The sequence below is a fragment of the Rattus norvegicus genome, chromosome 11, assembly GCF_021556685.1.
Source record: "Rattus norvegicus strain SHRSP/BbbUtx chromosome 11, alternate assembly SHRSP_T2T, whole genome shotgun sequence".
NCBI lineage: Eukaryota > Metazoa > Chordata > Mammalia > Rodentia > Muridae > Rattus > Rattus norvegicus.
In genome coordinates, this window is record NC_141544.1 from 55,553,316 (window position 1) to 55,625,404 (window position 72,089).

Genomic DNA, 72,089 nt, shown 5'->3' on the forward strand with positions numbered 1-72,089 from the left:
GCAACATGAAAGAAGAAAATTTTAGTTTAGCTCACAGTTTCAGAGGGTTCATTCCATCATGACAAGAAAATTCATATCACAGTCAGCCAGAAAGCAAGGAGAAAGGAGAAAGTTAGTATTCTTTGGTTCTCTCTTTTCTCCCTTTTTATTCTGTCTAGGTCCCCAACTCACAAAATGATGGCATGCATATTCAGAGTACAGCCTCTGTTTTCATTCATTTAACCCCAAGGAACCCCATCATAGATGCTCTCACACCTAAAGGTATGCCTCAGTCTCCTAGGGCACTCTAAATCCAGCCAAGTTGATACCAAAGACTAATCATCACACCAGACTTAATGTAGAAAAAAGTCAGTTATACAGTATGGATATATGTATTTCTTTCTGCATCTTTTAGTAATATAGGCATTTATAAGATATATCAAGCACTGGGATAAACACTGTATGTCTTAGTTACTTTTATTTTTACCATGAATAAACACCATGACCAGGGCAACTGAAAAAAGAAAGCATTTAATTGGAGGTTTGCTCACAGTTTCGGTGAGAGCATGGCAGAAGGTAGGCAGGTATGGCACTATAGCCTGTAGCTGGGAGCTTACATCTGGTCCACAGCAGCAGCAGAAGAGGTGGGGTTGGCTCTAAGTGAAATGGCATGGCTTTTGAATCCTCAATGTGCAATCCAGATGACACATCATCTCCAAAAAAAAACAAAAAAAAAAACCACACCCTCTAATCCTTACCAGTTCCACCAACTGGGGACCAAGCATTCAAACATAGGAACCTATGGGGGCCATGCCATTCAAACTACCATACTACATTATGAATAAAATCAGTTAAAATGTCTAATTTCATATAGTTTATAACAATTCTGCAAGGGACAAAGTGTTAGACAAAAATTACTACAATTTAGTAAATGGATGATAATTTAATCAGAATCTCTACATTGTAATTGAAGCATTAGAACTTTTTTTCATGCTCTGAATATGGATGCTACAATTTTGTGAGTTGGGGGCCTAGACAGAATTAAAAGGGGGAAAGGAGAGAACCAGAGAATACTGACTGCCCCCTTTCTCCCTGCTCTCTGGCAGGCCATGATGTGAGCTTTCTTGTCATGATGGAATGAACCTTCTGAAACTTAAACAAAATTTTTCTTCTTTCCTATTATCTGTGTCAGGTATCTGATTATGGTGATGAAAGTCTAGAAGAAACTGGACCAGAAGTTAAGGCCATGGCCTGAGCTCACCACTGTCCTGGAAGAGCTGTGTGTTGAAGATTAATCAGCCTGGAAAACTGGGACAGAGACGTTCTCTGAGGCCCTGAGGACTTACAGTCCAATACATTGTGAGGAGGGCAAGATTTACGTCTTTGCATTCTTTTGAGCCATTAAGTAGTAGGCATGTGGTACATGTCCATTGGAGTTGGGGGAGCCTATGAAAGAACACAGCTTACTCTTGGAGAGTTCAAACATGTGTACTCTATCAGAGCAGAAACATCTGCATGTACAATGCTGCTACTTAACCGGTGTTTCATGAAGCATAAGCTAGCATTGTCTTTGCCGGGATTGGAAAGTACACATAGGTGACCAAAAACATCTGGAGTTCATTTCTCATTTGATTTCAGTGTTTTTTGACTGTTGAGTATTCAGAAACTGTTCAGTGTTGAACTCTTCATACCACCCACATTTTAAGTATGTGGCCTCTTATAGGGCTGCACTACATTTCATAAGCAGGACTCTAGAGGGCCACCCACTTGAGGTGCCATCTTGTGACCAGAAGAGGGGACTTACCAAACACTAAACTTGCTTGACTTTTGGTCTTAAACTCTTAGCCTCTCAAACCATAAGAATAAATGATTTACACACTCTATGAGTTCTGTCCTGGAAGACTTTCAGAGTTGCTGAGCTTTAATCACAAATTGATGGTTAGCACAAGCATTAAAAGGCCAAAAGTCTCACCCAGCACAGTCCTGTTTGAGCAAAAGAATAAAAATGTATAAGGCCTCTGGGCTCCCGTGGGGGAGGGCCCAGGAGCGGCAGGACCCCTGCCTGAGACACCGCCGGAACCTGAAAGAAACAGACCGGATAAACAGTTCTCTGCACCCAAATCCCGTGGGAGGGAGAGCTAAACCTTCAGAGAGGCAGACAAGCCTGGGAAACCAGAAGAGACTGCTCTCTGCGCACACATCTCGGACGCCAGAGGAAAAAGCCAAAGACCATCTGGAACCCTGGTGCACTGAAGCTCCCGGAAGGGGCAGCACAGGTCTTCCTGGTTGCTGCCGCTGCAGAGAGCCCCTGGGCAGCACCCCACGAGCAAACCTGAGCCTCGGGACCACAGGTAAGACCAACTTTTCTGCTGCAATAAAGCTGCCTGGTGAGCTTGGGACACACGGAAGCAGAATTCCTCTAGGACCGGGCACGTTCTGTGTTTACCGGAAGTCCCACACCCGCGGATCCCGGCCCGCAGCAGCTCTCTGCTCCCAGACCCGGTGAGAGAGAGACCCAACCGCCTGGTCAGGTGGGCACTCCTGAGGCTGCAGAGCGGAAGAGACCACCAAAACTGCTCACCCCTGCCCACATCCCTGGCCCAAGAGGAAACTGTATAAGGCCTCTGGGCTCCCGTGGGGGAGGGCCCAGGAGCGGCAGGACCCCTGCCTGAGACACCGCCGGAACCTGAAAGAAACAGACCAGATAAACAGTTCTCTGCACCCAAATCCCGTGGGAGGGAGAGCTAAACCTTCAGAGAGGCAGACAAGCCTGGGAAACCAGAAGAGACTGCTCCCTGCACACACATCTCGGACGCCAGAGGAAAAAGCCAAAGACCATCTGGAACCCTGGTGCACTGAAGCTCCCGGAAGGGGCGGCACAGGTCTTCCTGGTTGCTGCCGCTGCAGAGAGCCCGTGGGCAGCACCCCACGAGCGAACTTGAGCCTCAGGACCACAGGTAAGACCAAATTTTCTGCTGCAAGAAAGCTGCCTGGTGAACTCAAGACACAGGCCCACAGGAACAGCTGAAGACCTGTAGAGAGGAAAAACTACACGTCCGAAAGCAGAACACTCTGTCCCCATAACTGACTGAAAGAGAGGAAAACAGGTCTACAGCACTCCTGACACACAGGCTTATAGGACAGTCTAGCCACTGTCAGAAATAGCAGAACAAAGTAACACTAGAGATAATCTGATGGCGAGAGGCAAGTGCAGGAACCCAAGCAACAGAAACCAAGACTACATGGCACCATCAGAGCCCAATTCTCCCATCAAAACAAACATGGAATATCCAAACACACCAGAAAAGCAAGATCTAGTTTCAAAATCATTTTTGATCATGATGCTGGAGGACTTCAAGAAAGACGTGAAGAACTCCCTTAGAGAACAAGTAGAAGCCTACAGAGAGGAATCGCAAAAATGCCTGACAGAATTCCAGGAAAACATAAATAAACAAGCAGAAGCCCATAGAGAGGAGACACAAAAATCCCTGAAAGAATTCCAGGAAAACACAATCAAACAGTTGAAGGAATTGAGGATGGAAATAGAAGCAATCAAGAAACAACACAGGGAAACAGCCCTGGATATAGAAAACCAAAAGAAGAGACAAGGAGCTGTAGATACAAGCTTCACCAACAGAATACAAGAGATGGAAGAGAGAATCTCAGGAGCAGAAGATTCCATAGAGATCATTGACTCAACTGTCAAAGATAATGTAAAGTGGAAAAAGCTACTGGTCCAAAACATACAGGAAATCCAGGACTCAATGAGAAGATCAAACCTAAGGATAATAGGTATAGAAGAGAGTGAAGACTCCCAGCTCAAAGGACCAGTAAATATCTGCAACAAAATCATAGAAGAAAACTTCCCTAACCTAAAAAAAGAGATACCCATAGGCATACAAGAAGCCTACAGAACTCCAAATAGATTGGACCAGTAAAGAAACACCTCCCGTCACATAATTGTCAAAACACCAAACGCACAAAATAAAGAAAGAATATTAAAAGCAGTAAGGGAAAAAGGTCAAGTAACATATAAAGGCAGACCTATCGGAATCACACCAGACATCTCGCCAGAAAATATGAAGGCCAGAAGATCCTGGACTGATGTCATACAGACCCTAAGAGAACACAAATGCCAGCCCAGGTTACTGTATCCTGCAAAACTCTCAATTAACATTGATGGACAAACCAAGATATTCCATGACAAAACCAAATTTACACAATATCTTTCTACAAATCCAGCACTACAAAGGATAATAAATGGTAAAGCCCAACATAAGGAGGCAAGCTATACCCTAGAAGAAGCAAGAAACTAATCGTCTTGGCAACAAAACAAAGAGAATGAAAGCACACAAACATAACCTTACATCCAAATATGAATATAACGGGAAGCAATAATCACTATTCCTTAATATCTCTCAATATCAATGGCCTCAACTCCCCAATAAAAAGACATAGATTAACAAACTGGATACGCAACAAGGACCCTGCATTCTGCTGCCTACAGGAAACACACCTCAGAGACAAAGACAGACACTACCTCAGAGTGAAAGGCTGGAAAACAACTTTCCAAGCAAATGGTCAGAAGAAGCAAGCTGGAGTAGCCATTCTAATATCAAATAAAATCAATTTTCAACTCAAAGTCATCAAAAAAGATAAGGAAGGACACTTCATATTCATCAAAGGAAAAATCCACCAAGATGAACTCTCAATCCTAAATATCTATGCCCCAAATACAAGGGCACCTATATACATAAAAGAAACCTTACTAAAGCTCAAAACACACATTGCACCTCACACAATAATAGTGGGAGATTTCAACACCCCACTCTCATCAATGGACAGATCATGGAAACAGAAATTAAACAGTGATGTCGACAGACTAAGAGAAGTCATGAGCCAAATGGACTTAACAGATATTTATAGAACATTCTATCCTAAAGCAAAAGGATATAACTTCTTCTCAGCTCCTCATGGCACTTTCTCCAAAATTGACCATATAATTGGTCAAAAAAACGGGCCTCAACAGGTACAGAAAGATAGAAATAATCCCACCACGGCCTAAAACTGGTCTTCAATAACAATAAGGGAAGAATGCCCACATATACGTGGAAATTGAACAATGCTCTACTCAATGATAACCTGGTCAAGGAAGAAATAAAGAAAGACATTAAAAACTTTTTAGAATTTAATGAAAATGAAGGTACAACATACCCAAACTTATGGGACACAATGAAAGCTGTGCTAAGAGGAAAACTCATAGCGCTGAGTGCCTGCAGAAAGAAACAGGAAAGAGCATATGTCAGCAGGTTGACAGCACACCTAAAAGCTCTAGAACAAAAAGAAGCAAATACACCCAAGAGGAGTAGAAGGCAGGAAATAATCAAACTCAGAGCTGAAATCAACCAAGTAGAAACAAAAAGGACCATAGAAAGAATCAACAGAACCAAAAGTTGGTTCTTTGAGAAAATCAACAAGATAGATAAACCCTTAGCCAGACTAACGAGAGGACACAGAGAGTGCGTCCAAATTAACAAAATCAGAAATGAAAAGGGAGACATAACTACAGATTCAGAGGAAATTCAAAAAATCATCAGATCTTACTATAAAAACCTATATTCAACAAAACTTGAAAATCTGCAGGAAATGGACAATTTCCTAGACAGATACCAGGTACCGAAGTTAAATCAGGAACAGATAAACCAGTTAAACAACCCCATAACTCCTAAGGAAATAGAAGCAGTCATTAAAGGTCTCCCAACCAAAAAGAGCCCAGGTCCAGACGGGTTTAGTGCAGAATTCTATCAAACCTTCATAGAAGACCTCATACCAATATTATCCAAACTATTCCACAAAATTGAAACAGATGGAGCACTACCGAATTCCTTCTACGAAGCCACAATTACTCTTATACCTAAACCACACAAAGACACAACAAAGAAAGAGAACTTCAGACCAATTTCCCTTATGAATATTGACGCAAAAATACTCAATAAAATTCTGGCAAACCGAATTCAAGAGCACATCAAAACAATCATCCACCATGATCAAGTAGGCTTCATCCCAGGCATGCAGGGATGGTTTAATATACGGAAAACCATCAACGTGATCCATTATATAAACAAACTGAAAGAACAGAACCACATGATCATTTCATTAGATGCTGAGAAAGCATTTGACAAAATTCAACACCCCTTCATGATAAAAGTCCTGGAAAGAATAGGAATTCAAGGCCCATACCTAAACATAGTAAAAGCCATATACAGCAAACCAGTTGCTAACATTAAACTAAATGGAGAGAAACTTGAAGCAATCCCCTAAAATCAGGGACTAGACAAAGCTGCCCACTCTCTCCCTACTTATTCAATATAGTTCTTGAAGTTCTAGCCAGAGCAATCAGACAACAAAAGGAGATCAAGGGGATACAGATCGGAAAAGAAGAGGTCAAAATATCACTATTTGCAGATGACATGATAGTATATTTAAGTGATCCCAAAAGTTCCACCAGAGAACTACTAAAGCTGATAAACAACTTCAGCAAAGTGGCTGGGTATAAAATTAACTCAAATAAATCAGTTGCCTTCCTCTATACAAAAGAGAAACAAGCCGAGAAAGAAATTAGGGAAACGACACCCTTCATAATAGACCCAAATAATATAAAGTACCTCGGTGTGACTTTAACCAAGCAAGTAAAAGATCTGTACAATAAGAACTTCAAGACACTGAGGAAAGAAATTGAAGAAGACCTCAGAAGATGGAAAGATCTCCCATGCTCATGGATTGGCAGGATTAATATAGTAAAAATGGCCATTTTACCAAAAGCAATCTACAGATTCAATGCAATCCCCATCAAAATACCAATCCAATTCTTCAAAGAGTTAGACAGAACAATTTGCAAATTCATCTGGAATAACAAAAAACCCAGGATAGTTAAAGCTATCCTCAACAATAAAAGGACGTCAGGGGGAATCACTATCCCTGAACTCAAGCAGTATTACAGAGCAATAGTGATAAAAACTGCATGGTATTGGTACAGAGACAGACAGATAGACCAATGGAATAGAATTGAAGACCCAGAAATGAACCCACACACCTATGGTCACTTGATTTTTGACAAAGGAGCCAAAACCATCCAATGGAAAAAAGATAGCATTTTCAGCAAATGGTGCTGGTTCAACTGGAGGGCAACATGTAGAAGAATGCAGATTGATCCATCCTTATCACCCTGTACAAAGCTTAAGTCCAAGTGGATCAAGGACCTCCACATCAAACCAGACACACTCAAACTAATAGAAGAAAAACTAGGGAAGCATCTGGAACACATGGGCACTGGAAAAAATTTCCTGAACAAAACACCAATGGCTTATGCTCTAAGATCAAGAATCGACAAATGGGATCTCATAAAACTGCAAAGCTTCTGTAAGGCAAAGGACACTGTGGTTAGGACAAAACGGCAACCAACAGATTGGGAAAAGATCTTTACCAATCCTACAACAGATAGAGGCCTTATATCCAAAATATACAAAGAACTCAAGAAGTTAGACCGCAGGGAAACAAATAACCCTATTAAAAAATGGGGTTCAGAGCTAAACAAAGAATTCACAGCTGAGGAATGCCGAATGGCTGAGAAACACCTAAAGAAATGTTCAACATCTTTAGTCATAAGGGAAATGCAAATCAAAACAACCCTGAGATTTCACCTCACACCAGTGAGAATGGCTAAGATCAAAAACTCAGGTGACAGCAGATGCTGGTGAGGATGTGGAGAAAGAGGAACACTCCTCCATTGTTGGTGCGATTGCAGACTGGTACAACCATTCTGGAAATCAGTCTGGAGGTTCCTCAGAAAATTGGACATTGAACTACCTGATGACCCAGCTATACCTCTCTTGGGCATATACCCAAAAGATGCCTCAACATACAAAAGAGACACGTGCTCCACTATGTTCATCGCAGCCTTATTTATAATAGCCAGAAACTGGAAAGAACCCAGATGCCCTTCAACAGAGGAATGGATTCAGAAAATGTGGTACATCTACACAATGGAATATTACTCAGCTATCAAAAACAACGAGTTTATGAAATTCGTAGGCAAATGGTTGGAACTGGAAAATATCATCCTGAGTGAGCTAACCCATTCACAGAAAGACATACATGGTATGCACTCATTGATAAGTGGCTATTAGCCCAAATGCTTGAATTACCCTAGATCCCTAGAACAAACGAAACTCAAGACGGATGATCAAAATGTGAATGCTTCACTCCTTCTTTAAATGAGGAAAAAGAATACCCTTGGCAGGGAAGGGAGAGGCAAAAATTAAAACAGAGACTGAAGGAACACCCATTCAGAGCCTGCCCCACATATGACCCATACATATACAGCCACCCAATTAGAGAAGATGGATGAAGCAAAGAAGTGCAGGCCTACAGGAACCGGATGTAGATCGCTCCTGAGAGACACAGCCAGAATACAGCAAATACAGAGGCGAATGCCAGCAGCAAACCACTGAACTGAGAATAGGCCCCCGTTGAAGGAATCAGAGAAAGAACTGGAAGAGCTTGAAGGGGCTCGAGACCCCAAAAGTACAACAATGTCAAGCAACCAGAGCTTCCAGGGACTAAGCCACTACCTAAAGACTATACATGGACTGACCCTGGACTCTGACCCCATAGGTAGCAATGAATATCCTAGTAAGAGCACCAGTAGAAGGGGAAGCCCTGGGTCCTGCTAACTGAACCCCCAGTGAACTAGACTATGGGGGGAGGGCGGCAATGGGGGGAGGGTTGGGAGGGGAACACCCATTAGGAAAGCGAGGGGGGAGGGGGATGTTTGCCCGGAAACCGGGAAAGGGAATAACACTTGAAATGTATATAAGAAATACTCAAGTTAATAAAAAAAAAAAAAAGAAGAATAAAAATGTAAGCTAGAAAACAAAAACTCTTCTATCTTGAGACATGTGAGTGACCAAAATACCTGAGTACTGGAGCCCTGTTTATTTTGAAGTAAACCTTTAGAAACCAAAGACTTTTCTCTATCTCTATGCCAGAGTGCATCCATAGGGTGCACAGCAGCTCAGAATATTGCAAGCACTGTGGTCTGACTTGAAAACCTAGCTAAGGCTGCTTCCTTCCCTGTTTGTGTAGGCCTCCAATTAACAGTTAGCCTCTATTGGGCTCCTGTGTTTCAGGATCTGTCCTAAGCCCCTCTGCACACTATAACTTACTTAACTCTCACAATAGTGAGACAGAAGCTAACTTTTATTTATTCTATAGCTAATCCGTCCTCAGCTTCTGGCATGTGTAGAGATTAATGTCACCTCATGATCTTTCCTTCCAAGTTCTAGAAGAGAGAGGATGAATTTGATAAAATAAGTAAACATTATTCAAAATATTAACCTTCTTGACAGAGATGTAATCTCCCCCAACTCCAGCCCCTGTGAAATTAATGTCCCTCATTTTCTTTCCTCTTAGTTACCAACAATGAGGCGAGAGGGTGGGGATAAATAGGAAGACAATAATTTCTTATAAATAGGTATAATTTAATGTTCCTTTGCCTAATTTTTAAAACAAACTTTATCACAGGTATGTATAAGGGCACAATGTGGTATCCATAGTACCTGGTACTTATATTTCAGGAATCGTTTGGAGAGGTCTTGGGACACTGGAGAGACTTCAATTTGGAACAGAAGTCAAAACAGGGCTTCCTTCTTTTTCCTGCTAAATCTGTTTTGACACCCACCACCGGGAGAGCACTGGGTTATAGATACACCCCATCCATGTCCCAAAGCGTTGGTACAGGTCTTAAAGGCAACAGGACATCTCTCAGCCCAGAGGTACCCAACACTTGACTGGTCACCAAAGTCAACCTGAGCCAACAGATCTTGAGTTCAAGGTCTCGAATCGCCAACTAAGGACATGGAGACACGGGAGTAAGCAAAGCAAAAGCTAGCTTTATCAAGGAGAATTAGGGAAGGGAGAGAAATACCCAAGAACTGAGAAGGGTCCCCAAATGGGAGAACTGCAGTATTCCTGTAGGAAGGGACTAAACAGGCTGTGACCGGGCTGCTTATCCAGGTGCTTTTATAAGGTTTATGAAGACATGAGACAACTACTGAGGTCATTTCTATAAACTGGTTACTTCTCTGGGCTTTACTTGGGCCAAGAAAGTTAGGAGGTCACACTCTCTGTGTGTGTCTTTTCTTCTGACGCAATCAGAAAGGTGATCACGTGCAGCTAGTGCGCTGCTTGCCCCATTGAGGGTAGCTGAAGTGCCCGCTCCTGTCTCCCTCCGACGTCTGCTTTATCGTTCTGCTTTAAGGGTGTGATGGCTGCTAACCATCAGCTCTGCTGAGTCACTGCCAGCATTCCAGGTGTCTTGCTAGCTACTGGTCAAAGTACGTTCATTGATCTTAGAGTCCTGCAGCCATCTTACAGTTTCACCAGTGAAGGGAATGAAGTCCTGACACCGCTTCCAAAATGGAACTGGAGTTTTCCTTAATGGCCTCTTCTTTAGCTCCTTTATGGAGTAGTCTGGGAAGCTGGACTAGGCGGAGCCTTTTTGGAAACTCTCCTTATTTACATTATTTTAAGTCCGTAACAATTGGCCACATTAGAAGCAAGAACGTAAGCTTTGCTTATGCTCCCCAAGATGGCTGGGGACAGGGAAGAGTGAAGGCAGCCAGAACCCTTTCCCCAGAGCGCTTGCCGTGCTCACATCTGTTCAGCTTGTCTCAAATCCAAATGCAAGCCCTTTTATTTCTCCTGTCTACCATTACTGAGCAGACCTCCCAGATTTAAAAGGTGTGGTGAATTGAAGCCGACCCCAGAGGGTCAAGTCAAAGTTTCCGACAGGGTGGAAGCCGAACTGCAGCTTCCAGCAGGCACTGTGCACGCTGCCGACTTTACTGTTTCCAACAACTTTAAAATAAAACGTAATTTTATTTTTTACTATTTTAGTTTTAATTTTTATCATTTTGATCATGTGTGTAAAGTTGTGCAGATTGAGTTTGGTGCCTGCAGAAGCCAGAAGAAGGTGTCTGGTCCCCTGAAACTGATGTTACAGGCACTTGTGAGTCAGTCAATATGGATACTGGGAACCGGCCCTGGGTGTACACGCTCCTAACCACTGAGCCATCTCTCCAGTCCTTGATTTCTTACTTTTAAAGTTTTCTAACACAGTTGCTTAATGGATTCACTTCTTAAACTTTTAAAAAATGATAGTGACCTAAACACTTGCACATCAACTGCCTTGTCTGGAACAGCAGCAATTTTTGTAAAATTATGTGTGTGCTTGTGTGTCTGTGTGTGGGTGTATGCACGTGAGTGAAGCTGTCTGTGGAGGCCAGAAGTAAGTGTTGGATCCCCTAGACCTGGAGTTAGAGGCAGATGTGAGTCTTCTGACGTGTGCTCCAAGCACAGATCCTCGGAAAGAACAGTACACACTCTTCTAAGCTATCTCTCCAGCCCCCAAAAGTTGTCTAGAAAACTACACTGTGCAATCTAGGCGGAGAACAACTTTATAAGCTCGAGTAGCTCATAATTAACATTTTGAGTGACCACTTTACGATGGGCAATTTGCATAATCATCACTAGACCCCTCAAACAGGTATATTAGTCATACAATATCACAGGTGTGAAAGGTAGTGCCTGGACAGGCTGACAAACAACTAAGTTTATCATTCTGTCTCCTGAGCTGGATAATTCACCATACACCAGGCTGTTGCTGGGAGTACCCTGGCCCAGCAACTGTTCCTGTAAAATATATTCTTTCTTCCATAAGTGAGAAGGGATCAGAGACACTCAGAGAGAGCTCATCCCAGCATTCCTTAAGGATCATTTACTTTCCTCCATGGAGCTCGAGAAGAATATATTTCATGAGTGTTTTCACATCTTGATTCATTTTGAGATTGAACCAGAAAAAGCAGAATCTATGGAACGAACAGTGGCTCGCAAAAGCAGGCAGCATGGGAGTCACAGATGTTTATAAACACATGACAAGCTAAGACAAACAGAACAGAAGGCTGGCTGGTTTGGGAAGAGTCCAAAAGCTGCAAGGCAGGATGAGTGCAGTTCATACCCTGAGCACCAACACTGAGTCAGCAGATAAAAAGTGACCAAATTATTCAGTAATGCAAACAACTTCAAAGAGTGAACACAAAACAAAATCTGTATTTCGTATTTCCAAACCTCTTCAAAGATAAAGTAATATAAGCTGGATCTAGAGTTACAGAAGTTTGCCTAAAGTATGTAAACATTTATATGTCAGAAAAAAAAATCTATGAACTCACTTAACAGTAAAAAAAAAAAAAAAATCTGATCCTGAGAGTAATTACTATGGTAACTTCTCTCAGGTAAATAGCTGCTGTTAGCCTGTTTGGAATGCAAATTTTCACATAATGAATATATAGGACACTGGCACTTAACTGTAATTTGACCCAAGAGAAAATCATCTCATTAGAGCACGTGAACAAAGGAAAAGAATTCCTGCACCTAAACGTATGTCCTTGTTTCACTCGTTTTCTGAGTCATGATTCCCTAATGAGAGCAGAAAGGAGGGCAAAAGATGCCGCCCATCTGGCAGGGCGGAACTGAATGCTGCCTGTAAAATACCAGTTTGTACCTTCAGAACTACTTAGCTAGAAAGTTTCACAAGCTGAAAATTTAACAAAGTTTGCATTTGAACTTAAGTTTACAGGAAGATTAAGTATTAAAATGCCTTCTCACTATCTTACACATGTCAATCAGTGTTGTGGGGTGTGTGTGTGTGTGTGTGTGTGTGTGTGTGTACACGTGCGTGCGCATGCACACATGTGTATAAAATGTCGTGTGTGCTGTGACATTCAAGTGGAGCTAGGGGACAACTTTTGGGAGTCGGATATTTTCTTCCAATGTGGGTGTGAGGAATTGAACTCAGATCTTGATACTTGTGCTTACAGCAAAAGGCTTTGATGTCTGCTAAGCCTCTGGCTAGCTCCAGACAGATATAAATTTTAACATTTATATCACATGAATAGTAAACACTCAAGGTTACCCAAACAAATAAATTATAGAATTATTCTTTTTTTTTTAATTATACCAAGTTTCAGTGTTCTCATGATTATCCTTAAATTGAACTTAAAGGGAAGTACAAAAGATAGCTATCCATATCATTTAATTATTGGAGTTATAAAATTAGTTTTAAAATGCACTTCCGGAGTGCCATAAAGCATGCTCCAGAACACAGGAGATTAATATTACCTGGAAGGTTCCTTTGAAAAGACCATTTGGAAAGATTTGGCTTAGACCAGTCAAAATCACTCTCAGCTATTTCCTAAGGTTCACCTGGGCAAGAAAAACTGTTACTACCTACAGGACTCTTTTACCCTGACAGAAGCCGCTGCAGAAGAGGATGCCCTCAACCATGCAATTCGTATAACACATTCAACAGACAGATTAATGGTGCAGGCTTTCCACATTCAGCGACACGCTTGCCGAAACAGGATCTGTGTCCCATTCCAAGTTCATCTTCCTGATGCACGTTAAATCTCGTGAAGGTTAGCAGGCCAATCATTGCTAAGCTGCACTCCCAGGTATCATCGTTCACTTAACTTTTATCATGTGCACCTCCTGCAGAAGTTGTTGAACAGCAAGAGTCAAGAATAATTTAGGAACAATGACAGCAAGATTGGTCAGCTGCCCTGGTGGCTGAGGTGAGAAAGGCTGCAAGTTCAAAGCCAGATTGGAAACTTGATGATACTATCTGACGAGGCTGAATTCCTATTTATAGTCTAGCAGTTGGGAGACTGAGGCAGCAAGATCAGTTCCAAGTCCAGTCTGGCTAGATTGTGGATTCAAGGCCAGGTTGTCCTACATAACTCTTACACCTAAAGCACTAAAGTAAACAAACCAACAAACAGGGCTATGTAAATATACCTCAGTGCTAGATCATCTAGGATATACATTGTCTTTAGGTTAATGCACAGTATCGGAAGTAAAAATAAAAAAGTGTGTCGAAACCCCAGTAACCAGCTACATCAGAAGCAACTGGCCAAAGTAACTTGGAACACTAGTAGTTCAGTGGTGGAATTCTCCTCCCCGAACACAAATATCCAATCACTAAATGACTTCTTAGGAAAAAACAGCCACAAAGGGGTCACAGACGTCATTCAGCAACATGTTTCACTGAGGACACTTCTAATGAGAAAGGCTTCCCGGTTTCTGCAGTATACTGTGGTGACCTGAATGAGCAGTGTCCCCTCCAGGCTCATTCGTCTGACCGTGTGGCCCCTGTGCCGTCTGGGGAGGTAATGGAACCTTTAGGGGTAGCGCTGACAGACGACGTACTATCACAGGAGTGGGCTCTGAGTTTGAAGCCCTGCCTAACTTTCCAGTTCTCCCTCTGTGCTACATAGCTGTGGATGAAGCTGTGATCTCTCAGTCTCCCGCTCCAGCATTCTCCTGCCATCGTGGACTCTGCCTCAAAACTCTAAGCTAAATAAACGCTCATACCTAAGACACTTTCATCGTGGTGTTTTATCCCTGCAACGAAAAGAAACTAATATACAGACCCAAAGGAGGAATAACTCATCTCCCACAGAGATCTACACAGACCTCCATTCTTTAGCCCAGCGTGTTGTGTTGTGATCTCAAACAATTTAGACACTCTCCATGGTTCTCTTTCTTTTTTATTTTTTATTTTTTAAAAAAGACAGATTTAGGATTTGGTAAGAAAGTACTGAGTCACACTTTTTTTAATCTGTGAAGTGCTACAATAATGGAGTAAATAAATAAGATTTGTAAGTTCAATGTTTACAGACATATTATAAAAAAATGACTGAATTAGAAGACAGTGAGTAATGTTGATACACACCAGGAAGGGATCTGGGCAAGGAAAGGCACATCATTTCACCACAAGAAATAAAGACCCACAACTGGAGGTCAGTAGGTGGCCACAGCTTTAGATCTTGTGGTGGTAGGACCCCCAGCTCTGGGGGGTCGATATTGATAGGACCTCCCATATAGTACTCAGCTGGGACAAAACAGTTGGGGAATTGGCTGTGATTCTTCTCCGTTAAAAAGAAAGTACTCTTTAATAAGCCTGGTGTGTCCAGACGGGGGGAGGGGGGGAGCAGCAAAAATCCACAATGGTTTGGTGGCACTGAAAATCCTAATGAGTTTCAGTTTAAAAAAAAAAAAAAGTATAACCAGCTTTTCTCATTGAATTGAAATTTTGCAGTTAAAAGCTACAATTTCAAGTAAACATTTTTCACTTTTTTTTCTTGTAGACAATCACAGTATAAGCAGCTGCCATATTTCACCTCGAATGAAGTAATGTACCAAAGTTTAGGGACACAGATGTTAGATAATTTCCCAATTTTGTATGCACACATCTTTAGGAACGCTGGTTCTGCTAGCTGACTAAATACAGGAAAGTGATTATGAAGTTCTGACAGTGATAACCGATATCATACAGAAATTCGTTTCTAGTTTCACACACAGTTACTACACTACTGGATTTAGCAGACATTAGCAGACCCTGTTTGGGGTCAATTTTCCACTGCTAATATTCTTTTACAAATCTGGGTCACATCTCTAAAGTTCTTTCTGTCTGAACTCTGACTGAACCTAGATCAGTTTGGTAAAATGACTGAGCCACTCAAAGAAAACCACATACATTTTAAATGGTATTTAGTGGCACTGTATATAAATAAAAAGGACTTTTAGAATAAAATGGCGTATCCACAAAAATAAAAATTAAAGACAACTGAGAGGAAGACATGGGAAAACCTCAACAGTAAAAAAGAAATAGTAGAAATAGTAATCATCGGCGGCAGCCTCCCTTCACGCCACACGATAAGCCTTCATTAAGGTGTACTCCTTCCGGTTGGTGTGGGCAGCCCAGATGAAGAGAGCAGAAGCCATGAACTGTAAGGGAGCTGAGACGCAGGCCAGGCAGAAGGACCATCCAAATTCCCCAGATACGTTCTTGGGCAGCCCGAGTTTCTGATGGAGCAGCTCAATGCCAGCAACATAACAACTCACGGAGCCCAGCGTACACAGACCTGAGGAAGACATTTAGAAACCAGAATGTGACTGTGAAAGAGCACGGGTGTGACGATAAAGATAGGGCAACCATGTGTGACTGTTCGGAGGTTGTAAAGCATGAGACTGACCTGCAAGGAGATGGAGAATGCCTGTGGCAATGGTGGGGTACAGGCTGCGGCACACACAGGCACAAAGTCCAATCAAAGCCCCGAAGCACATCAGACCCAAGCTAACAAACGGTAAGAGGAACTGGCAGCGCCAGAGGTCTGGGTTTAAAAGAGAGGAAAAAAATACATCATGATTTCAGTCCACTTTTCTACAATGGCAATTTTTCACAGTTCGAAAGGGTTGTTAGAGCTGCTTTAAGAAGTGAAAAGCAGATATTTTAATATCAAACTTTATTAAATCTGAAAGGATTCCAACTTTCCCTGAAACAAATAAAGGGCCACTAACAGTTAAGTGACTGAAGGGTCAAGTATGAGCCCTGTACTCATGCTTGAATTAACCCTCCCAACACCTTACACTACTGGTGCCACTACTATTTAGTCTTTGTCACCGAAGGAACTGAGACTGGACTGTTAGTAACTTGTACCAATAAGGGGAAGTGAAGAATCACTATTTGAAGTAAAACACAGCTTCCTTTGATGGATGGCAGAATGGAAGCCTTTGCATGGTCAACGGCAGGTGCTAGCAAGTAAGGATGCCCATTACACATGAGGGCACAGTAAGCCTGGAGCCTACCAGTCGCTTAATGGCAGCTGTAAATCTCATTAGCTCCCCTTGGTACTCCTTTTGTTTTCTAGAATGCCGTGTAGGTCTGTTTCTCAGTCTTATGCCTTCCCTTAAAATTCTGTTTCTGATAGGCCTCTTGCTCCCATTACAAAGTAAATAACTGCAGTGAGCCCTTTGATAGCACTGTCTGGGTAAACACAAATGCAGCCTAAAAACTGTCGCTCAAATCTCAAGACAGCATTTCCTGGCAGCCTAACCATCAGGGATTAGAGTACTGTGACACTGTTGGTTCTGGCATCTACTCTGTTTACTGCCCCCTAGGGCTGGAAGGGTATTTACTGTCCCGACTGACACCTGCTGAGCACCTGAGAGCTTACAGTACGCTTCTTCAGGTCGCTTCAGGGAATGGGCATGGGAACTTCAAATATGAATTTTATTCTGAGCTCCCCCTTCTCTGGGCCCACTGGTAACATCTTTGGGAGATCTGGATCCCACCCTCCACTGGATTAGCTCCCTCAAGTGCAAATTATTTGACGGTCTTTAAGTATGTTTTTAAGTATGTTTCTATCTTCCAAATACTATTAGCCATGGGACGGAGCTATCGGGATGTTGCTGGGGAAGGTGGTTCACGTTGACACTGGACACTAGCACATCATTCCAAAACAGACCTCAACCAAGCACATGCTCTTCCGCCAAGTACTCACAGGTCCGAAGCAGGTCAATGCCACTGTTGTGGTTTCCAGGATCAACATACTTCTCCATGAACTGTTCGTTTAGTGTGAAACTCATGCATTTTGTAACCACTTCAAATGACTCTGGAAGGGGAACAATGACTGCCTGTTATTTTTATGGACAATATGCCATAACGATCTTTCAGAAGTTATCTTTGGAAGTAAAAGGTGATGCAGAAAGGAATTCCCCAAGAATAAGTATCTCTGGCTCCCAGTGACACATAGGTTACTCTGTGGCCACCACTGAGTTTCTTGACTGTCTCAAGATTTAGACACATGGATGAAAAAAAGGAAAAGGCAAGGAAGACGGAAGAATGTACGAGGTTATTAGATAAGATACGGACAATCCAAGAAATTCTGATCTTTTCCCTGAAACATACCACACCAGCCACAGTCCTCAGGAGGTGATGCAAGTCAACCTTCCTAGGTTCCTGGGACAAAAAGCTTCAGTCATTCCTGCCCTTATACATTCTAACAGAAAACGCTAACAGCTATTCCTTCAAATTATACTCAAAATCCCGCTGCTATGCTGGTCTGATTCCAGTGATCTCACATCTGAGTCACAGCCACCTCGTAAGCAATCCCAGATGACAGCCTTGCATTCTGCCTGTGTGTGGACATCAGCCAGGGTGACAAGGTCGGCTCACCTGCGCTCAGTGTCACTAGGTGTTCAAAACGTAACACGCTGCAGGATGTGTCCCACTGCAGCCTTCCCAGTGTGCCTCTGTGACCTCTAAGTAGAACTGGAGATTTTACAATACACTGGTAGCTGTGCTCCTTTTCTTTGCACGGTAAACTATTTGTCATACGTGGTATACCTTTCAACAGATGGTGACTTAAGTGTGTTCTGCTATGATTTGAATATAATGCTTACTCAGTAAGAGGCCAAAAGAAGTAAATATAAACAAAAATAAACTGTAAGCTTCCCAATTTAATACCTGGAAAATTAAAATCTTTATGTTAATAGTTTTTGAAAAATAAATCTGAGAAACAACTTAGAAATTTTTTTTGTAATTTTTTTAGGTTATTAACCCTTTATAGTTGTGCAAGTCTCAGATATGTACAGACTTAAAGGCAGAGTTGGTCAAATTACATTCTCTAAAATACAAGGCAAATGATGGAAACCTACCGTTACCTAGGTTAATTGTTTTTGGTTTTGTTTGCTGTATCAGAGAGACAGGGCTTCTCTGTGTAGCCCTGGCTATCCTGGATCTTGCACTATAGACCAGGCTGGCCTCGACTCAGAGAGATCTGCCTGCCTCTGCCTTCGAACTGCTGAGCTTAAAGGCTTATGCCACTGCTGCCTGGCTAACATAGCTACTTGTAAGAGGATAATACACTCACACTTTAACTTGATCGTAAATGCCACAAATTACCAGATATTTAAACTCTTCAAACTAATTCCTCACAACATGTGGCATGAATAAAAAAAAAAAAAACAATTTAATGAAAGCATGAGGATTCAAATGGCCATCATGATACAATGATACGAGGTATTGTGATATCATGGAGGACAACGGGAATGCACAGAAGTTGAGGAAAGAAAATGATGGAAGAAAATAGATACAGAGGATGTTCTTAAGGGAAGGAAGCGGTGCACAGACGTGCTTACCCGTCCCTGGACAATCGTTATCAGGTAGGAGACATGAATACCTGTCCTTTCCGGCGGAGCATACCAGTGAGTGTTTTTGGGAATGGTGATACAGCGTCTCCACAATCCCAAGTTGCCGTTGTACCGGAACAGAGCATCGTTGTAGGTCTTCTCATCCGCCTCATCGCCCATGAAATCTTCCCAGGCAATTCTATTCGCATCACTAGAATTCTCTTGAGCAGGACTTTGATACTCATACCAGAAGTCTGTGCCTATGGAGGCAGCCATGTAGATGGTGGAGATAAGACTAAGCACACAGGCAATCACAAAGGCTGTAGCGAAACGGTTATCCATTCTGGCATTCAGACTGCTCTGTTCAAGAGGGAGAGGGAAGAGTTAGACCTCCCGAGCAAATTAGAATGTATTAAAAACAAAAATAATAATAAAAATGAGCCCCCTTTACCCTACTCCCCATCCCTTCTCTTCGCAATGCAAGGCATTTATCGATGTGAAAATTTACAAACAAAAGGGCAAATGTTAAGTTTAAAACAAAACTCATTCTCAGGGAAAGTACTTATTGAATGCTCACATACCCACGATGCTACGGAGACAGAAGTCTTGTTCTCTAGTCTATCACCTGCATACTAAAACAGACAACACTGAAATGGACATACACGTTACAGATACAAACAACACACACGCCCGGGGTCGGCAGTGCAGCGTGCGCACCTGAACTGTAGATTGAATTTTTACGAAAGCCAGAAAAAGGTTATGTGTTTCCGGCTTGGACGAGGAAAAGACAGAAGAAAGGGAGACTAGGGATCCCCCAAGCTTTTTAGTGGAAAGGTTTACCTAAATAAATAAATAAATAAGGCCAAAAGTAAGGAGTTATTTGGAAGTCAGAGTTGAAGGTGTTAACCCAAAGGGGAAAGTTTATGTGTCTGTCACAGCAAAGAGAGCAAAAGCACCATGTTAGGTTATCAATCTCCCTCGATCAAAGCTAAGCCAAGCTTCTTGACATAACCAGATTCTTCACTCCTTACTCTCCCCCCACCCTCCATCCATTACACACTTCTCGACCTCCCAAACCGCAATACTGCTCCCTAAATCCTAAAAGTATAGCACAGGTCCATAAAAACGAAATAATCCCTACTCTCAAACAGAAGTGAGTTAGGCAAAATCTGAACACTCCCTAGGCGTGGACAGGGCTCCACGGCAGTAGTAAATGGCCGCGGTTAAAATGACTCAAGGTGGATCACGCTGAGTCAAACCCTACCAAGTGTGTGTACACTGTGACAGCACAAACCCCTCGCAATGCACCTGAAAACAGGCTTACAAACTGGGTGCAGAGTTCGGAAAATGGGGAGTGACTCCGGAAACACCGGGGCGATTGCAGTCATCAACAATAACTCAGGTAAGTGCGGTGTGCATTTTGATTCTTAAAAATCTCGTCCATCCTGGTGCTCTCGGATGACCTTAAAGGCCGGGTTCTGGAAGCTGCGCCTAGCGCAGTCACCCTGGGCCGCACAGCAGGGCCTGGCACCGGCAGGCTGAGGCCGGCAGGGCTGGGCGGGTGCCCTGGGTACCCGAGCCCAGCCAGCCCCAGCCCCTTGGCCCGCAGCCCCGCCCCTCCCCGCCCCGCCAGCCGCTCCAGCCTCCCGGCCCGGCCACGCCACGGAGGAGCCCCCTCCCCACGCCGCGACCCGTGCTGGCTCGCGACCCCGCGCACTCACCGCCCATCCTCTCACTCCACCGGCTTCGCCCTCCAGCTCCGACCACAGCACCCTACTCTCCCCGCGCCTCCTCTGACGCACTTCCCTGCAGAGCCCGCCCCCTCCATAACTCCCGCGCCTCCGCCTCCGCCTCCACCCTAGGCCGGGCCAAAGCGGCCCTGAGCCGAGGGGCCTTGTGGGACTTGTAGGAACGCCGGTGAAAAAGCTGCTAGAGCCAGAGGAGAGCATGCCCGACGACGCGCGGGGAATTGTGGGGAATGTAGTTCTCTCCGAAGAAAGAACTCTGGAGATCAGTGAGCAAAGCAGAGGTCTAAGCTGAGGGATTGTTAAACCTCAGAAAAGGAGGGACCAAGCTCCAGAAAGTGATGGGGGAGGATCTTTGGCATCTATAGTCAAAGGCTTTGATTTATGTAGCCCAGATCTAACTTAGAGTCTTGTGTTTTCCCTACGATAATACTCTACCTCTAAATATTAGTTCTACTGAGTCGATGAACTTTAAGAGTAGAGTTGACTCTACTCTTCAAATATCAACCCCCACTCCCACTTCCCTATATCTTCCCTCCCATTTGAGCAAAGTGTACTTCTGTTTTGTTTAAATGTAACTAAAGATCTAACCCAGCATATAACTAAATTAGCGTTATAACCTAATAGGATATAATTACGTTATTCTTGTTTGAAGAAATCTGTTATTTGCTCTCTCTACTGTAATAAAGTTTCCAGTTTAAATGTTTCCGTTGGTTTATTTAAAACTTGTAAATCCAAAGGGTACTAGATGTCAAAAATGTGACTTTAAAGTGTGAGTATAATATGAAATGGAATTTAGAGAACATTATTTCCAACAGAAAAAGTTGTGGGCAGCCTTGGAAACAGACGGCTGTGCGACATGGAAGTAATTGAATGATTCTAAACCCTCAGATACTTCACAGGAATTTCTAAACAAGTGGCAAAGATGTTTTTAGCTATAAATCATTTGCCTTTTGGTTCATGATTCTAGCTCACCATCACAGACTCTGTCTGGAAATGGACTTCTGACAGAGCCCACTATCCACATGGCATGACTAGATTTTTCTTTATAACATCAAATGAAAAAAGCAATTGGCCTCAGGTGTCATCTTGAAAGCTTGATGGTCGTGCACAGGAGAACAGTGACTCCACAGTAAGACTTGTGAATACATTTTTGCAGCAAATGTCTTCATCCACGGACCTGCATGACACGTCTGATTCCTGAAGTAACATGGGCAACCAATGCTCGAAAAGGGGAACAATTTAAGAAAAAAAAAAGAAACAGCCTAAGTTTCTAGACACTTAGGCCCATGGAGATGAGCTAACTTGGCAAATGTGAACACCAGTTTTATGACATTGGACAATTACTTGTTTTCAATATATGGATTTTTTAAAATAGCATCTATAAATAAGAAAATGTAAAAACTGTCAGGCAGGGACCTGAGGATTGTTAAGGAATCATTGAGGCATTATTTACAATAGAATAGTGTTTGAGTAAGATCAGTATAAGTAGCTTTATAAAACTCCTGATTGTCCCAGATGAAAAGGAAAAGTTTGTTTTACAGGTAAGTGGTCTTGTGCACCTCAGCTGGCTTCTGGACTTGTCTGCTAACTACCCAGCCGCTAGACTTGCCAGGAGGGCATTTCAGTGTGCTTGTTAAGTCACATGCTCTGGGAATTCTAAGCCCTGAGCTCACAGTACACTAGGCGTCATGACACAGGAGGTAAATGTTTCTGGAGGCACTCTACAAAAGAGAATGATGCTTTCACCTTCCAACAGCACTGAACACCCAGAAAACGTTCAGGACCCCAGTCAGTCACAAACTTAGTGTCAACATGGAAGTGTGTACTTGAGGTTTTGGCCACCCTGAACACCACAGAACAGAAGATCTGAACTTCCTTCTCAAACACAGTCCCACAGACCACACAGTCACACTTCTGGGTTATCTCTGCATCTTTGGTGTTTTCCAACTTTTATTTATACTATGTTTTGTGGGTAAGCAGAACAGATCTGTAATCAATTTTTAGAGATAAATGTTTGCCCCTATTTTTTGATGAGCTGTACAGTATCAGTAGCTGGTGAGATAAATATATATATATATATATATATATATATATATATATAACCAAGTACAGCTTAGCAAGCACCACAAGTTATGGAATATAGGCTTCCAACAGAGTTGAACCAGGCTTCTGGCTAAATTGGCTAAATCTGATGTTTCTAGTTTTCAGGAAGAATGTGTTATAGTTGTGGTGCACTGTAAAAGAGCCCAGTAGCAGAAAATCTAAATATTTAGATAATGCTTTTCACACAACAATTCCCTCCCCTCTCAGGTTCTCTAATGTTCTTAAATACAATTCTGCTTATTTAAAATGTTCACTGTTAGGAACCAAAAACTTGGGTTAATCAAAATATAGCTACCTTGTATATTCATCTTAAATATTTGTCCTATTTTTCTCATAAACTTTGGTGATCAGAAAGGAAGATAGAGATTGTTTCTGAGTTCTAGGCAAAGCCTAAAATCGTAATGAAAATTGCTTTGTATCTGTCTGCTCAGACATGGGTTTAAGCCAATAGAAAGACTTTACTAGCTGGCTGCTGACTACACTGCGTGTCCAGGATACCAGTGTAGCCCTGAGCCTTTCTCAGGATGAGCTTTTCAGCACAAAAATAAATAAATAAATAAATAAATAAATAAATAAATAAATAAATAAATAACATATTCTAGATTGCCATACTTCCATTAACAAAAATAGTTAGCCAGAAGGAAAACTACAGAAGCTAAGAGGAAGCAAAGTTAGTAGCTTCAGAGACTTTCCCAGAACTATGGACTTAGATGGACTGGGTGTTTGTTTCCCAGGGGTGCTGTCTACATGCTGAGTTCTATGGCCTGCATGGTACCTTCATGGAGTCAGCTGTGCTTAAATCAGGGGCTAAGTTCTAGGGCTCTGTTACAAAGTATTAAACTTGTTTCCTCTTATTTATAAAATCCTATTAAGTGCCACAGAGTGAAATAATTATAGTTGTTTGATTCCTACTGCCTGTGGATGACAATGTAGTAACTAAACATTCGGTGATGGGAAAGTTTAGTTAAAATTGTACTTTCTGGGTCCTAGTGACCTCATTAGCTAAATAACTATGAGACCGCTACTGAAGCCCTAATTTTTATGACTTGTAATTTAATTGAAAAGATAGAAATGTAACTTCAAATTAGAGTTATCCTAGATTTGGCAGCAGCAGGGCTTGAAGTATACATAGCGAAGGTGTATTCAAATGTATTGGTTTGTGAAGGGCTTCTGACTTAACGAGATATATTGTTACAACATTGTTATAAAGCAAAAGAATATGCTATGTTAACTGGACACATCTGTGTTAGTTTATGTTGTGGTGAAATTGACAGGGCTAGGGTAGAACAGAAGCTGTCCACAAGGATTGTAAAAAGTTCTTGTTGGTAACAAATGGCTCTGAGTCTAAGCATGATTCGATCTAGACTTACAGGCATTTATTGCCTACCTACTGCAGCCAAGCACCGTGTCAAATTGCTAGGGACACAAACATAAATAACTTTGTTATGCATATCGGATCTATTCTTTTTATTTGTGTGAGTGTGTATACGTGTGTGGGCGTGCAGATGCTATAGGAGGACAATCTGTGATAGTGGGGTGTCTTCTTCCATAATGTGGACCCAGAGGATCAAAATCAGGCTTGGCAACGGGCATTTTTACCCAGCAAGCCATCTGCCATCCCCAAATCTACTATGATAAAGAGGCCTAAAACGTGTTCTTCTTGAATACTAGCATAATTGATCGAGTAAACATGAGTTAACAAGGAAAATAATAAGCTCAATGTGGATTCACTGATAAGAGCAAATATATCCCTCCTAGTTTGTCCTGCTATTTTAATAAATTCTAAATTCTCTAAGTAACTATAGGAATAACAATTATAAAAGAAACCCAAGCTCTTAGAGTATGAACTGTTTCCTTAAAGTTAACTATTTAAATGATTTCGTATTTTACCATATTCATATGAGAAGTGAACAAGAGAATCATGTTTAACATAAATAATCACATGTCTGTAAAGCACAAAGAGAAATCGATTGCTTCATGCGCTTTGCCCTTTATCCTGGGACCTCTCACCAGAACACACGTCAGCTGAAGACCTTATATTGAAGAAGGCTTTGTACCTTACCTTTTGTGTTTAATCTGATGACATACCAATCATGTCAGCTTGGAGAGGGCAGAACTGATGAGTGGAAAGATGCCAAAGTAATTTGATCCCAATGACAGACGTTAGAAACTGATTGGATTGGCTCTGTTCTCACGAAATGCTTAACACTTGAGAGTTGGAGGCGACCAACTGCAGTTATAGCCATATAATGTGGCAGTAGACTAAACTGAGAAAATGTCTCAGTGGAGTAAATCTACCATCTTCTTCTTGAACATCTTATATGGTTCTGAATATAGTTTAGGAATTAAAGTAGAGAACAGAATTTTTTTTAACATCCTAAAATGCTGTGAAGTCCAGGCTAAAAGCCTTCTACAGGTTTCCGCTTTTGACACACCTTTAAACCTCCAAAAAAGGAGCCAGCATAATTACGAAGCACAGCATATCATGGTGGTTATTTTATGCAAAAGAGCATAGTACTTCTAAACCTTTGTGTGTTAAATATAGCATTCTAGGCTGCTGACTGAGTCCATAAATCTAGACAAGGTTGAAGAATCTATAATTAGTAGATAGCATATGGAACTCTGATGTGAGCAATAGGCCGTGGCCTCCACGAGTTCAGCACTATAGCTTTGAAAGTTCAAAAGGACTGTTTTATGAATAGTCTGTTTAGACTTCAGAACTACAGGAGTCAGAGGGACAGAGGGACAGAGGGACAGAGGGGCAGAGGGGCAGAGCGAATGAGGAAACCAGATCTCTGTGACTTTGAGGCCAGCTTGGTTTATATAGGAAGACCCTCTCTCAAAGAGAAAAGCATAAATAAAAGAATAAAAATCCAATAGAATCATTTCTATCAAGGATTGTAAAAAAAACTTCAGTATTTTACTGTTTTTTTTTTTTTTTTGGCAAATCAGTCCCCAAGGGGTACACATGTACCTTGATTCAATTATTAATCCTTACATTCCTCTTTTTCTTTTTGAGGGAGCCTTGTCTACATCACCTTTTCACATGTTATCGGACACGCTAATGCTTTGAGTTTTGAACTATATTTCACTGGTTCTGTTTTTTAATCATTAGTTCTACATATGTATATCAAAGGAAGTTCAAAGTGCTAAAAATGACCCTTGCACTTGGGTTTCTTGGAACTTCCCTAGTTTATAACCAGCCTTTACTGTGGGTTTCCTTTTATGCCAACCTTGTATTCTGAGTTACTTAAAATCATTATTAGTAAAACAGTCCATTGGCTTCCTAATATAGGCCTGGAGATACTATCAACCCACCATGGATATGTCATGAAGAAGACTCAGCCTCGTATTCTCACCACGCGTCATACCTCAGGTCGCCACATAGGATAAAGCGAATCACCTTATCTGTAACTGCTTCAAGTTTGCTGTAAATGTCAGATTCATTAGATAAGGTTTACATCACCAACTCAGCAACTTCAAAACCTTGAAAACAAAATTTTAGGCCTATAAACATTAAATAAAATTGTAAATATTTATCCCTCTTCCTCTTCCTCTTCCTCTTCCTCTTCCTCTTCCTCTTCCTCTTCTTCTTCTTCTTCTTCTTCTTCTTCTTCTTCTTCTTCTTCTTCCTGCTGCTGCTGCTGCTGCTGCTGCTGCTGCTGCTGCTGCTGCTGCTGCTGCTGCTGCTGCTGCTGCTGCTGCTGCTGGTAGGGGTGGTTGGGGGTCTCCTCCTCCTCCTCCTCCTCCTCCTCCTCCTCCTCCTCCTTCTTGCTGCTTCTGCTGCTGCTGGTGATAGGGGTGGTGGTGGGGGTCTCTTCCTCCTCCTCCTCCTCCTCCTCTTCTTCCTCCTCCTTATAAGATTGGGTCTTTCTGTGTAGTCCACCATGTCCTGGAACTCACTGTGTAGACTATCAACCCACCTCTGCATCCTGAGTGCTGGGATAAAGTTGTATGCTTCCATGCCTGGCTAGCAATTCTACTTTTTATGTACAGATATGACACGTACATATCTAGGAATTAAACATGCTTAGCCCTCCAAGGGGAACACATGAATCTCCCTGGGAAGGGGAAATGGAATAGATCTTGTGGGTTGACTACGTGGGTGGGGATGGGAGCTGGAGGGATCAGGTGGAGGGAGAGAGTACTGGGAGAGGCAACTGGAATTGTGGGGCATTTCAGGGTAAGGTAGAAACACAATGGAAACTTCCAGGAATCTATGAGGGTGACCCTACCTAAGACTCCTAGTAATGGGGGAAGTGGAGCCTGAACCAACCATCTCCTGTAACCAGGCAAAGCTTCCAGTGGAGGACCTGGGACACCAACCCAGCCACAAAACTTTTCAACCTACAATTTGCCCTGCCTAGGGGATGTGCTGGGATAAAAGTGGTGCAAAATTTATGGGAGGGGTCAAACAATGACTGGTTCGACTTGAGATGAGACCCATGTTGTGAAAGGGAGTGTACCCCTGACACTTCCTGGAGGGCCATGACCCAGAGACTGGATAGCCCAGAGGCCTAGAATAGAACCAAAAAAACAGGGCGTGGGGGGATGAAATGACTCCTAATACTCTGCACACTTGTAGACCAGAGCCTAGCATAACTGACACCAGAAAGGCTTCATCCAGCCACTGATGGTGACAGGTGCAGAGACCAAGAGCCAAACATTAGGCAGAGCTCAGTGAGTCCTGCAGAAGAGAGGATGGACGAACTGTAGGAGTCAGAGGGGTCAAAGACAACACAAAAATATTAACTAAGTAGGGATCATAGGGACATAGAGACTGAACCAATAATCAGGGAGCCTGTATGGGTCTGACTTAAGCCCTCTGCCTATATGGTCTCGTTGTGTATCCTAGTATTCTTGCGGGACTCCTAACAGTGGGATCTGGGGCTCTATATGACTCTTTTGCCTGCCTTTTGCTCTTCCTAGTGGGTTGCCACGTTCAGCCTTAATATGAGGGGAGGTGCCCAGTCTTATTGCAACTTGATGGCTTGTTTAGTTGATATCCCTGGAAGGCCTGCCCTTTTCTGAAGGAGAAAGGAGGAGTGGATCTGGAAGTGAGGGAGGGAAGGACTGGGAAAAGAGGGTGTAAGAGATGCATGCCATTGGGATATAATATATGAGAGAAGAATAAATTTTAAAAATCCTTAGCCCCCAATCAGCCTTATGTTATCAAATGCACAATAACTTTTGATCTACAGCTCAATGACAAAACATTTCTGTGATTAGTCCTTCAACGCGTGCACAGATAGATTTGGCGCTTAAATATTCCACTTTAAACAACTATTCTTTTCCATGCAAATATCGTCCTACTTCAAAATATGTGGGGGGAAAAATGTGAATTATTCTCTTCAATAATTAAAATTCACTCAGTGGGAAGGACTTCTGTCCCAGAAATTTCAAACTGCTAATTAGTTTCTCTGGACTACAGTCTATATTTAGTGAAGAATATACCCTCCATGATGTGAATGAACAGTACAAAACAGTTGGGGACAATGGGGAAGGCAAGTCATCCCATAAACCCTGCCCTGGTGAATTCTTGCATCCTTCCCTGATTGTTCTCTTGCCTGGTATAGAGATGACCTTAGACCACAAGGAGGGAGAGCCAATTGCTCTCTTCAGCATACCAGTTATTGAATAAATAGATTTTTATAGGAAGGATTTTAAACATACTTTTAATATATAGATTATATGTAGCTATATATAGTTATATTTTTACCTGTCGGCATCCCTTCTTCTGGACAATAGTGACTACTGTCAAAACTGACATTTTGAGCATTAAATGAGATGGATAGAAAGAGGAGAGGAAAGGAGGTGGTTGCAAGAGACTCCTTGGGTAGCTAAGAATTGAAGTTAATGAAATAAATTTCAAAAGTTGTTATATTTTTCTATGGTCTTTGTATATGAGACATACACATGAAAACTTCAGTTTTAATTTGTTTCTCAAATATCTTATTGTACTGACATTCTAGAGCTAGCATCTCTCCTGTGAAGGCACTTTGTTCCGTATTTACATCTGTGGCCATGTCACTGATGTGTGGAGACACTTAATGAGAAGTGATAGGTCAAAACCTAAGAAACACTTGCTGGGTGCAACAGCAAACACTTTCTCCCCAGTACATGGAGAGATGTCGCAGAAAAGTCTTAAGTTCAAGCCTTCTCTGGGTAGATGCGGTGCAGCACAGAGAGTAAGCAGACTATAATCCGATGTCTGAGTACAATAGCAGGCGAAGGCCAAAATAGCACTTAGTGTTTTCAAACCATCTTTCACTACAATTATAGAATTGCAAATTGCTGATGAAGATGCTCTGTTTTCTCACAATATATATGTATATGTGAATCACATACACACATATATACATGTATATCAATAGTGTGAGAAAACAGAGCATCTTCATTAGCAATTTACAATTCTATAATAACCATATTTTAAGGGTGACATAAAAGGCTAGAATCAAATAATTCAGTGTCAAAAAAAAAACCTTGATTTTTTTAAAAGAAATGAAAATGTTTGATTTTTGGTTCTTTTTAATTTTCTGAATTTAAGAAAACAAATCAAACATTTTGAATAAAGAAGTAAAAAAAAAAAAAAAAAAGCACCTAAGTTTCACAGGCGAGCACAAAGAAAGAAAACCACAACCACAGCCAGTACCAATCACAGGGAGCTTCTCGTTGGGCCTTCAGAAGACTGTCAGTAGTTACACTTTTGAATCTGTTTTCGTATTTGTCCAAGATCTTGAAAGACAGGGAGAGACGAAAAGAACACAAGAAAGAGAGTACATCAAGACGCTCCCTTGATTTCTCAAGTTCAAAAGACACAGAGTAAGGACACTTACCAGATTCAACTTGGAACCTTCAGTGATGGAACCAGCAACAACCCTGTTTTATCTGGATTACTATGATGCTACGAGCCCGGATCCTCGTATCATGGAGACTCCCTCCCACACTTCCTACACATCTGTCTTCCTCCCTGTCTTTTACACAGCTGTGTTCCTGACTGGAGTGTTGGGGAATTTCATCCTCATGGTCACTCTGCATTTCAAACACCGCAACCGAAGATTGATCGATATCTTTATCATCAACCTGGCTGCCTCGGACTTCATTTTCCTTGTCACACTGCCACTTTGGGTAGATAAGGAAGCCTCTCTGGGACTGTGGAGGACTGGCTCTCTCCTGTGCAAAGGCAGCTCCTATACGATCTCAGTGAACATGCACTGTAATGTCTTCTTGCTCACGTGTATGAGCATGGACCGCTACCTGGCCATCATGCGCCCAACCTTAGCCAGGAGATTAAGAAGGAGAAGCTGTGCATACGCGGTGTGTGCTGTCATCTGGATCATCTCATGCCTCTTAGGATTACCCACTCTTCTGTCCAGAGGGCTCACTCACATTGAAGGCAAGCCGTACTGTGCAGAGAAGAAACCCACGTCATTAAAACTGATGTGGGGGCTGGTAGCCTTGATTGCCACCTTTTTTGTCCCCCTCCTGAGCATTGTGTCCAGCTACTGTTGCATCACAAGGAGGCTGTGTGCTCATTACCAGCAGTCGGGAAAGCATAACAAGAAATTGAGGAAGTCCATAAAGATCATCGTTATTGTGGTGGCGGCCTTCACCATCTCCTGGGTGCCCTTTAACACTGTCAAGCTCCTAGCCATTGTTTCAGGATTGCAACCTGAAAGCCAGTTTCCCTCCGAGTCTCTTCAGCAGGCCATGAAGGTGACTGGGTCCTTGGCATTTGCCAACAGCTGCGTCAACCCTCTCCTTTACTATATCTTTGACAGCTATATCCGCCGGGCCATTGTACGCAGTCTGTGCCCTTGTCTGAAGATCCACAACATTGGGAGTAGCACTGAGACATTAGACAGTCACCTCACCAAGGCTCTTGCCAACTTCATTCACTCAGAAGATTTTGTCAAGCGGAGGAAGAGGTCTGTGTCACTCTGAAAGGAGCTGTGACATTTCAAGTTCTGTTGGCACTCTTGGGAAGCTGGGTTTTGTCAGCAGCAGAGAAAGAGAAAAGCATTAAAGATAAAATTCATATTGATTCATAAATCCAAGCAAGTGTCGGCTTTTTTTTAAAGCCTCCCTGAAGAGCTCCTGTACTGTGGATGTAATTAGGACATATGCAGTATTTTCAAACCTTGGAGGTCTTACTTGGGAATCAAGCCAACCAGACAAAATACAAACTCCATTGTCCCTGAACTCAAAGTCCGTTTTCTTCATGGGTGCCAACGCAACTTCAGGTCTCTCAAGACCACCCACTGTTCATGCTGGGCTGCGTTTGAAAGAGATGCCTTCATCTGGTAAGAAATGTAGCGAGATGCTGGATAACAAAAGCAAAAATACCTGTACTCTGTAACTCACTGTCCCTGAGTTACTGAGATCAATTCTGGTCTCAATGAATAGTCTATCGGGTGAGTCTTCCTCTCAGTTCTGCATTGGCTTTCAAGTCATAGCTTTGGACTAGAAAAAAAGAAAGAAAGAAAGAAAGGAAGGGAGAGAGAGAGAGAGAGAGAGAGAGAGAGAGAGAGAGAGAGAGAAAGAAAGAAAGAGAAAAAGAGAAAGAACCCCAAGAGGAATAAGCCACTATGCATTGTGTTTGTGAATTAAGAAATGACTTCATCACCTGATCTGAAATGTGTTAGCAAAGTACTCATTGCCTAAGGTTTGACCTTTGCCTTGTGAGAAACATTAGTAACCATCCAGCTTATTATAATATGCCACGGTAACTGCTTTTTAAAAAGATGTTAATACGCTGTTTGTTTTCATTGCCTTTATAAATTAGAATCTGACTTTGTTGTAATTACATGTTCTGAATTACCTATCATCTAGTTATCAAATGAAAATGTTACTACTAATGTAATTGGAGCTTGGAGGCTTGGGCCCACCCCCATGCAGATTATCACTTGAGGTTCTAATTAAAATGTTACTGTGCATATTCTTTTAGCAATTCTTTTGCTTGGTGTGTATAATTTCAACGTGATGTGGGATGCTCTGTATCCAGCCGAAATAAAAGATCTATAAGAGAAGCGGTGCTAGTGTATTACATATGCTTTCAGTCCCAGAGCCTTGTGAGTCTCCTCACCTAGTTCAATACTCAGAGTCAGCTTGTGCCCGTGTTTAAAGCTGAACACCACAGCACTCGAGTGGGTCATTGTAAGCTTGGGCTTTGAGCTCAGAAAGGTGAGTTTTTATTTCCGCTGTTGACTCAAACAAATTACCTTTCTATTGAGAGACTTGGAACTAAGAAAATACAGATTATTTTCAGAGACTAGCTTACTTAATTTCCTCCCAAGTACCTTTCACAGTAGGAAAATCTCAAATATTTGGGTGTGTTCCTATATTGAACCTATTTTGCAGCTGAAAGTACAAGTTTTGGTTTGACAAATTATTTTATTTCTCTATCCTGTTACTAAATAAAATGTTATGTTGTATAAGTATTCTTCATATTAAAATATTAATTTTAATAACAGTAATACCAGTACCACATATAGTAGCAGATGTTTAATAGATTGTTATGTTTGCAGAAAGAAGTCTGTGTAACCATAGTTAATAAGGTTTTCTGAGAAACTTCAAAATTGAATACAAAATAGTTAAACAGTTCTTCAAAGCTTAAGTAACAGAATACGGAACGTTGAAGACACATTTTTATCGCACAGAACAGTGAAACACCTTACTAACCATGGAAGTTACTGCTTCTGAGAAATGCTTCTAAAAATTAAGCAGCCGAGATAGTCATTCAAAATGAGAAAACCTGGGACATTCTTTGAAGCATTGTCATAATATCAGGTCTTAACGATTCTGAGGACCAATCGAATCACACAACACACATTGCCAAGAATCTTCAGAAAATAAACCTGACACCCTAACACATTATATCTTTCAGGTTACGCCCATGGGTAATAAAGCAAGATCAAAGTCATAATCTAAAGGAAACCATAGTAAGGCTGTTGTTTTCATTTACTTTAAGCTATTCTGTCTTTAACAACAAGACCAACAGTACATCAGTGTCCAAAGCATTTCTACAGTAGTTTTCTTGACTTTATCCCCAAAGAAGCCCTTCATTAAAACCTTGGTAAAGCGTTGCCTTATAATCGATGGTTAGTTTTCAAATGAATGTAATGAAGTTCGCATAGTCCCAGGCATACATTTAAAGATTCATACTAACCTGATGCTTCTTGAGATTCGTGTGTTGGGTCCACACTGCCAAGCCAAATCACCTTTAGGCTGACAATAATAATGGCCATGAGAGAAGACCCTGAGCATGACTGAGAGTCATCTATCACTGGGGTCATAAGTTAATTTCTTTAAAAAAAAAACTGCAGATAGCACGGTATGTGGTGGTGGGCAGAAGAAATCTTGCCCTGTGATTCATCTCCAGCCCTCAAATCACTCTCCTTTCTCGCTGGCAATCTCAGAAGTGAGAAATGACTCGTCTGCTTTGTCTGGCTGTAAAACAGCCAAGCCTCGGTTTTTCTCCAGAGTTCATTCACAAAAGCCACGCCACACTAAAATAACTGTAAGTTTATTTTAAAAAGCCATGCCACTGGGGGTGGCCTGCTAACAGGATGATGGCTGAAGCCCTGTCAGAGAAGACCCAGAGCATCATGGAAACCACTGAACCATTTGCCTTATTGATTGCTTGCCTTATTGATCAACATTTTTTATTGGAGAGAAACAAATTGTGGCTGGAATTTAGAATTACGGCTACCAATATTATGATTTTATTTTACAGATGTAAAAAGGAAACATTCTACCTACCTTAGAATGAGTTGCCTACGTTGTGTCTGGTTATTTCAGTCATTTCCATAATAGGGCTGTATTTCATAGCCGAGTTGGTAAATGAAAACTGTGTTCTAAAAGGGTATAGCAGCCCCAAGAGACCCTGCTTTAAATGTCTAGACGATTAATTCGAGTTCTTAGGGCAAGGTGAACTACCAGTTCAGATAGTGTATTTTTTTAATAAATATTAAGTAAGTAGGCACAAAGTTTCTAAGTCTCAAAACATACTTTAAAATTATCGTGGAGTTTTGTTGTTGTTTTTGTTTGTTTGTTTGTTTGTTTGTTTTTGTTTTCAGTTTTCCAAGACAGGGTTTCTCTAGTGTCCAGAAACTGTGTATCCAGAGTGCTGGGATTAAAGGCCTGCGCCACTGCTGCCTGGTCCTGGGACTTTTTTAAGTTGGCTCCACGTGAGAAAGTTGAAATGCGTCCAGCTAGACAAGCATTCACTCAGAAGATATGCAATACAACGTTGGCCTGACCTTTATGATGTCTTTAAGTGATGTTGATGATCTAATGGTCCTTGATCACTTCTGCTCCTTTCTAATTAAGGAGGTTTAACAATTAGCTGGTCCCCTATCACTCCTTCTAGGAATTAGTCTTCATCAATCATCCTTTATACTTCACAACACTGATAGGAAATTTAACACTTTTTTTTTTATTGCTTATCAATTCCTTTTAGAAAATGTTACTTTTAGCTCAATGCTCATTCGAAGGAAAGTGTGAAATGTTCCCCTTCCTAGCATATTTGTGATGTACGTTCTTTCGTTTGCTCTTGATTGTGTATAAGGCACAAGATATAAGCTATTTGTATATCAAATGAAATTTTAGTATGAAAAGTGATACAGCACTAAAGACTACTTTAAAAAAAAAAAAAAACCTCTCTCTTAGTACTCTGCAAACTCACCTTTGCTTTGTCCCTTATAAAGTTCAAATCATCTGTAATTAATGACTATTGATTTCGAAATTTTTACATATCCTTGAATGTGTCAATTTCAGAATAATATAATCAACTCCATAAAAAGTTAATGGAATGTAAAATTTAGAACTACTGCTTGGATTATAGAAAATGAGCCTAAATGAGGTGTTGGTCCTCCGTGTTTGGTCTCGGTGTACATAAATGATTCATTTCTCATTACAGTGAATGAGCTGGTATTTGAATTTATGATTTTTATGCTTTAGATCTGTGGGGTTCTTTGAAAACAATCAAATAAAAAACACACTAAACACATAGTGTTAACCATTTACAACGGGTTGCCATGGTTGTTGATTCTCCTTGCTGTGTGTGTTCTGATAAACTGCAAGTACTCTATTATCAAAGCCAATTTTTCTCACATATGCATACTTAAGTATATAAATCTATAGTGAAATCACAGCTGAATTAGTGTCTATTAAATTTTGTTACTATGATTAAATATCTTACTGTGGTTTCTCAGAACACATAAGTCTTTCACCTTTTACTAATATTCCAGATAAATCACTTGAGCTAAATGCAACCGTTCTCTATTTTCTTGCTTAAATATGGAATACAGTGGGGCTCTAAAGGAAAAAAAAAAACAAGAAAAGAAGAAAGAAGGAAAGAAAGAAAGAAAGAAAGAAAGAAAGAAAGAAAGAAAGAAAGAGGAACCTGGTAAATGCAAAACACAACGCAGCATGTGCACATGCACCAACCCTTGCAAATGCAAAGGGATTAAGGTGCCCGGTAACAGTTTAACTAAATACATGCTCCTCAATCTATTTTATTTATCGTCTATGTATCTCCACATCATCTATCTAGGACTTTATTAGACTGTAGCATGTGAAGATGCCAAAGTGGAACTTGTTTCTTCATGAAGTTTACCACAAAGTTGTGGGGTTTTTATTGTCAAAGAATGAAAAAAAAAAAAACAATACTCACAAAGAGCCTCACAGTTAAGAAGATTACAAGTCAAATAAATGTCTTTAGTCTTTTCTGATGCTGACGGAAAACATGCATTTGCTTTATTCTGTATAGCAGCCATTGCTCACTGCTCAGATGATAATAGGACAGCTATAGTCACCTCCTGAGTTCTGGTTAATCCCTCAAGGAAATGTTTATAGTGGCATTTCCAGGAAAAATGCTGCCTCTGTTCTCAAAAGTTGTATTAGACTCTAGATTATTTTAAGCTTAGAAGAATCCTGACCAACACTAGATTTCAATTTACTTTCGAAGGACAAACTAAAGCAGCATGCAAAGCAAAGGAGGCATATCTGGAGAACTTTCCAGATTCCACGATTGGATCAGACGCCCTCTCGCTTGCCCTCAATCTCCAGCAAAAGCAAAACTAACAGCTCAGTTAGAGAAGTGGTAAATGAGAAACCGATATCTGTCTGTGGTTTCACTTTTGAAGCAAAAAAAAAAAAAAAAATACAAATTCACAGGGCTTGAAGGCAGATGGAAAAGACTACTCTATTTGTAATGGAAAAGGTTCTTGAAGTGCAGACCCGACTCCTAAATTAGTAAATTTAGTTTAAAATAAGAAAACTTAAGTCAGGAATTGAAAGAGTTAGTGTAGAGCTGCACAATGTATGGAGCCCTAAGGATTTAAAGTCAAAGCCATTTCATTTTCTAAAATCAAAACAAAACATACTGGTAATAGTCTTGTGAAAAATATTCACATAAATATTTAAAGATGACCATAGCAAAGTAACAAAACACAGTTTTATAAGTAAAATCTTACAAAGCTGACGAATATTTATACATCGAATACTGTCTGGCCAGGAATAGACCTGCGCAGTGCAAGGGAGGATTGTCTAAGCATTGCCTGGTTAAGCTTTCTGAACGCAATTTAGAAATCTATCAAGAGCAATTCCATTCTAGGATTTGACCCTGGCAAACAAATGTGGGCGGTGCCATGCGTGGACGTGCACGAGGAAGTCTCTTCTTGTGTTTTTATTGCACCACTGCTTACAGAAGCAGGAAAATAAAAACTTTCATGTCCAGAATTGACCAAACAAGACCCATTATCAAATACTATGCAGTCGTTAGAAAATATTATGAGACCTTTGTCATTTGCAAAGGCCCAGGATTATATCAAACAATACCTGATTTCTTAAAATCAACCATTTGAGAACTGTTATGTATTTAAAACCCCTAAAGATGATGGTTAACCTGAAGTTCAGGCACACCTTCATTTTGCATTAGTACACTTAATTTGCAAATCTTACATTTTTATGTCTATCTCCCAAAAAGGGAGAGAGTTCTCTCTAATCCTGTGCCATGAGTAGGGTCTGGAGAACTGTTTCCTTATTTGAAAAATCCCATCTCTTTCTTTGTTTCACAGGAGACACTCAGCTAGAACTAAACCAGAATATCTACTATAATTAAAGTGAAGAATTTTTACAACTGTTTCAAATATTAAAAATTCATGGTTTTGCTTATTTATTGATTTTATTTGCTTATTTTGCTCATGAAAGGTTAGGTGTGTGCTTCATTATACAGCATTTAAAATTATCTGAAATTTCTTGGTCATTCCAGCTATCACAGGATTAAAGAATTGGATGATTCAATAACCTTCCCTTGACTCTCAGTCAAGGCTTTCTCTATATTACAGATTTATTATTCAATGGATGACTTTTCTAGATGTAAGTCCACTGTGATTGTAGTCAAAAATAATGATATCAGGTCACCATGTAATAGGGTAGTGCTTCCAGCCATGACTGGGGTATTGTACGTTTTTCCACAAGCTCTGGGCCTAGATTCAACATTTAATGTTGCACAACTTAGTTGGCTATGAACTTTTGAGGGTGAGATGGTATAAAGATAAATAAGGCAGATTCCATAAAGGCTCTAAAAACACTATACTGGGAAATAATCGCTTGCTTACTATTCCTTTAAAAAGGCAGAGAAAATTCCATAAATAATATTTTTAAATTTCCACTGAATATATTTACCATTTACCTCTAGTGACTCAGGCCAACATGTATTTGAAAATTACCTAGACCTCTAAATCTATAATTTCCCTCAGATATTCCTGTAAGGTTGTACCTGGTTGGTTTGCATGAATGTATACATACTCATAGTTAAGTCAAAATCATATCTAAGGATGGGAAGAAATGCCTAAGGGTCTCCTGAGCAACACTCCATGGCAGTGTTCCAATGACAGTGGCTGCGATGGGGAAGCAAGCAGGAGTTTCTTCCTTCACAGGTCAACAGACTTTCATGGTTTTGATGACGAAGTGCAGGAAAAAACTATAAACATAAACTTGCAAATGTTCGGAATGTTCCATGAAACAGCTTTTTTTAAAAAAGCATTGTAAATAATCCAAACATATATGTCAATACATAAAAAACATAGTAATCTCTCCTGCATGTAATTGTGGCGCCTTCTAATCTGCCCCCTGGAACAATAAACTCTAATTTGCATTGGTTAGGAAAGAGGACAAGAAAGTATCTAGGAGGCAGGATCAGTACCATCATTGTTGCAGATATTTTTTTTATTCTAATCCCTATTCCATGGGTTTTGTATGCTAGACACATCATGGACTAAAAATAGAGAATTTCCATAAACATTAACTATGAAAAGTTCCTATTTCAGGCTTTTTATTGATGTTTGGTGAAGCAAAACCTAAAAGGCTGGGTAGAGGTGTTAATAAATGTTATTGCTGGTAGAAGAAATTCTGGGTGTTGGGGTGGAAATCCATGTGCCATGGAGGAACTTTGACCTGGTAGGAGAGGGTTAGAATGTCTATAGCCCCTTCCCTCTCCTTCACTGTGGATGACCCTGTCAAATGCAGCCAGTGTCAGCGAATCAATTCACCCACTGGAACATCTCCAGACAAAGAAATTCCTCTGTTCAACTCTAATTTTTCTATAACTAATTCTGGTTTTGTGCTTATCTTCTCTCCCTTGAGGTCAAAACAACATTAGTGGTTTTTAAGATGTCGAATGAATATTTCTCTCTCCCTCATTCTATATGCAAAATATAGAAAATGAGAAACAAGAAACTGCCTGTGAGGTTAGAAACAACAGTTTAAAATCTGTGTCAGGTTCCAGCTAAATTCAGTTATAGTTAGTGTGCCAGATTTCAAATGGAATTTTGGTTCCTTGCATTTTAAATAGCGTAAGGACTATTGATTCTAGAACAGGCATATCCCAAGTGTGCATTATAGATAGAATGAAAGCTCATTTATATAAAATGCTACAGATTACAGCACACTGTTCTCAGAGGAATAGTGAAGACTAACTCAACCCACTCATTTTTCAAAACGGAGACTAAGAGAAATAAAGAATATGCTCAAAAATTCAAATTTCGTATTTTTTTTAAAGCTAGAGCCGTAGATGTGATTGATAACAAAGGTGTTTGTAGTGCTGACATTTAGTTAGTCTGGTTGGTAACAGCCACAAATCTGAGCGTTCTGTGTGCCCCACCCAACCATGACCATGCACCTGCTCTTGTTGTTCTTGTATCTTTCCACATCAAGTAGCTAGGGAGTTAACGCCTGAAGTAAAGAGACCTTAGAGATCCAGACTCCTGCACTGAGAAATGAGTCCTTTGGGTCTTTGGGTCTGGGTGTTGTCTACAAGGGTAAAAATTCATGGTCTGATGGCATCAACCCTGCTGCCATCGGTAGTGAAAGTTCAGGTCTCTAGATCTACAGCACATTGTTGGGTGGCCCGGCATGCATCCTCACACTTTCTGTTTTATGATGATAGGTAAGGATTTGAGGACTCTCACCCTCAGGCAGTCAACTGCCTGCACTTTCCAGTGTGCTTCGGTAAAACTTAACTCTCACCTACACAATAAAATTTTGGTAGACTTCTTGTCCTCCATGCTCCTATACCACAGCCACGGTTACCACAGGGCAAGAAGGTGAAAAACCATCAGGCTGAGTGGCCAATCTCCCTTGCTCCCTCCCACTGCACCACGCTGTAACGTGTAGCCCCCTGCCCCCCTTGTGCGACCACAAAGGAGCTGAACTTGAAGTTTACATGGTTCACCGAGAAGAAGAAAAGGAGGAGGAGGAGGAGGAGGAGGAGGAGGAGGAGGAGGAGGAGGAGGAGGAGGAGGAGGAGGAGGAGGAGGAGGAGGAGGAGGAGGAAAGAAGGAGGAGGAGGAGGAGGAAAGAAGGAGGAGGAGGAGGAGGAGGAGGAGGAGGAGGAAAGAAGAAGGAGGAGGAGGAGGAGGAGCAGGAGGAGGAGGAGGAGAAGGAGAAGGCGAAAGAAGGAGGAGGAGGAGGAGAAATAATACTAATCAACTTAAAACAAATTAGAAACTCTGAGTCCTTGATGGCATGGTTGAGCCCACAAATGAATCCATCCCAAAGTCCTTTCTGTATCTATACTTTCCAAGTACCTGGACATGAAAACATTGGCTGGAGCATATTTGTTTTAACTTTCTTCCACTTGAAACCCACCAGGGCCTGGTTCATGCTAGCTCCTCAGGAGTTCTGACAGCACTGCCTATAGTTAGTTGTACCGCAAAGTACAAGTTTTTTAAATAATGTGGCTAACAGCTCAGATTCACAGAAAAGGTGATAGTCATGGTTCTGGGAAGGAAGTAGTCAGTAAACAAGGTTAAATGGAGAGACTGGGATTATTTAACAGAGTTGTACTCACGTTTTCTTTCTTTTATTTTAATTAATTCCTATTTAGTCCTTTAAGGACATATTCTGTAGGGCAGCATTTCTACGCAGATCTGTTGACTTGCGCTTGTTATCTGGGAAGAGCTTTGAACCAGGTAACACTGTCAGTTGAGAAGTTACAGAGCAAATCATGTGCTTTCCCGCCCCTCACTGCCCAGCTGTTCAGGGAAGAGAAGAACATGATCCAGTTACCAGATTTAATAGACAGAAATAGAGGATATATGAATATATATGAATTTAAAACAATAGCAAGTAATAGTCTAGTATACGTATATCCTAAGGGCTGCTTGAGAAACACTTAATGATAATGTGAGTTTATTATCATCAGAGGTTCAAATTTGGCTGAGTGCTGTGTCTTCTGTGACAATGCTGTGTGGCGATAGGGAGTTCATAGTCTTAACTGCACTGAGGTGATTCGTGTCTTTGGACATAGTAAACAGCAAAGGTAGACTTACGGGACAACTGCAGGCTTTTTGTGCAGACCTCTCCACATCAGCTCTCCAGCCCTCAGTGCTGCTCTTCATTTTCCCAGGGTACTCACACTTCTTTGGCTGCTGGCTTTCCAGGAAAGAAGCTCTGTCTCGCTCACTTCCCCTTACAGCCTACCCAGTGCTCCTGGGAAAACTGCTCTCTTCAGCAACCAAGTCCAGCCTTGATCTAAAGTACAAGTGAGATAGCTTTCTCACTGAAAATGTAAGTCGTCTATGCCCAGTGTCCCTGGCCCACTTGGAGCATACTGATCTCTCCAAGTCATCATACCGAAGCACCTGCCTCCTGAGCTTCATAGAAAGTAGTGGCTTTCTCCAGTGGGAAAGACTAGGCTGCCATAACAAAGCTACTCCATTCCCTGGGAACTGTCGGCAAGCCTTTCTGCGTTCTCTGTAGGGCTCCGAGCATTATGGGATGCGCTCCCAGGAGTTATGCTTGCTCATCTGCATCCTGTGATTTTATTTTCAACCCACTTGGGGATCTTGCATTTATTTTATCTGGATGTCTACTTGAAATTTCAGTTTCACATTCTGTTATATAGGTTTCTTTTCTGGGAAAATTCTCACAACTTTTAATATAGCATGACTAAAGTGAAACCTGGAGGAGGAAGGGAGCCACATTCCTTGGAGGACTGTCTCCTGCATGGGCTCAATCAACCCTGGAATATTTGTTAACAATACCTTTCCTACTTCAAAATGTAAGGAATTTGGGGGGTGGGTGGGTCGTTAGAGGACTCTTGATAAACCACAAAGCCCTTTAAAAACTTTATATGAATTAAAAGCTTTTTTTATTCTATTCTTCGAGCTCTCTTGTTAGTTATTATTAACAACTCTACTTCTCAAGTTTATGAGCTTTGGTGAAGAACACATAGGAGACTTGAATATTTTATGTATAGTAGGGAGAAATTGGACCTAACTGATCAAATCATAAGGAGGAATGTATAGATGCTGCGATGATTTTATATCAAAGGCAATTTTTAAGAATTGAAAGGGCTGGAGAGATGACTCAATGGTTAAGAGCACTGACTACTCTTCCAGAGGTCCTGAGTTCAAATCCCAGCAACCACATGGTGGCTCACAACCATCTATAGTCAGAATGTGTTCTGGTGTGTCTGAAGACAGATACAGTGTACTTATGTATAATAAATAAATCTTTAGAAAAAAGAACTAAAAGAACTCTTGATTATAGTGACAAATGAAAGATAAAGAGATCTGTGTGGTAGACCAATGAGGAAAAATTATAGAAATTAAATGATCCTACTTGGGAATGAAAGAGTGAGACTTCCAGCTGCAGTACAAGCTAAACACAGGGAGTAGATCCCCTGGGTCAATGGAGAACTTGGTGGCGTTCATACAGCAGACTCTTGCCTGGTAGTTTTTACTCCATGAAATTGAAGAATGGAGTCTTGATGTAGAGAGGACTGCTGTGGAAGCAGCCTTATAGGGTGCCTCAGGAGAAGAAGCACTCTGGGAAACTTCCTCAGCCCTTGACAAAATAGCTCGTGCAACAGTTCTCTCCCATCATGTCTCTGTTGAAAGCGCATCCCTAGTGAGGAGAAATCAGAAGTAAAATATTCTCTGACAAATCCTCACTCCTTGATGATTGAGGTGAGGAAGATGAGTGCGAGCACGTCACAAACGTAATAGGATTCCTTAACTCTGCTCCTCGGCAGATTATCGTACTAGGGAAAGCAGCTCTACAAGTTTGTTACTCATTCTGATCATGAATTGCACAAGAGACTGGTTTTTTCTTTGGATACACTTAGTGTGAGTATACCTACACACCATGACTAAAACTCCAGATTGAAAATGAGGAGGAAATCAGCTCCGAAGTCCTCCCTCAAATGCACAACATTGTTCCAGAAGGCCGCTGGAGTCAAACCGACAAGGCCTTGCCACAGAACTATGTGACTCGGAAACCCTTAATGGGACTCATCCTCCAGCCAGAATTTCCCTTCATCTCAACTGGCTTTGACTGCATTTCTACCCAAAAGAATAAGCTTTCTCCGAGTTCTAAGCTGGATTAGCAAATGACCCAGCAAAGTGCTTCCATTCTCCACGCCCCTGCTCCACGGGTGCGACGAACCCGCTGTACCGGTTTCTGCGGATTGTAAAATACGGTAGACTTTTGCTCTGAGAACAGATTGTCAATTGGCCAAAGGGTATCAGCTTCTGCTTCCTTCCTCACTTAACGCTGAGGCCTTTAAATCCCTCAGTAATACAGACTACAAAGGCTTTGGCAGGGTCTCTCGCAATAAATCATTTCCACAGACTATGAGCTTATGCCCAGTAATTAGCCTTCTCCCAGCATTGCTAATAAACAAGCCTTTGCTATCTGTTCCTGTTCATCTGTGTCATCCCTGAATTAAGAATTAGTCATAACTAATTAACATCCATCCTTCAAGAAGGTCATATGGCTTACTATAAATACTCTGTAAAACAATGTGACTTCTTACAGGCTTAGGGCTTACAACCTAAGCCAGTGTTTGTCAACTTCCTAGTGAGACTGGGGTTCGACTGGCGTAGAAAGTATATCCAATGGGAGGATGTCATTGCTTTAATACTAGTCAAATAAAATTTCTTGCGTGAAAGTAAGTTTTAAAACCGTCTGAGACATTTAAAATGAAAGCTTTATCTCGTACAATGTGTAACAGGGGGCTATTCTGGAGAGGAGTGAGAATAATCACGTGACAGGAAGTTTCATCCTTTGTTGTTCTGTTCACAAACGTAAACCATTACTGAGTCAAATACTGCAGACAGGGTGTAAAGGTGTTCTGTGGAAGTCTGTCCTAAACTTTAAGACTTGTTTAGAGGGAAACCAGCAGGCCACCGTGAGTGTTAACCCCAGGTTTGAAACTGGAAAGATTAGGGTGGGAGGGACGTGAATGTGGTCCATCTTAAGCCAAATGACCTTCTAGTCATGCAACATTCTTCTTGTGTGTCTTAATTTACTCAGCTGTGTAATCAAGATGCTACCTTCTCTAAACAGTTCTGCCTGAGTAATCTTAAGGAATTTTCATAAAAAAAAAAAAAAAAAGTAGGCAGTTGGGCCAGAGTCCTACCTGCTCCTTGATCAAAACTGCTTTGGCCTAATAGTTGGTTTTCTCTGTCTTTCTCTATTGGGCTGTGGAATTCTCTCCATTTTCAAAGATTTCTACCTTTCTCTCAAACACCATCCTGATTTCCAAAGCTCCTGTGTTCAAAGGCTCACTTTATCCAGGCTTATGAATAAAATCAACAGATAAGAAAAAACACTCTGAAAGAGGGTTTAGGGCTAAAGGAATCCAAAGCACTATTGGTTTTCTCTCTTTCCAGAGGCTACATGAACTGAGAAATAAGAAAAATGCTCTCCCTACCCCCCCACACCCCCTTCTTATGTGACCAACCATCTCCTTTATAAGTAGGTGGTTATGTACAAATCTGGTCTTAGAAAGTGGTTTAGAACTGAGTCCCATTTGGAGCTATTCCACACTGTATTTTTGTTTGTCCTCCGTGACCCTGAAAAGTGTTCCAAGCATTTAAACAAAGAATGCTTGTAGTTTAAAAGATGAGAAAGCAACCATGTCTATAACTCAAGGCAAGAGTTAAGAAAACACTCACCTAAGCCAAGCTTATCTCAGAAGGAAGAGGAAATGGAGCATAGGCTAAGCAGAGTTTTCTAAAATCGGACCGGTTCACCCCAGGGTGACTGACAATTAGGAGACTAAACACATCTGCCCTCTTCTATACAAAATGCTTTGTCTGTATTTGCAGAAACTTACCTCACGGGACAAAAAGAAAAATCACAGATTATTGCTTTTCATATTTCAAATAAGATTCATATTTGCCATTTAAAAAAAGGTTTGGTGGAATCCAGAAAGATAAATGAAAGGCAAGAAGGGAGAAAAAGGAGAGGAAACCAGAAGGCAGAGGAGGTGGGGCCAGCCAGAGCCTCGCGTGCCATTCTTGAAGCACCTTTGGGGTGACTCATTTGTTTTATCATTTCTCGTGAAATCGAGAGGTGGTGGCCATCACTGGAGAGTAAAGTGTGGCATGCTGACTGATATCACTACTTAACAGAGGAAAGCAGTCACACGCAAGGAGCAGAAACTCCCCACTCCTCTACTCCCAGTGGCTTCATAGAAAGGCTATTTCCACCCACGAAGACAGGTGTCAAATGAAAACACAGCCAAGAAGAAAAGAATAAACATCTTTTTATAAAAATATTACACTAGTAATGAACAATCCGGATTTTCCCCCTCACTGCAGAACTGATGTCCTTTTGTATTTTTAAAGTTCCCTCCTTTTCTAAATGTATCGCACAGGTTTTAACTGTCCAAAGATCTCCCTTGTGGTTTACTCCATTTCAAATAGATATACCTCTAATGAGCAGTAGAATAAAAATGTCACATGTCTGTCCATGCTAGGGTTCAGGAAATAATACCCCAAGTATGTCATTTGAGCATGCTGAAGACTTTGATGTAAACAGAATAGGAAGACCTCAGAAGCAAGGTCTTTAACCTTCTGCCTTCTGACTCTAACCCTCTCTCTCTCACACACACACCCCCAGGGTGGGGAGAGAAGCTTTGTCTGACATGTTTTCATATGCCAAAAATGCACAGGTGGCTGCCATTGTCCTGAGTCCCCTCTGTAGCGATTTCCTTCATGTGGAAGAAGACAAAGTACGTTACAGAAAAGATGGAAGACACACTGTATACTGTGACAGGCAGGTTCTGTCACAGACTGTCACCAAGTCTTCAGAGTGACACTCAGACACAACTCGTCTGTGCAGCAAGTCGGCCTTGTTTCCATAGGCATTTCCTGGCTCTGCGCATGCGTCATCTCAATCTTCTTGCGGATGCTCCAGGCTCCTACTCCATTCATCCTCAGAGCGCTTACCTGCAAATGTGAGCTGTCCTTCATGTTTCGTGTCTGTGGGACTTCTATGCATATGTGCAATTCAAATGGTTTTTCTCAGGTCAGTCTGTCTAGGGTCTGTTTATTTATTAAAACATCAATGCGGGTGGGAAGAGGTCCCCATCCTCATCAGACAACAATGAGCTAAAAGAAAGAAGTGATCATACAGCCAGGAAACAATGAAGAAGTCAGGTTCGCTCTTTCCTGGAGCAATGGGGCATGAATTTAGCCTGAGCTAAATGTCAGAGACAGGTACCGACGTTGTGCCACGCTTGGAAAAGAGAGAGCACGGCTTTTGTGGGTCATCTACTGGGGTAAAACGGAAAAATGTACTTCACTAAATATGTTCCAAACATATCTAAGTTGTCCTTAAAACAATAAGGTAAACTGATTCTTCGGTTTTATAGATGAGAAGTAAATGCATCCCATTGAGGGACAAGCAGAGACGAATTGGCAGAATCCAGGCGGGCAGACAGCATTGCACGTCTGCTTTGCATGCTTCTGGGGCACCGTTCTCTTTGTGAGTAATAACCAAAACCTTGGCATCACTTCAGAGCAAAGAGCAGGGGATGTACTGTCTCGGCAGAGCCTCCTTTACCGTACTGGGAAGATGCTTACTGTTCAGTTTGGTACCCAGGTAAGAAAACAGTCTCAAGGAGGTCTCACAATCACTCATGCAGGAAGTAATCCAGCCATTGCCAGAACCCGGAGCCAGTGCCTTCAACTCTGAATGTTCAATGTTTCCTCTTGACTCCGGGGGCCGCTCCCCTCCCCTCCTCGGGATCCGTGAGAAAACTGTAGATCGCATCCACTCTCACACTCATCCAGAGCCCTTTAAGCCCAGCAGTCTATGGCTTTCTTCTCTCTACAAAGATTTTGTCTTTTTGGACTTTAGCACTTGAATCTTTCATAGGCCATTTGCACGTCCAGGTAACAAAGGAGTGGAAGTGGTATTTTGGAGTGCTTTCAATGAAGGCTTTATTTTGTACAGAAAGTTTAGGTCACCAAAAGCCTTCGGGGGATAGGGAGGTGCACTCGTAACCTCTCTGTTACCAACCTCCCACAAGTCAGTTTAAGCTAAATCCATTAAAACCGATGGACCTACACTGCCATGCCCTATTCAGCTTCGCAGAGAATCTTGGGGTTCGCATTTGCCATTATATATTGTATGCTTTGGGGAGTTGGCATTATAAGCCACAGGTTCACTGCACTAAACACCCTTTGTCTTCTTTCTATTCAACTCCCTCGCCCCTCAGCCTTTGATCTTCTTCACTGAGAGAGGAGTGACTAACAGTTCTCGTGAGACAAAGAGTAGACCAGCAAGCTAGATGCCCCATGAAGGTTGCCTGCAACTCAGTGAGGATCATTTGAGGCCTACTAGTAGGCCAGCTTGGGCCATCTAGTAGATTCCATCTCATAATAATTTAATTAACTACTTTATTAATTAATTCATTAAAAATATAAGATGGGAAAAGTAAGAGGAAAGAAAGTCATTAATGCTTCAGTACGGAGGGGGGTTTATAAAGATGGGGCAACAGAAGACCTAAAGAGAAACGTCATTAACATCATTAGTGACTTAAAGGCACACTTTTCTGTCCCATCAATCCCTACGTGAATGAAAGTGTTACCTGGTGACTTTGAGCTGTTTTTATTGTTGTTGTTGTTGTTGTTATTTTTATTTTTTACAGTCCAGTCATTGCCCTCCTCCAGGTCTGCCCTCCCACAGTACCTCATCCCATTCTTCCTCCTCCCTGTCTCCAAGACACCTGTTCTGTGCCTCCCTCCACTGCCAAGCCTCCCCATTCCCTGGGGCCTCAAGTCTCTCAAGGATAAGCTGACTGAGAGAGACGCATGTAAATACACCTAATCATTGGACTGAAGTTGGGGACCCCTGTTAGGGAAAGGCTGGAAGAAGCTGAGGAGGAGGTGACCCCATAGGAAGATCAGCCGTCTCAACTAACCTGGAACCCCTAAGATATCTCAGACACTGAGCCATCAACCAGGCAGCTTATATGAGCTGGTTTGAGCTGTTTTAAAAGTGACAACCTATGTTGAAAGAAAAGCTCGCCTTAACACACAGTATATTAAAAAGCCAACACAGCTATAGTAAATTTATGTTGCCCTGAAGGTTTAGTTATTTCAATGACTTCCTAAGCTGGTTAGAAATAAAAAAAAGAAACCATGTTTTCTGCTCTCCTGTGCATGTTCTCTTCAGAGACACGTGAGAACCGTAAGAGGCCAGCTGGCCTGGGCTACGCATGCAGAGTTCTTTGAATTTTTAAATTTTTCTAACTACCTCTGTTTTGTCTCATCACGTTGTTGGCTTGAAGTTGGACACGAGGCAGGCACTTAGACACTGGAAACTGGCAGATAACAGAAATCGGGGCTTTTGCCAGTTTTTGTTGAGAGCCAATTTCTCCATTACCATTGCTGACAGGGAAAGCATAAAGGCCACAGACTAAAAGATAATCCGGTATCTTCACCCTTAGTAGTTAGAGATTGTTCGGATTTCTTTTAGTGCAAGGTCTCATGTCGCCATTGCTAACCTAAAACTCTCTATGTGGCTGACACTTACCTAGAGTGCCTAACACTCTCTCCTGCCTTCACCTAGAAGTACTTGGATTACACAAATGCTCCACTGTGTCTGGCTTTTAAAATGATACATTATACCAAATCAAGTTGTTGGGGTTTTTTTTGTTTTGTTTTGTTTCGTTTTTTGAGACAAGGTCTTATTTTGTAGCTCTGGCTAGTCCAGAACTCACTATGTAGACCAGGCTGGCCTTGAACTAACAAAGATCCACTTGCTACTGCCTCTTAAGAGGTTGGATTTAAAAAACAAAAAGTGCCACCATGTGCAGCTTTTTAATGTTTATTTATTTTTGAGACAGGTCTGCTTGTACAGTCCTAGCTGGGCTTAAACTTACTGCATAAACCAATCTGGCTTCAAACTCACAGAGATTCACCTGCCTCTGGCTTCCAAGTACTGGTATTTTTAAAACTAAAACATAAAGACAAACAAACAAAAAATAAATCAGAAAATAAAAATAAAAAAACACAAAACAAAATCCTTTATACTCTGAAAATAATGAACACTATGCGATAAAAAGTTCACAATCAGGGAAATCGTGTACACATATAAAAAGAGATCAACCTTCACTATAGAAGGACTTGGGAGCTGAATAAGCTCAAGCCAAACAAAATCCAGGAGTGGATAGGGGAAGTGGGCACAATGTAGCTACGGGGCTATTGGTGGGTTAATAGGTACTGGAGAGGAAGAATCAGTTTTAGGGTATAGTCCCTAATTAGTTTACCCCATCCATGTTCCTGTGTTCCAGTAGTGGGCCAAAATGAAATTAATAGGACTTTATGGGCAAAATATAAATAAAATAAAATAAAATAAAATAAAATAAAATAAAATAAAATAAAATAAAAAAGAGAGACGGGATATTGAGTAGGGAAGGCCGGAGACTAGAATGCTGTATTTGAGAGGAATTGGGGAATGTGCATATGCTCAAAACACATTGCACGAAAGTTTCAAAGAACTAATAAAAATGAAGAAAAAAGGAGATGAGCAATCTATGTATAAAAGACATCAATTTCCAGATAACATAAATATAAACATAAATATCTAAAATGTATAAAAATTACCTCATGCTTAACTATGAAGTGCAAGTTTTACAAAAGAAAAAAGCTACAAAATATATAAAGTTAAATTTTATAGATAGATTATATTTTATTTCCCTCTCATCCCTTTCTTCCCTCCAGCCACTCCCATGCAACCCACTTTCTTTCAATCTCATGGCCCTGTTTCTTTCACTATTGTTTTGTGTGTGTGTGTGTGTGTGTGTGTGTGTGTGTGTGTGTCTGTGTGTGTGTGTGTCTGTGTCTGTGTGTGTGTGTATCCTGCTTAGTCAGGATAACGTTACTTGTAGGTATGTATTTTCTGAACTGACCATTTGGTATTGGATAAAAATAGTCTCCCTAGGCAGACTAGCTCTCAGGCCTTATCTGTACGGCACTCCTTATTGCTTGTAGTTCTTTCTCTACGGTTGAGTTCTCCTGAGCCTACTCCTTCCGTGTTAATGTGTTTATTGGTGTTGTCTTGTTCGGGTCTTTTTTAGGCAGCATGTTGGTGAGACTTCACGTGAGTAACTTCTCTGACATTTCTAGGAGACACAATTTTACAGCGGAACTCCCAATTTCCTGGCTTTTCCAATCTTTCCACAACTATCCTTAGCCTTAAATATAGGCATTGTGTTCATTGGGATTGGGCTCCACAATTCTGCATTTTCATTGGTTGTGGTTTTCTGTAATGATCTCCTTCTGTTGCAAAGAGAAGTTTCCTTGATGAGGTGAGACTTGTACTTATCTGTTAGGGTAAGCATATTTATAATGCAGTTAGGGATTATGCTAGTTTAGTAAAATGATGGCTTAGGTTCTCCTCTAAGATCCGTGGCTTCAGTGGCCTTGAGTAGTCAACAAGGCTTGCAGTATCAGTCATGAGTTCCTTCTCGCTAAGAAGAGCATTGCTTATAGCCAAGGCACCATTATTGCACACTTAAAGTATAGTGCCATGTTGTTCATTCTTCTGTATTTGACTCCCTCCTCCTCTCTAGTTAAAACCCTCCCTCACTTTTCCAATTTCCCCATTCAAGTCACTTGTACCTTGCTATTATCCTCTCTACCAAAATGGCAAACTTTTAATAATGTGAGCTACTCATCCACCATGAGACACTGTTCAATTAAACAAAACAGCACTAAAGAGTTTACATCCATGTCTTAAACCTTTTTAGTTCTACTTCTAGGAATTTGTCTCGGACACGGGCATGTTTTCATAGAAATAACCAGATGTGTGTGTGGCCATTGTGGTGTTTCTTATCTCTTAGCTAAGCTTACAGCAAAGCAGAAAGTCATAGTGGCAGTACTGACTCAGAGAATGTCCCTGCCCCAGCCATGATGGGCTGGCATGTGGCAGACGCTGGTGTAAGAAGGCTCAACTTCAGCCTGATTCATTCACAGGCTGCCAGATTGCAGATGTGAAGTCTCAACCCCTAGACCTTTCAATATGACTCCTCCAGAATCCCCATAACACCCTAACTGCTGTCTACCAGAGCAAACGACCCCAGAGAGAGTAAGGCAGAAGCCACCAGTCTTCCGTGGCTCGGTCGTGGAATCAAATGTTAACATTTCCACAACAGCATTCCATATAGGTCATCTGAACACCACACCACCAGTGAAGCAAGTAGAAAGGTGAGCTCTTAGTAGGAGATAAGGCTTATGACGGGTCACTTTTCCAAAAGTGGAGGAGGAGGAGAAGAAGAAGGAGAGAAAGAGTGGCCCAATGCCCATTATTAAGATATTGGTTAAGTAAATGTTTACTTTTTGCAAAATGTTATAAAGCCTTTAAAAGACTGCCTGTATATGCTATTATAGAAAATGCCCAACATATAAAGTACATGAAGTGCATGCATATTCGTAAGATTCCTTCAGTGTTTTATTAAAAGAGGTATTTGGAATAGTTGTATGCAAAAAAGTAAGAAATTTCTGGGACACATTTAAGGATATTTATGAGTGTGAGGTGAAGCAGGAGAAGTATTTATTGGGGCACATCAGCATTTTATTCTGTGCTTTACATTTATACCACTAATGTCTTTAAAAAATATTCCAAATGCATTTGGAAATGCGTGTCCTGAGTTTCATGCTACTAACTCCCCAACCGGGGAGGTCACTGTGTAAAGAAGGCCCTACTCTCCTGAATGGATGAATGGGTTGCTGGGGGAACATCATCTTGGTTATAAAGTGGACCAGCTGGCATATTTACCTTGTCTTCAACTGGGTGCCCTGCACTGTCTCAGGTCTGTACAGCATCTGCACCAGCAAGGTCCCTTTGCCTGATTTTGCTTGACTTTGAGTCTGGGGCCTCCAGAACTGTAAGGAATACCTTTCTTTTCTTAATAAAGTATCTGGTGCGTGTGTTCTGTTTTAGCCATCAAACGGGCCAAGACAATTAACCTTTTCAAAACTAAAGATTAGATGAGTCCAATCTAGTTGTTCTCAGCCTTCTTTATGCTGCAACCCTTTAGAGCAGTCCCTCATACTGTGGTGATCCTCTACTGTAAGATTATTTTTGTTGCTACTTCATAGCTGTAATCCTGCTACTTTTATGAATTGCAGTGTAGACATCTGATGTGCAAGTACCTGATGTGCTACCCCTGTGAAAAGGTCATTTGACCCCCACAGGCTAGAATCACTCTAATCAATAAGGATAGTCTCCGCTCTCCGGCATAACTGAGTCAGAGTTTCTGATTACAGAAGAGAAAGCCAGGACTATTGTCCGAAACCGTGGGAGTTGAATGTCAACCATGAATACTTACTATGGGCCTAACCTGTGTCAGTCTTTACATATATTAACTCAAAGATATTTTCTCCCACTGTATCAAGGTACCTGCTATTTCCATAGGGTTCTAACCTCAAAAATCTAGCCTCTGAGTCCACACATTCCCACTTTCTGTGATTTTTATAATTTGTATGACCCATGAAGTGTCTTTGCTACAAGCATAATCCCCTACCAGTGGGGGAGGCTTTGCTTCAAACACTGAATGTTAATGAGTAAATACAGGGGGAGGTGTTGATACTAAAGTCTGGTTCCCTAATTGGGTCTTGATTTGGTCAATAAAGAAGACCAGAAGCCAATTGCTAGGTGAAGGGTACAGGTGTGAGTTCCAGGCCCGGGAGGAAAAAGAGATTCAAGGAAAGAGAAGAGGCATTTCCACCAGGCTTCAGAAGAAGAAGCATGAAACGACCATGTAAGATCTTGGGGAAACTAGAACCCGTGGCCTCTGCCGCTGGCAGATAGCCAAGGAGGTCTGCAGAGGCTGGCTGATTTAGGCTAGCTGATAAGGTTAGGGCAGAAGATTCTGTGCCTGGCAATTGTGCTTGCTATCTGGCAAGTTCTAAGAAAATAAAGTTGTCTGAGTGTTTTTCATCCTCAGAACAAAGGTGAGCAGAGAAAGAGAGAAGCCGGATCGCTGATGGTAGCTGGGCAGAGCTAAGCCAGGATGAACAGCAGCCAATCCCAGAGCTACTGGGAGAGGCCAAAGCACAGTCTGCAGTCCCAAAACAGGCAGTAACTGGCAGCGTGGTAAAACTAAGCAGGGAGGATCGGGCAAGTCTGGAGTGGGGCTGGCGACAGCTGAACACAGAGCTAAAGTGGGAGCACGGACCTCAGTCCCAGGAAAGGTGGTAGCATGTTTTTTTTAAAAATGCATGCAACAAGTAAACAGATAGAGGAAGTGGTTTGGTTCGTAATAGTTCTTTAGCTGTATCAACATCACACAAAAAAATCAGCACCAGCAAGACCTTGATGTTATTAATATTTCTTAATTTAAAGCTCAGCAAATACATTAATCTATTTTTTATTTAATATTTAAACAAAAGATAAGGGAGGAAAAATGACAAATGACAGACTTGTTTCCATAACGATAAAATTTGTTTCCCAGAATCCTAACCACATGACATTTACCAAGCCTTATGTAATGCAAATCAAGGTCGGGGCCTGGGTACAACTGAGCTATGAGTAAGGGTCTGGATTCCTACTGAGCTGTTTCTCCTCATTGACTCAGATGCACCTCAGAGATGGCCAAATAGGGCCAACATTTGGCTATAAGATATTGGCCACACACTTCGTTCCTCCCACTTCTTCCTTCAGTGGGGATGACTCCCCACTAAGAATTACTGCAAATTGTGAAGATATTGACAATCGGTTTCTAACACCATGACTGTTCCAGTCATCCCTCAGTGTGTGTTAGTTTCAGGATTAGGCAACAAGAAACAAAGTAGAAGCAGGGCGTGGTGGTGCACGCCTTTTATTCTAGTGCACCGGAGGCAGAGGCAGGTGGATCTCCAAGTTCAAGGTCAGCCTCGTCTAAAGAGTAAGTTCCAGGACAGCCAGGGCTCTCCAAAGAGACCATGTCTTGAAAAACTAAAACAAAAAACAAAAATCAAAACAAAAAAAAAACCAAAAAACAAAAAACAAAACCAACAACAACAACAAAACAAAGACAAAAACAAAACAACAAAAGAAACAAGGTAGAGCATTTAAATATATACTTAAATTTACAAAGAGATAAATCATATTTCCAAATGTCATGGGAGAGTCAGATGAGAGATAAAGACATCAAATACACCTGGGTTTAAAGTGGGGGGTGGGTTGTTCTAGGTGGACCAGTGGGTAGAATTTCAGGGTAAGAAGCCTTGAGTTACAGAAAACTGCCTGCTTTGCCCCTCTTTGATGTGGGCCAGGTTCACTTGTTATGAAGCTCTTGGCTCCACCTAGACGGACTAAGTCCGTTCTTGACCACAAAGACAGAACAAAGAGAATGGAAAGCCAAGAAATAGATGTGAGGTCAACACAAAGTAAAATAGCCCTCTGTGGAGAAGATAACATCTTATTTTCTTCCCAAGCAAAATGTATATATCTATAAATATGCATCTAATATTTTGACTCTGGGTAAATATCCCCCACTAAGTTGTTCTGTACTTTTTCAGCCGAGTTCTACAGATTACTCAAATTTTTAACTTAAAAATCTTTATAACATGATGTTTTGATGACCGGAGAGAGTAAAAGGCACCCTCCTGGTGCTTCTGTGGATATGAAGTAAGTGTCTCCAGTCATCTGGGAGGAGGGAAAACTGGGATGGAAAGAACCAAGTTCTCTCTGCTTCTTCCTGTCTTTAAGTGCCAACCAATCACATGGTCTCTTCTGTTGTAGATTTGGCTTTTTGCTTGCATTATGTTAATTGCATTCCCCAAGTTACATGGGAATCGCATGTCTGTGTGGAGGATGCTGAGGATCCCTGCTCCCAGTCGGCTTTGATGGATAAATAAAGTTGCCTGTGGCCAGTGGCTTGGGTAGGGAGACAGAGGTGAGACTTTTAGGATTCCTGGGCAGGAAACGAAGGAGGCAGAGAAAGCAGGATCATCATGCCAGAAAAGGAAGAGGATCCAGGCTTGAGGCTGCAGAAGAGAAAGCATACGATCATGTAAAAGCCCGGGAAGGGTGGCTCTAGACGCCCACCCCAATCGGGTCTAGGGTAGCAAAGATGGAGTACAGATTTTAGTAAGTAATAACTGAGGAGTATTGGAGGGGAGGCGCTAGCAATGTGGAAGTGGCCTAGCCATTGAGTTGTTTAACGCATATTAGATGTGTGTGTGTGTGTGTGTGTGTGTGTGTGTGTGTGTGTGTGTGTGTGTGTCTTTCATTCGAGAATCCCGAACATTGGGGTGGGTATTAAGGAACTTGCACTGCTGTCTCCACTGACGCTGGGAAGAAGAGAGTGGGTTAATCAATAACAGTAACGAGTCCCCCAGGTGAAATATCTGGTTATTGATTTTAATGTCTTCAGTATGCCTTTTATTCACTTAAACAGTGTGTGTGGCCAGTCCTTTTTTGGTTTTGGTTTTTTTTTTTTTTTAATTTTAACATGGATACTGAAGATTCGAACTTAGCCTTTTACAGAACTTTCCCCCACTATTTCATTGACCTCTCATGGGAACTTTTGCAAGTATGCATTTATCACACAGCTTACCTTGAGAGCAGAATCTCCCTTGGATCATAGGAGTGAGTGGACTGAGATCCAGTCTCATGGTATGGGAACACAGTGATAGTGTTCAGAAGTAATCATTCGGTATGTAAGACGCCAGCACAAATGGAAAAGAGGAACAGCATAAAGTATGTTGTGGTCTCTGCCTACGAACTTTCTCATTCTGCCAGTTTCTTGTGTTATTTCCTCCTTGTTTTGACTTTCCTTTTTGAAAAATAGCCTAAGAGTTTTCCTCTGCAAGGAAGTAAAGACATGATTCAAGAGATCGATAGTGCTCTTCCTCCCACAGAACACACTGGACTACTTGGTCCTGAGAAGTTTTAGGAAGGATCCTCACGGCTCTACTCTCACGTAGAGATCTTCACAGCCACACCCCTCGTACAGGCTTGATTGGAGGTAGCAGTTAATTTCTGACACAAAACCCTTCAGCAGAAACAACTCATTAGGATCTGCAGCCATATCTAGAGTTACAGTTGAGGACAAGGAGGCCGGACCACTTGCAGGAGAGCCAGTTGGGCTAGCAACACGGCCCATGGCCTCTGTTCAGAGACATCCATTGCCCACAAGGAGGTTGAATCTTCACTTAGCCTGGGAAGTACATGCTTAGGGTTTGATGTTCTGAAATCCTGTGTCTCTGCAGTGTTAAGTGTGACAAAGAAAGAGTAAAGAATAAGTGACACTTCCTGAACTAGATAAATGAGAAAGGGCACGCAAAAGAGGTTAAAGGCAAGGACAAGTGCCAAACTCTAACTATGTAATAGTGTAATAGAATTTAACAAGTTGGGCAAGTGCCTAGGTTTAACATCAAATGCTGGTTATTTTAGAAGCAGAAGGTAAGAGTGGGTTTTTTCCATTCTTACTTATTTGTTTGATTTGCTGTTTTGCTTTATTTGAGGCTGGGTCTTATGTAGCCCAGGCTGGCCTTGAACTTACTGTGTACCTGACTGAACCTCTGATTCCCCTGCCTCTACCTTCTGAGTGCTGAAATTGAAGGCATGTGCCTGATACCATACCTGATTTTACTCTGTGCTTTGAGTCAAACCCAGGGCTTCATGAGTATTTTGTGAGTACTCTGCCGAGAGCGATATCCACAGCACCTACCAGACTCTCTGTAGGATGATATCATACAGGTGAAGGCAGGTACAAGATAGAACAAGGCCTGTCATTGGACGAGAAGGAAGGACGGGCAGAAGAAAAGTTTGAGGGAAGAAGAGAAGACTGGAATGGGAAGAACAGAGAAAGCCGCAGAGAGAACATGGAGGCAGATGTTAAGATTCCACTCTGTGTATTTACAGGTTGTTATGAATATTCTTAAGGGATGGATGTGTACAGGGCTTTGTATGTTTAGGTGGGCAATTATATCTTATCAACTGGATCAGAAGTTATTGTGTTGTGTGTTCTTTCATGTGGAAATTTAAGTTTAAGAGGGTGTGCAGCAGCTAGAGACTATGGGCTACCACAGAATTGGGATGTGTGTTTCTGGCATGGTGGCAGCCTGCCTTGGGAACTGGATGGACAGAGAGATTGTTGCCAGGCTCAGAGAGAAGCCTTCGGCAGTGTGATATGGGATGGAGCAAAGCGGGTGAGACGCTTTGCTAACTGATATCTCCTAGATATCTTGGGGCACTGCGGTGCCGGATCTAGTGCACGATAAAAGACATTTTTTGTCATTTTAAAGCAACAATTCTCTTGCATATTTTTTAAACTGTGAGTATGAGTGGTATAAGCACATGTGTGGGGTACATGTACAGTAGCTACAGGAGGATATTGTGTGGAGTCTACTATTACTTACTGGCTTGTTTGAGACAGGCTCCCTCAATAAACCGAAGGTTGGTCCGTTCACTCTTCCGACTCTGCCTCCTACAGCCTTTTTCATGTAAGTGCTAGAGGTTCAAACCCAGGTCCTAGGGCTTATGCTGCAAACATTTCCCCCCACTGACCCATCTTCCCAGGCTTGCAAGGGCGCTTGCACGAGAGTGAGCTACATTCAAATCTGTGGACTCTGAGGAAGGTAGTTTGTCTTCAGAAATCATCTAGTTGGTGAAACTCTAAATTAAACAAGACTGGCTCCCCCCCCACACACACACACACACACACAAGAGGAAGTCCACCAACCAGCAAGCACAACTGTGACCCTTGAATTCACCAGCTTCCGTACTCACATGAGTCAATTCCATCAAACTGATCTTATTCTCGGCATGCACATTGCATGTCCTGTGGGTTCTGCTTCTCTAGAAAACCCTAATAGCAGGAGGCTCTGACCATCTCTGTACAAAGAGATGCACATGAAGCTGCTCAACAGAGCAAGGAGCTGCCGCCCGGCAACCTTGCAGGCATTTGGATCCTGACCTCACTCTTTGGCTCATCGATAGCTACTTCTAGCTCCCTTTGCCAGCTCTCACGTCTAACTGCATTCATCCCATTGTGTCTTATGCTCCGTTATGTGTCGTGGTAATTCTTTTAAGGGGACAATTAAGAATCTCAACAAATAAATTCTTATCACATAAAGAAGCTACATAATGTATATTTTGACTTTCAGCATTCAAGGAAGGAGCATAAAGATTACACAAATATATATATACATATATATATATAAAGATGATGAGGATGACGTTGACGAGATCTAGAAGTCTTGGTATGCATGCAAGGGAAAGCATTTTTGTAATAAAACAGGGAGTCTTGAGATCAAGCCAGAGGCTTAAGCATCAAACCACAAAGGTGTAATTTAGAACCAAAATAAATAAATAAATAAATAATTAATTAATTAATTAATTAAAAAAAGAACCATTATAAAAGATGAAGTGTTGGGCATGCGTGCTATCCCAGCACATGAAGGGATGAAGCAGGAGAATTGTATTAAGTGCAAGATAATCCTGTAAGGCTCTATCTCAAAATAATAATAATAATAATAATAATAATAATAATAAATTTAAAAGTTGAATAGCAGTAAAGGAAACATGAATTTTGTTTGAGTATCCCTACCTGAAGTGTGTTAAGTACTATGGCACTAATTTTCCAATGAGAGAAAAATTTAAAGTGTCCAAGGTCAAAATGGTCTGAGTAAAGAAAACATGAGGCTATGTTGTCTCTGTACACGCCTCTCCCTCTAAAGTGCTTTTCTGTGCCAACAAATATTCAGCACAGTTTTACGTGTCAATAAAATAAGCAAAGAGCCTTTCTAGCTGTATCAAGTAGCTCAGAAAAACACAAAAGAAATTGAGGAACAAATACTGGTGAACTCAGAATGTCACCACAGTGTTAGAGTTAGAATGGAAGGACTCCACCCTGCCTGCCCACACAAGACCCTGGTCAAAGCAGAAACTAAACCACGAAACAGCACGCAGAGCAAGCTCAGAGATTCCAGGAGGAAACAGTTATCTTATGACCCATTTGCCCTAAACAGACTTTCAGCCTCCTGTGCTTGTCACACAAATAAGACCATGTAGTAACAGAATGGAGTAAGCGACAGCTCCTAGACTGTGACTTTTCAGTAGATGGCACACATGCTTTCTCTGTGCACCGTACTGTCTCGTTCCTTCCGTTGAGCTCCCTCTAATCTGTAAGGGATAAAGGAGGAACAGCAGGGGGTATGAGGACTTTATTTCATAGTTATATCATCTTCCTTTCATTTCCCTATTCTGCTGACGGCCGAGTTGAGGTTTTTGAAACTCTGTAGATAGCATCTCTTTCGATTTGTTTTGAAATTATACTTTGAAAAGGCACGAGTTGTAAAATCACAATGTGCTTTTTCCAATTTCCGTCTGTGGAAACACTGCCCAGGGAGTCCTGCACAGCACATAGGATGTTTCAAGGTTGAGCTGGAGGGCTTCAGAGGTGAGGAAAGAGTAGTCAGGTTGTTCCACAGTTGTTACTTTCGGTGTAACCCTAGTCTAGGAGGTGAAACATTTCAAGAGGTCACACATCTCTTATCATTCGGTACCCGCCCTTGGAAGTACATTTCCCATGACCTTTGTGGTACACAGAAGCTGTGATTTAACAAACTTGGATGAACAAATGTTGCTTTCAACAGCAACGGTAGAAAAAGGTGAGACTTCGGTGGGTCCTTGAGAACTATTAGAACCTGTGGAGTAATTCTTTCCTCTGACTTCTTAACGCCAGTTGGAAGGTGATTCGGGCTCCTTAATCTTAGCAGTGGTGAGCAACAGGAAGAGGCTTTTGGAACAGTGATACATTGGTGGCAGCTCATGATATAAGTATTGCTGTAACAGGAAGGAAGCCTTTTCCAATAAGAAACATGAGCTGATGGAAATCTACCTGTGTTTTAAAAAAAAAATGATGTCTTTGAGGGCTTAAAAAAAATCCCTACTTAAAAAGTTCTTTAATATCTCTACTAATCTAACCAAGTTTAACGGTTTTTAAATGTCTGCGGTAATCAAGGCTTGTAAGGAAAAAACCAGTCCTTTCCTCTTCTCGACTTTTAGTCTTTTATCCTAAAGCAACTACTCTTAAATCTTTTCAGCCTTTCTTTTTTTAACACCACCTTTGCTTTCCCCCTTGACACAAGATTTCTCTGGGTAGCCCTGGCTGTCCTGGAACTTACTCTGTAGACCAGGCTAGCCTAGAACTTAGAGATCCACCTGCTTCTGCCTCCTGGGTGCTGAGATTAAAGATGTGTACCACCACTGCCTAGTTTACCTCTACTTTAAATATATATATATATATATATATATATATATATATATATATTGTATGTGTATGATCGTGTTGCCTGCATGTATGTAAGTGCCTATGTAAATGCCTGTTGCCCATGGAGGCCAAAAGAAGGCGTGGGATCCCCTGTGAGGGAAGTTACAGACAGTTGAGAACTACAGTGTGGGTGCTGGGGACAGATGCAGAGTGCTTTAGAAGAGCAGTAAGCAGTGTTAACCACTCTGTTACAGTGTTGACATCTCTGTTGTTTCTATCTCCACATTTTATATCACGTTTAAATGCATATTTGCCTGAACATAGTAATGACATTTTTGTTTGACTTCCTTTACTTTCCTCTCTGTCATATTTGGAGACTCTCCACTGTGTCTAATGACCACAGTTGTCTCTTCGCTTACAGAGGCTCTAAGACACTGATGGGAAGACGCTATGTGAAGCTAGAGGACAAAAAAAAAAAAAAAAAAGTAGACAGTTTCTGGCGGGGACACCAAGCCTCCAGAGGAAAGCAGCTTTCTTTTAGAACTATTTCTTTTTTTCTGCAGAAACAAACTAATGAATCTCCTGCCCAGAGGGAGTTCAGTTTTCTCTGAGGAAGGGGGCAGGAGTTGGGTCAGATCCCCCACCCAGCTCCTGACAACTTCCAAAGAAGTCCCTTCTTTTCTGATTTCTGCCTCTGATGTTTATTTTCTTTCTTTTCTTTTCTTTCTTGTTTCTTTCTGATAATTTTGTGTATGTGTGTGTGTGTATCTGTGCATGTGTGTGTGCACTTGTGTGAGCACGTGTGTGTGTGTGTGTGTGTGTGTATGTGTGATCTTACTTATGTAACAATAAAACCCATGAGAGAAAACATGAATCTGCTTCTGAGTCCGATGTATCTTACAAACACGATGCTCTCCAGTTGCAGCCGTTTTCCTCCTGCATACAACCCAACCGTGTCCTCCTTGCAGCTCCAAACTGCACTCAGTATGCACATCTTCTGACTCCACGTATGTGCTCACAGACACTGAGCCCGATCAGGTAGTTTGGCTACTCTGAGTCTTGCAACACAGAAGTGTAAGTCACGCTCTGGAGTTTGCTGTCACAGAAGTGACAGGCCTTACCTGCTCCAGTGCTTTAGTCTAGTTTCTTCTCGTTTAACTCCGCGTTTGTCCACTTTTCCCACATGAATGCAGTTCTTTGATGTTCATCATTCTATATAACCACAATTAAGTACTCTGCTTTCTTCATGTTCTTTGGATGTGTCTATTTTATCTTAAGTCCCTTTTAAACTCCTGTACCTGCCTGGGAGAGCCGCCATATATTACTTTCTAAAGTGCTGTGTCTTGAGTTGTCTCTGCTACATAGTACCTCTTAGTTTTACTTTATAGTTTCATTTAAATTATTTTAACAGATGCTATGACATAGGATAATAGATATGCTTGTTATTGTCTGTCCTTTTTTTTTAAAGATTATCTTATTTATATGAATACACTGTAGCTGTGTTCAGACACAGCAGAAGAAGGCATCGGATCCCATTACAGATGTCTGTGAGCCACCATGTGGTTGCTGGGATTTGAACTCAGACCTCTGGAAGAGCAGTCGGTGCCCTTAACCGCTGAGCCATCTCTCCAGCCCCTTCTCTGTCCTTTTTATATTACCTGTTCTAAATTTATGTTTTGAAAGTTCTCCAGTTTGGTTTGGTTTACATTTCTACACTATACTATACTTTTATTCACTACCTTAGTTCTATGTTTCTTTAGATAGTACCTGTGAGTTCCCTTTAAATTATGAGTAACTACCATATTTCCATGTCCTATTCTGTAATTCCAACCAAAAGAAGCCAATTTGAATTATCATGTTCTCTATCTTTTTATAGATTTTTGTTTTATTTTTAATTTATGTGAATGGGTGTTTGTCTTCATGTATGTATGTATGTATGTATGTATGTATGTATGTATGCATGCATGCATGTACCTTTGCTGGTCAGAAGAGGGTATCAGGTTCACTGAAGCAGGAGTTACAGTTCGTTGTGAGCTGCCATGTGGGTGACTGGGAACAGAACCTGGATCCCTGCAAGAGCAGCAAGTATTCTGAGAGCTGAGCCTTCTCTCTGGCTTGATTTGTCAAGATACTTTATATCCTGATTTCTCTGCTTTTGGGTTGTTTTTCCCCCTAATATTGTAAAAATCTATAGGGTATTTGAATAGATAATTTTAATTGCTTATTTACTGTATGTGCACACATGTGCATGTATACAGGAGCATATGCACATGCCCATGGGTGAATGAGTGCAAAGGTCAGAGGACGACTTGTGGAAATCAGTTCTCTCTTTCCACCAAGTCTGGGGATTGAACTCAGGTTGTCTTGCTTCTCAGAGGTGCCCTTATCCACTGAGTCATCTTACCAGCCCAAAGGAGAAGTAAGTTTTGAAAATTTTTGTTAGATGCTGATGATTTTTGTGCTCATAAAAAATCTTATGATGGAAATTCATACAGTGTTATGACAATTTTGGTGGAAATAAATTGCTCGCAAAAATAGAGATTTCAAAATGATTTTTAAAAATGTTTTGTCTTCTTACTTTTTTTGCTGACGCTTCAAACACACCCGACAGTGTACAGAAACTACACACTGGACACGCCTCTTTGAGTAAGTGCCTTTTAAATTTTCTTCAATGACATTGATTACTCGAAAGTCAAAAACTATCCTTGTTCCTTCTCAGAAAAAGGCAGATGCTTTCTCGTGCAGTCAGGCAACTTCAGGTTAGTACCTGTGGGGATTCTGACCAGAACCCTGCTGCAGTTGTACATACAGTGTGCTTGCAACTGTAGCGCATGGCAAGTGCACAAGCTCCAGGCAGTTGTGGAAACACAGTGGGGTCATGTGACAAGACGTGAGCAGCAGTCTCACTGTGTTGAGTTGCCGAGAGTCCTTTGGAAAATCTCTGGAGAGGAGTGCATTTCAAGGAGCAGAGGTTTCAAAGGCGCTCACATCTTGTTTTATTCTGCCTCCTCCTCATCCTGGCCATTCTCCATCTGTCTGCCCCCCTCCTCCTCTCGACCTCTTCCTTCTCTTTCACTCTCCCTTCTTCTTCCTCTTTTCTTTTTTTTTTTCTCCCTGCTACCTCCCTCCCCAAAACCAAGAATTACATTTCTTGAGCCTAGCCACTCCACAAGGTTCTTACAAGAATGTCATGTTTATGCACAGTAAGAACCTGAAGACGCTATACACAGCAATGAAAATCATTATTACCTTGCCTTGACTACCAAGAAAACCTTGTTGTATTAACGGACTACACTGTTTATAAGATATTATGATTCCAAACTGATCAGACATGTTGACACAGAGCACACACTACAGATCACCTTCTCTTTCCTCCTCCAACAGCGGCTGCACAGCATTCAGCCTGTAGCAGCCACACCTCATGTGGCCTTTCAGTTTCTCTCTTCCCTGTTCCGTTATACAAGCCGTTCCTTAGGCTTCCTCCCCTGGGACTTCCTCCCCTGATTTCTCTGCCCCGATTCAGTCCGTGGCTTCCTTTTTTAATATAACACACTCGCTTTCTTGACCAGCTCATCTCCCACTTTTTCTATCATCACCTTTATTTGAAGGACAGGTATGTTTATGCTTCAAGATTGAGTTCCCTCAAGAACTGTAGATTCCCATAAACACTAGCATGGATAGCATGTGGGCATTTTAAGCTCCTCCATACCCTCCCCTCATTTTTGTTAATGGCACTTAACACGTTCCAGCTATCTATTGCTTTTTAGCAAACCTCACATCACTATCACAGCAACTACTTTATCATGCATGGTGATTCTGTGGATCAATGATTCTGGGATTTCAGCGATCACAAGCTAGGTGGGTGTTAAAAGAGAAAATGGATGGCCTTTGACTGTTAATAAGGCAGGTATCATAGGTCCCATTCGTTACTAAAATGAGGAAAAGTAGGTCCTTGTTCATGGTTTTCTATATTTTTAATATTTATTTATTTATTTATTTATTTATTTATTTATTTATTTTGTGCATTGGTGTTCTGCCTGCATATATGTCCATGTGGGGGTGTCAGATACCCTAGAATTGGAGTCACAATTGTAAGCTGCCCTTTGGGTGCTACGAACTGAACTCAGGTCATCAGGAAAAGTAGCTAGTGCTCTAAACTGCTAAGCCATCTCTCCCGCCCCATAACATTATTTTTTTAAGTATTCCTTCATGCTGAGTAGCATAAAAGAGGAACTACCTGAGTACAAGCTACTAAGTTGTATTGCGGGAGATACTAATTAAAATATTTTAAAGGATGTTAATTGGCTGATTGGGTTTTTGTTGGTGGTATTGTTGGTTTGGGGGGGTGTTTTTTGGTTAGTTTTGTTTTAAGATTTATTTATTTATTTATTTATTTATTTATTTATTTATTTAATGAGTGCTCTATCTATAGGTACACCTGTGTGCCAGAAGAGGGCATCAGATCCCGTTATAGACGGTCGTGAGCCACCATGTGGTTGCTGGGACTTGAACTCAGGACCTCTGGAAAAGCAGCCAGTGCTCTTAACCACTGAGCCATCTCTCCAGGCCTTTGTTTTATTTTGTTTTGAGATGGGGTAGCTCCTTGAAACTCTGGCTGTCCAGGGACTTGCTCAGGCCAGCCTTAAACTCATAAATCTGCCTGCCTCCGCCTCCCAAGTGCTGGGATTAAAGGCATGCGTCACTACCGCCCAGCAAGGATATTTACTGAACCAATTATTTTGACCACATACCTTCAAGAATTTGATAAGTTGGGTGCATTCACACATTATACTTGTGATTAGGAGGATGTACACCCCATATAGAACAGATCATGTAAAGGGCTTTCTGCCTTACCTGTCTGAGAACTGGAAGTGACCTTAGTCAGACCTGAAACATGAAAAATTGCCATGAAAACTAATTTATAGATGTGCTTTTTCATGCAAAGAGATGGTGGCCTATGCCTTTAATCCAGTATCAGGAGGCAGAGGCAGGCAGATCTCCGAGTTCAAGGCCAGCCTGGTCTACAGAGTTCCAGCATAGCCAGGCTACAGAGAGAAACCATGTCTCAAAAAACCAAACCAAAATATTGTGTGAGTGTGTGTGTATGTGTGTGTGTGTGTGTGTGTGTGTGTGTGTGTGTGTGTGTGTGTATGTTTCACTTAGTACTAAAATGAACTCTAGCTGGAGGCCTTACCAACCATTTCTTAAGCAAGTTACCTATGACAGGCAACTGTCATCCTATGACCAGCTTTATGGTAACTTGTTAGGAATATGATGGGTCAGACCACAACAAATTGTATGGCAAGATGTGTCTCTAAAAGTATGAAAGTGACACGAGACTGCAGGTGAGAGATAGTTTACAATACCAGTTGAATGACTTTAACTTCTAGACTTAAACTTGGAATGCTGGGAAGGTGGAATGTAGTTTAACCACCTTGCTGGGCTGGCACACCTAGCTCAAAGAAACTGGTCTGTGAGGTTCTCTACTATGACTGGGACTCAGGAACACAGGAGGATTAGTCAAGCATTTGCAAACATCCAGGCTCACTCACTTAGGTGTTTTGGTTCAGGTTTATTATGAAATTAGAACTTGTATATTTCTTTGGGAAGCACTAAATTTTAGAATGTGGCCTTTCATCGACCTCCCTAATATTTATGGCAGGAACACAGTTTCCAAATGGGCTTTTCTAGATACACCCTTGGAACTCTGCTTCCACGGGATTAGGATTCATCATACAGTGTTAGGTTTGATGTCAAACTATTCTGCAAGAACAGTTGAAAACAAAGGATTAACAGGGTGCTCATTAGTAACGTAAATAAACCACATCTAACATATCTTTTTATGAAATTTACACTGAATGACTGACTGATGTAACGAGTCCTAATAAAAATAAGAAATATGTTGAACAAGATAAGACTATTTCCAGGGCAGGATTCTTAGAGATTTGATGGACAAGAGTGTGATACAGTTCAAGCGAAGACAGCACTTACTGCAAGGCCAGAGGGGACACGGCTGAGAGGATGCTCAGATGTTAGTCTGAAGGCAAAGTGCACAGGAGAAACGTGCAAGGGCCAAGTACTGGACGGGTTTCAATGTCAGGCTAACTTGGAATTTTCTATAGGATTTGCTTTGATTACTCAGGATGGAAGTGCCAATGAGATCTAGATAAACAACTCTGAAGGACCCGGAGTGCTTGGAGGCAAAGCAGGCTATGGGGAAAAAATTGTCCCTTCCCCTGTGCGAACCAGTAGATTGTGGAACAAATGACAACACGTAACTTCAAGGTTAGACCAGAACACAAACAGATCGATTTCCTCTTGTCCTGTGGAACGTGTGCTGAGCCACCAGCGGGCACTGTGACCTACTGTCTAACATGGAGAGAACTGCAAGTTATCCAGGCAAGACTCCTCACACACTGTTCGAAACTTTCAATAAGGTCTATCAAATTTATCAAGGTCTATCTTGCTAAAATATAACAAAAGACCCACAAAAGGTCGTGCTCTACAGAAATACATTATTTGGCTCAGATCTGGGCATGTCGAAATTTTACACTCAGTTGGCCACCGTTGTTTGACTCCTGAAGGTTCACTTGGTCCTCTCTGTGGGTTTTTCAAGATGGTGGAAACTTGAAAAGTTCTAGCTCAATGTGAGGTAGTTAGGTCACTGGATACACTGTCCTGGGAAGGGATAAATGCCGATTCCACGGAAACCAGGTCTCATGAAAGGGATACAAAGAACACCCCTGCACGTGTTTGGGCCTCTACTGCAGGTGGTCACTTCCGTCTGCCCTGCCCTGCTGTGAACCAGCCCAAAAGGCCCTTGAGAGAGGCCAAGCTGATACAGCTGCCTGATCCTCAAATCTCGCATACAAAAGGACAGCCTAAACCTTTATGAAATACCCAGTCTTTGGTATTTCAGTAAAGGAAATCTAACTAACGTAAGTAAGCCCAGCCCAGTGGTGGGGTGGCAGTTAGGTACACGTCCCTGTGTATGGACATCTTGCCTGATACACCCTCATGACCAACAGGCCTGGGTCAGACAACAAGGGGTGAGGTGTTTATACCATGTGGGGGTGTACTGTCACCAGTAAACTCAGAATAGATGTCAACAAGATTTTGAAAGCGCAATTCATTTTGAAGAACAACAGAATGCTCTTTAAGTTTACTCTGCTGCTGGCCTTCCAGACATGGCTTCACAGTGGACACTGAAGGATTAAAAACAGACACGAAGGATTTTAAAACTTCATCTGTGTCTATCACCTACAAGTCTGAAATACAATCAAATCAGCCAGGGATCCTTGTGTCCCCCCGAGCCTCCTCCCTACCACCCCTGTTCTAGGAATACAATTTAGGACTTCATGCATGCTAAACAGGCTCTGCCATTGAACCATATGCTCGGCTTGACATTTTAGTTCTCAAAAGGTAGCCAGACAGGTGTACGTGAATATCTGTGCTTATGTCTCTTTCCCTAACCATCTTTACTGAAATGTTACCCACAGATGTGTGCGTGTGTGTGTGTGTGTGTGTGTGTGTGTGTGTGTGTGTAAATGAAAAATTCTCTGATGTTGTGATGATGACTTCAAGGACATCTGATAAATGTATAGAGTTTAATAACCTTTGTTACCTCAGCCACAGCACAGATAACAGCTTAGTTCCCCACCTGCAGCCCATGGCAGCCACTGACTGCTTTCCTGGCAAAGTCTTCACAGGTGACATTTGACAGCAGGTACTTTTCTGTCTGGCGCCTTCCTGTTGCCATGGTGTGCCTGAGGCCTCGCACGCTGGCATTTCTCAGTCTGTACTCCTTTTTGTTGCTAACTGCGTTTTAATGTCTGCCTAAGTCACAAACTGTTTATCTATTTACCTACTAATTTGCACTTGAGTTGTTTTTGATTTTGTGTATTTTCACTAAAATTGCTAAGAAAATGAAATGAAGAAGTAGATATTTCTCTTGCGTAAAATATCTAGTATTAAAGACTTATTACTGTACTGAGAAATATTTGAATTACTAAGTTATCACAATAAAGAATACAAATACTTACTTGTCTTATTTTGTAATAAAATTTATTAGCTGTCTATGTAAGACAAGTTGAAGAATTTGTAGATTTTCTCACCCTAAAAGAGCCAAACACAATCATATACATCTAACATATTCCAGGATAATATTTAAATATGTATAATATATTGTGCCTTACAAATTCAATATATTATAAATCAAATAACATAGCACAGTCATACTATTATTTAGACAGATAAACCACACATTAAGAAATCTGCTGTGACTTTTAAAAGAAAAGGTAAAAGTTGAAGAATCTCTAATCTGAAAAGTAAGACAATTTCTATTGGCTCATTTTTTTAAAAAAATATAAAATGCCCCTCTTAGACTATCTTTGTTCTTTTTAGTTAAAGAGAAAAATGTGTTTCATTTGTTCTTAGTCTAATCTTCCATATCTAAATGTCTAAAATAAACTCTTAAGTATCAGAATCCAGGGATGTAAGTTTTGCTTTAAAAAATACATAGAATCCTAATGTTAGCAGGTTATAATCCCACAAAAACCTCACCATTCAAGACGTCCCTTATTTAAATAATGGTAATGCCATTTGCAGCTGTAAACTAGGTCATCATTATATAATGCAAGAACTGACTAAAGAATATTTCCGGAGCTCTTAAATAGCTATCTTTAAAAAAAAAAAATGAGTACTTTTATCATATTCTGGTCTATAGAGAAAGATACATGAAATTACATCAAAAATAACGAAAAACATGTTTTTTCAAATTGCTTTTTTTGTGTTTTTCTTTTTGTTTTGTTTTTGGCTTTTTCAAAACAGGGTTCCTCTGTGTAGCCCTGGCTATACTAGAACGCCCTTTGTAGACCAAGCTGGCCTCAAACTCACAGATATCCACCAACCTCTTCTTCCTGAATACTGGGATTAAAGGCATACACCACCACTGCCTGGCTTCCAATTGCATTCTAAAGCTCCCAAGAAGGGCAGCCTGACTGAACTAATGAAGATAAAATGTATCCCCTGATAAATGTCTGTAGCAAAAACTAGAACTTCAAACAACAAACAAAATGAGTTTCCTGGTGGGTATCACAGTATTTACACTCCCTTAACTTAAGACCTGGAAACCCAATGTCAAATTGACTGGTCATAGAAACTGCATAGAAACGTACAAATGAATTTCACGGACAACAAATTGGGCACTTTTATATCCCCACCCACCTTTGCCACAGCACTAGAAAAGACCAAAACCACCTGACACAGAGGAATGCCCACGGTGGAGAAGGTGGGGACGGTAAGGCACAGAAGACACTGCCTGCCACACGGTGGCCAGGGTGCAGGAAGACCCCACCTGCGACCACCAGGCCCTGGAGCAAGGCTCTGCACATCAGTGCACCCAGTCCTTTGGATGGCGCAGCACTTCCAGAATTTCAGCTTCTTTGGAATTCTCTGGAGGGGAATGCATATACTCCCACCTACGAACGTCCAAAACAAAACAGTGCAAACGAAATAACAATAAATGACATAGACAGCTAATGAAGACTAAAACCCTAAGAGTAAAAAGAATGCATGGTACCTCCATGCCCCTCTGCCTACTGTGTCCCTACTTTACCTAAAAAAACATGCCTGCTGCTTAAAAGGTTAAATTTCTTAATAAGTCTTAGGTGTATCTGGGTTAATATTGAGATCCTAAAATCAAAACACACTTTCATTATAAACTAGGGTTTAATAAAGTATACAACCTTGGGTAGTACGCAGGTAGATATTAGCTTAAGTTTTACAAAAGTATCTTTCTAGAAAGAAGGTCCCGCTCGCACCCTATGCTCCCTCCACCTTCTCATACACAAAGCTATGATGTACATCCCGTCCCTTCTTACAAAATCCAATCTGTGCTTTCTTCTCCAACAATTCTCTAATAGAAATCAGAAAAAAATATAAATGAAGTATTAGGTAACACGCTGTCAGAGCTAATATGCAGATTACATCAAGAGTTTCTATGACACAGAGCTGCTATGACACAGAGCTGCTATGACACAGAGCTGCTATGACACAGAGCTGCTATGACAGAGTTACTTTGACAAATCATCTTCTTACCTTGCTGTTAGAGGTAAAGACATCAAGATGCTTTCGATCCTGGATCCTGGAGTAAAGAGGCCAAACTTGGTGCCCCGATCATACACCAGATTAAACTCTACATACCTGTCATAAAGACACCAGATAATGGTGAGGGTGTGTTGGGTGAAACCTTTCAGAAATCCCTAAGGAAAACTAAGAGTGGAGCTTCTCCCCATGTCTCCCTACCAACTGGAGGCAGCACACAGTTTACACAGCTCACAGCCCAGTGAGCCCTCCCTCTCCTCTGGAAAGCATAAATAAATAAAAGGGCATTCTACCCGCCAAACAATTGGATGCAGATTGGGCCCAACACAGCGCAACTACAAATCAATCAGGTTATGTTTTCCCCATGAATAAACAGTACAAACACAAATTGGGACCAGGCATGCACAACAATCAAGAAAGAAACGGCATTCTTTACTGGGTCACACAGCCAAGGTCCTCACTGTAGCACGAGACGTTTCAGAAAAAGGGCTTCATCTCAATGTGACTCATAGTACTAGACTAGTACTCAACTTTTATAGGTAAGTGCCAGGAACTGCTGAGCAAGGAACTTACTACTGCTACTACTATATTACTTTATTATTATTATACTGCTACTACTATACTACTTTATTATTATTATTATTATTATTATTATTATTTATTTATTTATTTATGTTTTAGAAGCATTAGACTTAACAGAGACTAACAGAGCTGGGATCTGCCTCCTTTCCTACAGCGGTTCACAGCATCAACAGAGATGGGACCACTCATCCCTCCTCTCTTTCTACAGCCATCACTGGGAAAGCTACAGCCTTGTGGTTCAGTGCTCAGTTTTACTCTGCTTTTGCTTTTCTTTATGAAAATATCTTGGTATCAACTAGAGTTAGGCTCAGCATATTGTCAGATTCTCTACTAACTGTTAGGAAACTAGATTTGAATTCCATCTAGCCTGAACATCTGTTTCTGCCTTTAACATCATGGGATTCAAAAGTCTTCACATTTAAAGCTGTACTTTCTACCGTCCTAAAGAACTCAGAATGACTCATAAAAATGAATTTTTGGGGTGGGGAGGGAAGAGATCCGTGAGGAATACAGATGACAAGTTATGAACACACCGTCAGAAACAGAAGCCTGAGCTGACCACAGAGGGTCTCTGCGATGATGCCGGGGTTATTTAAAGCCCAGACTCTACTGCTATCTTCCAACCCAGAGATGGCAGTGACTGAGAACTTCTCTTTCAAAGATTAGCCTTGAGGAATTAACTTAATGCTCCACACATCTCCTAAATCAAAAGATACGGGACAGACACTGATACACACAGCAGAACTCACAGAATGGCCTGGCGTCGAATGTGAAAAAGAAAAGTACTGTTTGTAATATTGCAGTAAAAGCTTCGCCTGCACAGGAATCACAAACCTTTTAGCTCTGCATACAGAATATGTCCGATGCTGAAGGTTTTAATTAGCAATACCATCCCTACTGAACTATGAGCCATTTTCAGTATGTCTGTTATGCCTGTTTCTGTAGTCAGAGTTATGTCTAACCTCAGGGGACCCAAGATAAATCTAGAGAAAGGGAGGTAGAATGGGATGGGGATGGGTAACAAATTGGTGGGCATGGAGTGGGGCTTGTATTGCTTAAAAACTTTCTAAAAGAAAATTGAGTCTATTCTCCCTTCATCAGGCTGTTACACAGGCACCTGACAGGGCACGAAGTTATTTAAGTAGAACAGACACATACCCTCAGAGAGGTAAATACAAACATATTTTATCTTTAAACTTGGACTACGTAAGCTGACTTCAAGGCACAGCTGTAGCTTCTTAGGGCTGCTCAGGGGCCTGAGAGTTAACATGAATTAGAAGAACACGGCCTACGACTGTGACTTATGGTGCATAGGCAGGTAAGAAGGCCAAGAGAACTGCCAGGGGCTGGGAGAGTGGGTGTAGGGAGCTGGTTCACGAGAACACTGGGACTGAACACAGCCTATCCCGACACCTAGGAACTCATCAGGTTCAACACAGAGTCGGGCTGGGGGTCAGAATGGGTGAAAA

General features: G+C 41.4%; 3 protein-coding genes across 5 annotated transcripts in view; 1 reads left to right on the forward strand and 2 right to left on the reverse strand.

Annotated features, from left to right (window-relative positions):
* Positions 1 to 14,624: 14,624 nt before the first annotated feature.
* Cldnd1 (claudin domain containing 1) lies at positions 14,625 to 21,032 on the reverse strand. 3 transcript variants are annotated; one of them, XM_087575890.1, is made up of 6 exons: positions 20,790 to 21,032; positions 19,650 to 19,700; positions 19,119 to 19,428; positions 17,439 to 17,549; positions 16,131 to 16,268; positions 14,630 to 16,019 (listed from the first exon to the last, which is right to left on the reverse strand). In XM_087575890.1, exons 1-6 carry the CDS (start codon positions 21,015 to 21,017, stop codon positions 15,799 to 15,801), a joined length of 1,059 nt encoding a protein of 352 aa, XP_087432016.1. In that variant the 5' UTR covers positions 21,018 to 21,032; the 3' UTR covers positions 14,630 to 15,798.
* Positions 21,033 to 29,724: 8,692 nt separating this feature from the next.
* Gpr15 (G protein-coupled receptor 15) lies at positions 29,725 to 31,071 on the forward strand. Its single transcript, NM_001105890.2, has one exon. It carries the CDS (start codon positions 29,781 to 29,783, stop codon positions 30,861 to 30,863), a length of 1,083 nt encoding a protein of 360 aa, NP_001099360.1. The 5' UTR covers positions 29,725 to 29,780; the 3' UTR covers positions 30,864 to 31,071.
* A 36,913-nt stretch (positions 31,072 to 67,984) lies between these two features.
* Cpox (coproporphyrinogen oxidase) overlaps positions 67,985 to 72,089 on the reverse strand; it is a 10,027-nt gene continuing 5,922 nt past the window's right edge. The window contains 2 exon segments of the mRNA NM_001037095.1: positions 67,985 to 69,413; positions 70,033 to 70,137. Of these exon segments, the coding sequence (NP_001032172.1) occupies positions 69,326 to 69,413; positions 70,033 to 70,137 (193 nt within the window). The 3' untranslated portion in view covers positions 67,985 to 69,325.

What these genes read in the sequence shown, in the direction of transcription:
- Gpr15 (NM_001105890.2), top strand. Translation starts at nt 29,781, where the DNA reads ATGGAACCAGCAACAACCCTGTTTTATCTGGATTACTATGATGCTACG.
- Cldnd1 (XM_087575890.1), bottom strand. Translation starts at nt 21,017, where the DNA reads ATGCTCTCCTCTGGCTCTAGCAGCTTTTTCACCGGCGTTCCTACAAGT. An exon ending in CTGTCTCCGTAGCATCGTGG is followed by an intron (nt 19,429 to 19,649) that starts GTATGTGAGCAT and finishes CCTCTTGAACAG; the next exon opens with AGCAGTCTGAATGCCAGAAT. An exon ending in CATTCTCCATCTCCTTGCAG is followed by an intron (nt 16,020 to 16,130) that starts GTCAGTCTCATG and finishes TGTCTTCCTCAG; the next exon opens with GTCTGTGTACGCTGGGCTCC.